Below are 72,089 nucleotides of genomic sequence, written 5' to 3'. Positions count from 1 at the left end.
AGAATTTAATATAACTAAGGATTTAATATAATAACATTTATAATAAGCTTAGTAATAATATAAAGATATATTAAGTAATAATTAAGATATTTAAAGAAAAATATAATAAATAATTTTAATTAATTAAATAATTTATAATATTTTTATTTTACTTTTTATTTCTAAGGTTAAGCTTTTTATAATATTTATATAATTATAATACTTATTTTTTATTTATATTATAATAAATAAACTATTTTAAAAATATCTTAGCTCTTTAAAATAAATATAATATTAATTAATTAGATATAAGGTCATTATAATTTTTATATAAATATAATATATAAGGTTAACTAAAATAATTATTAAAATAAGTTAATATATTAATATTATCTTAATTAAAATTACTTTTTAAATAATTACCTTAATTTTATTTATAATAATACTACTAAAATTATAAGTTATAATTTTTAATATAAAGTTATTTTTTTTAAAAAATAATAATAAGATATTATTATTAAATATAATTTATATTTTAAAGAAATTTAAAGTTTAAAATTTAATTTATAATTAATTAAATTATTTCTTAAAATTAAATATATTTTAGTTAATTAAATAAATAAAATAATATAATTAGGCTAAAATTAATTTTATATTAATATAATAAAAAGATATATTCATTAATAATTTTATATAAATAAACCTTAAAGCTATAAGCTTTTATTAATTATAATATAAATCCCTTAAAGGATTTAATTAATTATTTATAAATATTATAAAAAATAATTAAGATATCTTAAATAATTAGAATTTAATATTAGTAATTATTAGTAATATATTTTTAATTAATAAAAATCTTTTATTATTAGATAAATTAAAAATACCTTAGGTATTTATTATTATTATTATTATTATTAATATAAATATATAAAAATTTTTATAATAAAGATATTAATAAGATTTAAGAAATAATATAATTAATTTAAAACTTTATTCTAATAAAAAAACTTATAGCTATTAATAAAAAGTAAAAATAAAAATTTTAAATATTTAAAAAAAAATAAGCTTTTATATTATAAAAATTAACTAATAAATATTAAAATAAGAAATTTTTTATTATTATTAATAAGCTTTTTATATTATCATTATAAGTTATAAAAGAAATAATTAAAGATTATTAAGATATTATTAATAATCTTAAATAAATTAATTATATTAAATTAGCCTTATATATTATTATAAAAATATAAAAACTATTTAATTAAAAGCCTTAAGATATAAATATAATTTAAGTTATTATTATTAAAATTATTATTAAAATTACTATTATTTATATATTTATATAAGCTAAAATATATATATTATATATTTAACTAGATAAGTTTAATTAATTAAACCTATAGACCTTTATTTACCTTTCAGTCTAGCGCTAAGTCTTAGCCCTAACTCTTTTTAGGTCTAAACTTTTATGCTAACTCTAGGAACTAATCTCTTTAAAACCTCTAATACTAATAACCCCTATTTCCTAATATAATTATACCTATAGCTATATAGCTAAATCTTAGCTAGCTATAAGATTTCTTTAATCCTTTTATTTAATATAATAAAAGGTATTAATATTTATAATAAGGGTTATAAGCTAGGCCGCGTATTAATTATATTTTATGTCCCTAAGAAATTAATTTTCCTTATTAATACAAACTTATCTTTCTTTTAGCCTCTTTTTAAGAGCTTTTAATAAAAAAAGTTTTTTATTAATAAAATTTATCCTTTTATTAATATTATTATTAAGTAAAAAAAAGCTAAATAAAAAAAATATATTATAATTAAAGATTATAAGTTTAATATATTTTATATTATTAAGGTCTTTATTTAATATAATACTCTAAAGGTATATATTTAATATTATTTCTTATAGCTTATTATAAGTATTTTTTATATTTTTTTATAAAGATTTCTTTATTAAGGTTATCTTAGTTATATTAAAAGGTATATTAATAAATATTAGTTATATTACTTTAATTGCTTAATTAAAGATCTTTATAAAAAGTCGCTATTATAATTATTAATATATTATTAATTAATCAATTAACTAGTTAAATATAGTTATTATTAATTATAATCAAACCTCTTTTAATACTAATAATAAAAATATAATCCTTTAAGATTTTAACCTCTTTATGTAATTAAGAATTATAAAAGTAATTAAAAGATTAATATTAAAAGAGAGAGCTAATATATAAAAGGGTTAGATTTTAACCTTTTTACTTAATTAAGATATAAGCTATTTATTATAAATAAAGATAGCTTTAGTATATTATTCAAGCTATTAATAATTATATAGATAAACCTTATTAATTTTAGCCTTTTAAGACCTCTAGCTTTCGGAAAAGCCTTTATTATTAAAATAACTAAGATATTAATTATAATACTTTAATCCTTGTTTTAGGTAATATAATGTTATATAATAATAATAATTTAAGTTAATAAATATAACTAGAGAAAAACTTATTAAGCTAAATTTACTAAAAGAGCTAAAATAAGTATAATTTCTATTAATAATAAGCCTTAAATTAAATAAGCTAATAATATTATTAAAAATCTTTAGCTTAATAATTATATTATAATAATTAATATTAAAATAAGCTAAGAAATAATTAAGATTATAAAAATATAAAGAAATATTATAAAAGCTTTAAAGAAAAATAAATTTATTGAAATTATAATATAATAGCTAATTAAATAATTAATATTATTAAAGTAATACTAAGAGATTAAAATAAAATGATTATATAATTATAAAAAGTATCTTAAATCTTAGTTTAATTTAATAATATAAAAAATAAGATACTAAATGCTATAATAAATATTAGCTCTAAAAGAAGTATAATCTTAAAAGAATATATAAAAGCTTATAATCTTAGTATTATAATGATAAGAGCCTTTATAATATTTTTCTCTTAAGATTAGATTATTATACTTAGTAAAATAATTATTTAATTATACCAAGGTAGTATATAGATTTAGTAAAAGCTACATCTAATATTTTTTAATAAAATTTTAATTTTTTTTATTTTTAACATATTATTTATTTATTTAATAAGGGTATTATATAATTATTTAATAAGAAATAATTTTATATTTCTTACATATGAATTTATAATATATATAGTAATATATTATTAAACTAAATATTAATTTTTTCTTTAAACCTAAGGTTCATTAAGAAAACAATTTAAAATTAAATACTATTTTAATATTATTATAATAATTAAATTAAAAATTAAAAAAAAAATAATTAATATTATTAAAATAGAAATAATTAGGTAATATTATATAGCCCTTAAGGATAGAAATTATTTAATTAGAAGAAAAAATAAAAAAAAGATATATAATATAAAAAAAAAAGATTTATTTAATTAAGGTAAATTAAAAGAAATTATAAAAGGATTAAAAATATTAGGATTAAATTATCTTTAAATTCTTAGATATTAAGTAAAAGATTTAGATTTATAAAAAATAACTTTAAGGACTAATTAATTAAGTAAATAATACCCTTATATATAAAAAATTAGATATATTCCTTAAGAGTATATATAATAAAGAAATAATACTTATATAAAAGTTTTTAAAATATAAAAAACTGACTTTATTAATTATATTACTATGAGTTACTATAGTTATTAAATATAAAGCTTAATAAATAAAAGATATATTTCTTCCTAAAGGATATAAAAATAAAAATATTAAGCTCTTAAATAAAAAATAAATCTTGAAAAAAAGTTATAGCCCCTATAAAAACTTATTTTTTTTTATTTAAAAGAAAATAACTAATTTTAATTAATCAATATAGATATATTAATAAATTAATAAATACTATAAGATAATCTTATTTATTTAAGTTATATTAAAATTTTTATAAATTTTATTATAAATAAGATGTTATTATTTTATATTTCTATTTAAGATATAATAAAATAAAATTAATAAAAATTAATAAAAACTTAATAAGTTTTATAATATTAATTAAATTACTAAGGATATATATATTACTATAAGTAGCTATAAGCCTAGTAACTTAATTTAGTTAAAATATCCTTTAAATCTTAATAGATTTAATCCTTAATATATATTAATCTTTCTTAAATAATATTTATATTAAGGGACTTATAATAAATTATAATAAAAGTAAAATAACCCTAAGAATATATTATAGGATTTTAAAGTATTTAATTAACATTAATAAAATATTAATAAATATTAAACTATTAGGTTATATAAGTATAAGCTAGAAGTCTTAGTTTTATAAATAAAATTATAATAACTATTAGCTATTTTTATAAGATTTATAGGAAAAAGCTAAAAAAAGAAAACTTATAAAATCTTAAAATAAAAAATATATCTGAATATAAAAGAAATAAATTCTTTTCTTAGTATTATAAGATATTATTATTAATAAATTAAATAATTTATATAAATTATAAAAGACTTAGTAAATTTAGTAAAAAAAGACAATAAGTTTATCTAAGGAATAAATTAAAAAAAGGCTATAGAGATATTAAAAAAAAAAAAAACTTATAATATTCTTAATTTATATTATTTTTAATTACTTTTGAAAAGCTAAGGAGGTAATCCTTATAATTAATATAATCCTATTAGGCTAAGGGTATATTTTAATATAAGTAATTAATAAAAAATAAAAAATAATTTAATTTAAATCTAAATTATAAAACTTGATTAAAACTAAATATAATATAATATAAGGTAATTTTTTATACCTTTCTTTACCTTAAGGGTATAATTTAGAATATTTCTTTTATTTTTAAACTAATATATAAGTATTAACTTATTAAATTAATAATAAAATAAATACTATATTTAATGCTTTTATTTTAATATAAATTAATTACTTTTTTGTTCTTTAATTTTATAATTAGATATATACCTAAAAAAAGAATTATATAATTAATAAATTATTATAAAAATATATAAGATTATTTAATTAATTAGATATATAACTTAAAGGAAATATTAGTGATTTTATTAATTTGTATCTTAATATAATTTATATTAGTAAGGAACCTAATATTTACTCTTAAGAGTACATAAATATAGCTAAATACTTATATATCTTTTAGAAGCCTAAGGGATTAATTTATGTATAGTAATAATATTTTAAAATTTAATTTTTTTTTCTTTAAAAAGAATATCTCTAGAAATAATTAAAATAAAATTATAATATATTTTTATTAATAATAATTAACTTAGATGTATAAAGAAAATTAATTAAATTATATTATTTTAATAATATCTATAAGAATAAAGAAATAACTTATAATCTTATAAAAAATATACTTCTAAAATAATATATAAAACTAAATATTTAAAGTAATATACTATTACCTTATTAATTAAGCCTATATTCCTTAGAGGTTATTAAAGGCTATTTAATATACTAAATTATTTAACTTTATAATTAAGATCTATTTTAATTATTAATATATATTATTAGACTAAGGGTTTAAATACCTTAGTAAAGTAAAATATAATATAATAAAATAAATACAAATAATTTCTTTAAGTAAGATTATTATTTAAATACTAAGATATTTTATAATTAGCCTTATTTATTAATTTAATATAATTTTTATAATAATTATAAATCATAAAGGTAAATTTAAAAAAGAATTTTTATATTTATTTAAGGAATTAAGAATTTTATATATTCTTATATCCTTATATTAATAAAAGAAAATATTATTTTATCTTAATAGCTTTAAAAAAGCTATAAAAAAAATAAAATACTAAGATAATATAATAACTTAGAAAAAGTATTTTTTTATTAATAAAGTAATTATAAAAATATTATATAAATACTTTTTTTTTATTTTATTTATAAGTAAGAGCTAATATACCCTTCAGAGGTTAATCTTTTTATTTAATAATTAATTAATTAAGCTAAAATATTAATAATTAAAGATTTAATCTTTATAAGAGTTAAGATCCTTAAAAAGGCAAATATAAATATAAAAGTAATATAAGAAAAGATTAATAGATTTAAAATAAAACTTATAAAAAGATAAAATAAAAAGAATGTATAAATAATAAGAAATAAAAAATAATAAATAATTAATTAATTAATTAAATAAATAATAATAAAAATAATAAAGAGAATAATAAAGAGAAAAATCTTAATAAAAAGATAAGATGTTATACCTAAGGAGAAATATTTTAATATATATAAAGATATAAGTTCTAGGCCTTATTATTAAGTAATCTATTTAATATAAAAGCCTTTAAAATAAAATGTAAAAAAGAAAGAAATAATATTAAAAACTTATAAAAACCCTTAGGTTTTTAATAAATATTTTTTTTTATTATTATAATATAATTATTAAAATTCTTAATAAATCTAAGTATTTATTTTATAAAGAATATATAAATTGTTTATTTAAGTATTAGAGATATTACCTAAGATATGAAAGATATTATTTAAGATAAATAAAATATTATAAGAAATAATTATAAGATAATTTATAATGATTTAGATATAATATTTAAATTTATTATTTATTAAAAAATAGGCTTAATATAAAGCCTATAAAAATAATTGAAGCTAAATAAAGGACTTAATAAAAAGATTTAAAGTAAATCAAAATAGATAATTAACTAAAAATAATTATAAATATAAAGCTAAACCTTATTAATAATTAAATACAAATAATAATTCTTTATTATATTTAAAATTTATTTATTAATAAAAATATTTCTAAGACTTAAAATTTAACTCTTTTAAAACCTAAAAAGATTAATCTTTTTATTAAATACTAATTAATATATCTCTTAGGGAAACTAATAATCTTATTCTTATTTCTTATTCTGAGAAAAGTATAAATAAAAAATATTGAAATAAAATACTTAATTTAATTTATTAATGCTAACTATATTAAATAAATTCTTTAAAATATGCTTTTTTTATAAAGGCTAATTTAAAAACTCTTAGCAATAGATTTTAGCGAATATTTAAATAAGAACTCTTATATATAAGACTTTTAGTATTAAATATACTTAATATATTTCTCATTTATAAAACTCTTAATTAAGGTATAAAATAAAAAGAAATAAAAGATATATTTTATATTTTAATTATTATTAATTAAATATAATTAATAATAATTAAAATATAAAATAAAGTTTTAAAACCTAAGGAAAATAATTTTAAAAGCTTTTTAATACTCTGAGTAATTAATTACTTGAAGAATTTTTTATAAAAATAAATAAAATTAATAAAAATATAAATAATCTAAAGGGAATAACTTAATATTAATAAAATAAGTTTTTTTATAATTATATTAAGAATATTATAATACTTAAAAAATATTTTATAATAGCCTTTAGGTTCTGCTAGCTTATATTATTAAAGGTAAGCTTAATATATACAGGGAAATTAGTTTAATTAAAGATAAAATAAAAATAATTTTAAACCTTAAAGTATTTATAATTTTATCTAATTATTTAATTAAAAAGACTATTAAGAATAAAGAGGATATAAGAATAAGCCTTTAAGAGATTAATTATTTAGGCCTTTATAAAATTGCCTTAAATTTATTATAATTATTTTACTAAAAAAAATATTTCTTTAGATATTAATATAAGAAAGCTAAGACTAAGTAAGAATTTAAATATTAAAAAGAATATTATATTATTTATTAGTAAAGATCTTATAAGGAGTTTATATAAATATAATAAATTAATTAATTAAAAAAATAAATAAAAATACTAAGATTAAAAAAAAATTAAGAAAATAACAAATATATAAGAGTTATATAGAGGGTTCTGATTTAGTTACTTTAGTCTTAGTTGAGGGCTGACTTTAGTCAGGCTAAAATAGCCTGACTAGGACTAAGACTAAGACTAATTATACTTAGTCAGACTAAGACTAAGACTAAGATTTTTTAGTTAGACTAAAGAGTTATTTCTTTAGTTAAAGGGAAAAATCACTTATATTATATATAATTAATTATCTAAGCTTACTAAGGTTATATTAATAATACCCTTAAAAACTATGTATTTGTAATACTATAATAAAGATTTTTTCTTAATTTTATACTGCTGACTTAGCACTATATAATTTAATTAAGACTTATATCTCTTAAAAGCTCTAATTTACCTCTAAAAAGATCCTTATGATAGAAAATACTATAATTAAGCTAAAAAGGCCCTATTATATTTATAAAAAAGCCTATAATGTAATTTAATTTATAAAAAATATATATTATAAAATATCCCTAGCCCTAATTAGCCTTTTAAGTTTATATAATAAAACAAAGATTTTTTTATTAAAATAAGTATTATTATAATACTAATAATAAGGAAAAATACTTTTTTAAATTTTAATAATTTTTAAAGGCTTAGTAAGTAAAAGTAGATATAGGAATACATTCCTCTTATCTTTTCTTAGTATATAAAAATTATTATCCTAGGGCTATAAGGCTTAATTAGCGCTATGTAATTTATTTAAAACTAATATCTCTTAAAAGCTTTAATTTAACTCTCAGAAGATCACTTAGATAGAAAATATAATAACTCAGCTAAAAAGCCCCTTTTTATATATAAAAAAAAGTATAAGATAATTTAAAATATAAATAATAAATATTACGTAATAACCCTAACCCTAATAAAATTCTCGAAGTTATATTATAAAAATAAGATTTTTCCTAGTATTAAGTTTATCTCTCTTTACCCCTTATTTTAGCTCTAATATCTTTTTGTCTAGCTTTATGCTAGTTATGCATAAAATACCCTAAAATATGCACCTTGAAAATGTTTTCTAGACCATATGACTAGATAATATATTAGCTTACCCTATACTAGAATAGCCTATTTTTACCTCTCTTTTATATACTAATTTATAATTAAAATTTAATAATCATAGAGGGATATTAGGCCGATTTCTTAGAATTTAGAGCTATTATTAGCTAAAAAGGTTCCTTTTAATTTCTAATGGCTTGCTTTATATTTCTATAGCTATCTTTTTAATTTCTAATTTACTATAAATCTATTTCTAATTTTAATTAATAATAATAATAATAAGCTATTTCCTCTCTTAAGACCTTTTTTTTCTATCTATCTATAATATTAATTACCTATTTATTATATATATTAACCCTTACCTTAAAATAGCTACTTTAAGCTATATTATTAGGTCAGAAGACCAAAGCCAAGCCCAATTATCTAATTCTAATAGTATTTAATCTTTTATTTCTTCTAATATTATTTCTTTAAAAGATAAAGAAAATTACCCTTATTTTTCACTTCCTTCTTATAAGAATTCTACAATTTATATTATTAAAAATTAGCTTTTCATATATATCCTCTTACCTATATTAAAATAAGTTACAACACATAGGTATTTATTAAGGTTTTTATTAAGGTTTATATTAATTATTTTTAGATATAATAAAAAAAAAGAATATTAAAGTAGCCAGCTTTTAAGCCTTTAATTTTATAAGATATTATAAGTAAAAATACTCTAAAATTACCTATAGCGAAAAAAATAAAATAAATCAGAAAAGGAAATAAATAAATCCCCTATTTTATAAATAAAATATTAATAAATTATAATTATAATATAAAATAACCATAACCCTAAATTAGATTTTTTTTAATTTAATTATAAAGGAAAAACGCTTAAAACCCTTATGTTCGTAGCAAGGCTATCTTCAGATATTATACTTTATTATCTAAAATAACTTATCTTTTTAGGTTATTAATAATATATCATACTAAGAGTTATTATATTATTATAATAGGTATGTTTTTTATTTTTTTATTATTATTTAATTATAAAAAAATATACTAATTACCCTATAGCTAATTACTGATTATTAATAAGTGGAATTTTAACAACTTTTTAAAAGAGACTTTTAATATAGCTTTATTTTATCTAAATTCCTGATTAGCTATAAATGTAGCTAATTTAGGGTCTTTTTCTATTACCTTTAATATTTAGTTTTCTAATAGGCAAATTTCCTATTTAGGAATTATTTTATCTTATATTTTATTTAATTTTAACTTAGAATATAAAGTTATTAGTAATTATAACCCTAACCTTAACCTTAACATTATATTAATATATATAGGCTGTAATATGCTATATAAAGCTTATACTAAGTTATATATTTATAACCAATTCATTTCTATTTTAAAGGAATTTCTTACTATTTCTAAATAAAATATATTTAGGTAAGCATAGATATTTTATTATCTATTTAAAGCTACTTATTTGTAATATTAATATTTACTGATATATAAATAAAAAAAACCCTTTAATATTTATAAAAAAAATAACTAATACTTATAGTATTAGACGCGATAATACAGTAAATAATAATTATTTTTTTAATACCTTTCGAAATATAGCTAAAAATAGCTATAGAAGGGGTTTTAAATATAATATTCGCTATATTAGTTATATTTTAACCTTATAATATAAGATATATTTAAAGAATATTTAAATACTAATCTTTCTACTTTATCTAATAAAATAGATAATATATCTATAAAAGAGAATTTAAAAGAAGAAGAAAACTTAGAAGAAAATAAATTTATCCCCACGGGCTATAATAATAAGTATAAATTAGAGCTATTTCTTTTTATATTTTATTAATTTATATATAGCCTTAATAACCCCATTATGATATATTATTACTATTATAAAATATAGTAATAATATAACAAAGCTATTCCTAGAACGAATAAAAAGGAAAAAAAAACGCGAAGATTTACCTTATACTTTTAATATTTAATCTATTCCTTTAGGTATTTTTATTTTAATTTTCCCCCTTTTTTTATATATATTATATATTAATTACTTATATAGATAATATAACCCCTTGGAATTCTACTTATAATATAATTTATATAGCTCTTATTTTAACAGAGCCTATTAATTATATTATTAAAGTAAATTCCTAGAAGGAATTAAGAGCTATTACTTTTAATAAGTTAGATTAGGCTACTTGAAAAGACTTAGAATTTATTTTTTAAGTCTTTTTAAAAGCTTTGATTAAGCTATAAGGCTAATATTATATAACTATGCCTAAAGGGTTATTATATATTTATGAATTATATAATAACCTTAAAAAATTAAAAGAAGACTTTATAAATAAGTCGAAATTACCTAGTAAGGCAACTGTTTTATTATATATTTATTATATATGTATTACTAATTTACTTATAGGGTTATTATGCTAGTTATTCTAGTACTATCTCAAAAGGCATAAAAAAGCCAAAAACAATATTACCCTAAAAAGCTTACTTTTATTTATTTATAAAACTATAAGAAAGTAATTCTTTTTTATTTAGAAATTAATTATAAATAATATATATTAATTTTAATTAAATAGGGCTTTTATCTTTATGACCTTACTAAGCCCTGAGTTTAAATTAGCCTATTTTAAGTCTTCTAGGAAATTATATGATTATTCTAATATAAATAATAATATACTAAGTCTTTTTAAGTAAAAATATAAAAAATAAGTAAAATGTATATTTAAAATACCTTTAAAAAGTATTTATTTTACTTATTTATTATATATATATTAATTAAAATATATATAATAAGGTTAAGGCTAAAAAAGGCTATTTAGAGCCTAGTTAGTCTATTAATACATTAAATACTAATTTTACTTATAGAAGTCTTTCTTTTTTAGGGCATATAGAAATACACTTTAATAAGGAGCTATATACTAATAAGTTAGATAAGACTAAGGAATATAATATATATTTAACTAAATATAAGATAAAAAGAGAGGTATTTATAGCCCTATCCCTAACCCTAACCCTTATATATTTTATATATTAATTATAAATAAATAATATTTTATTCTAATAGAAAATAAATACTAGTAGGTTTCCTATTTTAGTTATTTTTACTAAGCATTATTTAGCCATTCTTACTACTTCTATTACTATAGAAAGGGCTTTTTTTATTTCTAATAATATTATTATTAAAAATAGAAATTAAAGTGTTTTTAATTTAATTAGGTAGTTAATTTTATTAAAAAGCTATGAAATTTGGGATATAAGTAGCTTAGTTAATGAATTAGCTAATAAAGATACTAATAATAAAGAGGGTAAGAAAGAGCTAAAAGGGAAGGAAAGGGCTAATATTACTAAAGAGGGCCTATTAAAGTTAAAGATAATATTAGTAATAATAAATATTTAGATTAAATAAGAAAAACAATAGCTACCCTATAGTACTTATATAATACTTATTTATTTATATTAATAATATATTTATATATTTGTTTTATTATTATAGTTATTATTTTAGCTTAATTATAGCTGTTTTTATCTTAACACTCTTCTAAGACTTAAATTAGAGCTTTTAAGAGATATTAGTTTTAAATAAATTATATAGCGCTAATTAAGTCTTATAAGGCTAGGGTTATAACTTGTATATACTAAGAAAAAGTAAGACTATTTTATACTTATATTTATTTTTGCTTATTTAGCTTTTAAAACTTAATAAAACTTAAAAGAGTATTTTTCCTTATTATTATTATTATAATAATACTTATTTTAATTAAAAACTTTTTTTTATACCTCTTAATTAAAAAAATTATCTTTAGACCCTAAGTAAGCCCCTTAGTTATCTATTCCTAGGGACTATAAAATAACTATAATTTTTATTAAATAATAGCTTTAAAGACTAATAAACTAAGAGCCTTTTCTTATCTAAGAGTATAAAAGATATAATAATAAGATAAAAGCTATTAGGTTTATTTAATTACATACTACTTAATTATATATAGGGTTAAATTAAAAATAAAAGATTTTATTTATTTAAATTATAAGATTAATAAAAAAGTTATATTAGAATCAAAGGTAATTAAGGTATAAATAAATATTAATTAACCTAATAGAAATAAATTAGCTTAAGATAATATATAACTAATTTATAAAAGAATTATTAATTAATACCTATATTATTTATTTTTTTAATAAAATAATAAGACTTTTATAATAAAGATTTTAGCTCTTATTATTTAGCTTTAAATATTTATTATAATATTAAAAAAATCTAAGGTAAGAAAATAAAAAAATAATAAAAAAGTAAGGATAGATAATTAATTAATCTAAAATAGCTATATAATAGGCATAGCACTAGGTAAGAAATATTAAAAATAATATATAAAATAAAAAGAGGGATAAATTTAATAAGGCTTTTAAGGACTATAAGGATAAGTATTAAAGCCTTATAGGGAGCTATAAATTAAAGGAAATAAATATTAAGCTATTTTAGGCCATTAAATAATTTCTTATATATATAAAAAAAATAAAGGCTATAGCTTTTAATTATTATTATTTTTTTATTAATTATAATAAAAGAGAAAATCTTTATGCTCTTTTCTTTAATATAATTATTATTATTATTTATTAATTATTTTCCTTTATTATTTATTATAATATTAAGATTATAAACTAATATATAAAATCTCTTTTCTAAAAAGATATTAAAGAAAGATATATTAAAAGTTTAAGCTATATAATTAGTATATTTTATTTATTTAATAAGCTAGCTGATATTATAATTATAATATAAGGTCTTTATTATAAAAAGCTATAAAAATAAGTTAAGTAACCTCCTAGGGAAATTCTAGGGAAATCCCCTAGGATTTCTTTTATTAATAAGCTATGGATTTCTTAGGGATTTTTTAGTAATTTCTATTAAATATTTTAATAAATATCTAAGGAAAATCCTTAAAGAAGAAAAAATTAAAAAAACAAAAAGCTTAAAAAATCCTAAGGATACTCTTAATAATTCTTAAAAGGGATTTTTATAAGAGATTTTTATTTTCTTAATACAAAAATTATAAATCCTGTATTAAATATATTGTTTTTTAAAATTATATAATATTATATACTTAATTAGTTATTAAATAAGATTTTATATATAAAGCCTATATATCTCTAAAAGCTAATTTCTTATATTAAATAATAATATTTTTAAGTTATTTTTTATAAATAAATATGTATTATAATTAAAATTATTATAAAATAATTTTTTTTTAAAAAAAAGCTAATATATATAAATAATATACTTATTACTTAACTTATTTATAAATAAAAAATTAATTTCTTAGATTAATAATAATAATAATAATAAAAATAAAAATAAATATAATTTATGAAATTACCTTAAAAATTAAAAAATCTAATAATTCTTAATGAATTTCTTATTTTTTTTAATTTTTAATTAATTATATTAATAATTAATTATATTCTATAGACTTTTCTTTTGTATTTAGTTCTTAACGCTAAGGATAAAATTTATAAGACCCTAATATTATAAAATAAATAATTAATCTTTTTAGTTTAATTTAATAATCTTATTATTTTATAATTTCAAAGTTAATTAGCTTATATTTTTTAATACTTAGCTTATAAATAATATAATTTCAATAAAAATATAAAAAACCTTTAGCCCTAAAATTATTAATTAAATAACCTTTAGTAATTATAAGATTATTATAAGCTAATCTTTTTATAAACCTTAATGTCTCTCCTAATAAGCTCTTAGACCTTAATAATTAAATTATAATAAAATTAATAAATAAATAAAGAGATAATAAAAATTATTATTAAGGAAAAAAATAAATTAAGTTATTATTAAATTATAACGCTAAATATATATCTTTAATAAATCCTTAATAAATATTAATAACCTTTATATATATTAAGGTCTTTTATTTATTTCTTAGAGCTAATTACTTAGAACCTAAGAGTATATATTATCCTCGCGAAAATAAAGATTTAATTAATTAAGCTAGGCCTATTATATTAATTAAAATTATTAAATACTTAGCCATAAAAGACCTAAGGTAAATAAATAAATATCTAATTAATATTTTTTTATTTCAGTATACTATAATTTAATTAGTTTATTTAATATATCTATAAATTAAATATAAAAGACCTAACAATTACTTATAATTAAATAAAATATTTATTTTTTATTAAATAATATTAATATATTTTAATTAATAAAAGCTTATAATAAATCCTTTATTAATATTAAAGGAAATAATTAATTTATAATATAATAAAATATTATTTAATGTATAGATTTATTAAAAAGATATATTAATAAAGGCTAAAAGCATAAATATATTTTAATACTTAATATTTTTCATTTCTTTATATATAATATTTTAAAATAATACTTTAAGGACTTAAATCTTATAATATATTAAGCTCTTTTAATTATAAACCTAAACTTATAGATATTTATATTTTAAGATTATTTTTATTGTTTAGTTTTTTTTAAAATAAAAGATGTATCATTAATAATATTAAAAACTAAAATGATTTTTAAAACTGAATTATATATCTTAAGAGAAAAAAAGCAAAAATAAGTATTTTATCTTAAGATATATTTATATATATATATAATATTTAATAATTACTATAAATAAAAATTATTATAATTCTTAATTAATAATATTTCTAAGGTATAAATCTGAAATTATAAAAAATATATCCCTAATATATATATTAAATATATAATAAATAATTATTTCTTTAATATAAAAATAACTTAGTTAAGTAATATAATTATATTAAGATAAACTTTATTATATTAAATAAATTATTAATATATATATAAACCTTAATAAGATTATATATTATAATAATAAGAAAAACCTAATTAGCCTAAGATATTATAATAAATTTTTAATATTTTAATAATTATTTATATTATATTATTAATATAAAAGATTTTTATAATAATAAAAATAAATAATAAGAAATTAAATAAGCCTTATTAACTTATATAAAATTAATAAATATCCCTAAGATGTATAATTAAATAAATGTATTTTATTAATTTTTTTAAAAAGATTATAATTTATATATTATTTTTAAAAATACCAAAAAATTTATAAATACTAAATATTTAAGATATTATTAATTTTATTTCTAAGAGATATAAGACTTATTTTTTTAAAATTATCCTAAGTAATACTAAGAAATTTATAAGTATTTATATTAAATTTATGAAATAGCCCTTAGACTTTAATTAATTAATTATATATTCTTATACTTAGATTTATATAATAATTAATAAAATTAATAATTAATAAAATAAATAATTAATAAAATAAATAATTAATAAAATAAATAATTAAAAAAATAATTAGTATTATTTTCTTAGTTATTAATAATTAATTTATAAAAAAAATATAATATATATATTATTTAAATTTTAAGAATAATAAATAAGTACTTAGCTATAATAATAATATTAATTTATTATTAAGCTAAGAATTTAATAATTTTTATAATATAATTATCTTAAGTTTTAAAAAAGAGATATAATCTATAATATATAAAGATATAATTATATTAATACTAATACTCTATGGTAAAATTAATTAATATAAGTATTTATTAAGGGGTTTATAAGATATTTCTATCTTAGTAAAAAATAAAGCTTTTAGTTTAATAAAAATATATAAAGTTATTATTAAAAGAGATTACCTCTTTAAGGTAACCTTAATTAAGGCTATTTAAGCCCTTATATAATAAAATAATAAGATTTATTTTTATACTTTATTTAAAAAGATATATATTATTTTATGAAATTAAAAGATAAATATTTTATAAGAATTAAAAAATAATAAGAAAATCTAATTAAATAATTAAGCTAAGCTTTGTAATATATATAAACATATTATATTCTTTAATATTAAATTTACGAAGATATTAATTAATAGCTTATTACGATTAGGAGATATAATTAAGAACTTATTTAAAGCCTTTATTTCTCTTTCCTAATATATAAACTATAAGCCTTTGTCAACTAGGTCTTTTATTATTTTCCCTTCTTAATATATAAACTATAAGCCTTAATTAACTAGGCTTATAAGAAAAATAAATAAAAATAAAAAAAATAATATATTCCTAAGTAAGACCTTATCTTTATAAGACCCTTAGAGAGCTCATATTAATTTAATTATTATTAATCTTGTTTTATATAACAATTATAGATTTTATTATTAAAATATTAAAAATATGAAATAAAGGCAAGCCTTAATAAAACTTTAAGTTTAATATATTTAATATTTTTTTTATTATTCCCTATAAATTTAATTATATAAGTATTATAATCTTAAGCTTTATTACGTTTATTATTGAATATTAAATACTCTTTTTTTATAATAAGCTTTATTAATATAATTAAGAAGTCCCTAAGAATATTATATTTAATAAAGACTTGAAATTCTTAAGTAAATTTTAATAAATATCTAAAAAGTAATAAAACTTTCTCTTATTATATTTATTATATAATACCCCTAGATTAATAGTATATTAAAAAGATATAATTAAATTATAAAAATTACCTTATATTATTAAATAAATAATAATCTAGACCTCTTATAAATTAAGGTTATTTTCCTCTCATAATTTATCTTAAATAATTCTTTTATCTTAACTATTAATATTATATTAAGTAAATTAATTATTAAATTATATATAAATAATATGCTATATTTTATTAAAGAAGTAATTTATACTTAAGATTAAGCTAAGCTTTAAAATCCGGCTACGCTATATATAATATTTACCTCAATAGCTATAAAGAGATATTATAATAAGAAATATTATTTCTTTTAGCTAAAATTAAGAGATTAGGCTATATTTTAATTTATTAAAAACTAAAAAATATTAAATAATAAAATTAAGAAGCTTGAAGAGAAATTTATTAATTTGTAGTAAGCTATAAAAAAGGTAAGTTATTTAATATATTATCTTAATCTAAAACATAACCTTAGAATTTATCTTATAATATTAATATAATATTTATAATTAATATTATTACCCTTAGATATGCTAAGAATAATTTTTATTAAAAAGGACTTTAATTATTAAAGAGATAAGTATTAATATTTTAAAATTCGCTAGGTATTTAATAAATATATATAAAAAATTTAATATATAAAGGCTAAGATAAAATTCTTAATTAAATACAAGAAATAGCTTAATAATTACTTTATCTAAGTAAATAAAGAAATAATTAATACCTTTTAAGGCTATCTAGGCCTTTAAAGAATAAAAGGTAAAAATAAATATATTTATTAAGGTATTAATATATTTAATAAAAAAAATTAAAATAATAATTATAATATTGGTACTAAGAAATAAACTTATTACTAAGAATAAAGAAAATATTATAAGGCTAGCCCTTATAACTAATAATAATAATAATATTAAAATAAATAAGCTATTATAATAAAAAAAAGAATTAGTTATAGAAAATATAAGCCTAAGATATAGGCTAAGAGAAATCTAATAAAAATCCTAAGAAAAACTAATAAATAATTAATAAATAGCTATTGATAAAATAATAACGAAAATTAAAATAAAGCCTATATAGGGCTTAGTTATATTTATTTATTTTCTTTTATTTTACTTTTTTCTTCTTGAGTAAATTACTATAAATATTTAGCCTATAAAGTAATTCTTATCTTATAATATAAATATTTACCTTAATAAAGACCTTACTTATTATAATATCTTTTATAATAAAATATATTATAAAAACCTTATCTTTTTTTATAATAAATATAATTATATAATTAACCTTTATAATAATAAATTAAATCTATTTATTAAACAAGAATTTAATTATTTTAATTATTAAAGCCTAAATAACTTAGCTACCTATATTATATTTAAAAATACACCCGTATTAATAACTATAACCTTTACTTTAAAATATTAGCCTTATAATAAGGTATATATTTCTTATTACGTAACCTTATAGATTACGTAGCCTTTTAATTCTTAGAGGAATCTAATAGATTTTTTATTATATATAAGGGTATAAATATACCTAGCGAATATTTATCTTAAATACCTAGAAGATATTATAGTATTCCTAAGGAATCTAAGATTAATTCTAATAATAACTTATTAATAATAAATAAAATTATTATAAGTCTTAAATATAATAAATAAGGCTAATTTACCTAAAGAAAAAATATTATTAGTGATTAATGTAAAGGTAATATATTTCTTAAGGATAATAAAAATAAAAAAAAATACCTTAAGATTATTTAAAAATACTTATATTTTTATTATAGCCTTATATAAAGTTATTAACTCTAAGAATGATTATATAATTACTAAGACTAAAAAGACCCTTATGAACCTAAGAAAATAAAAAGCCTTTCATAATAATTAACTCTTATAGGCCTAAGATTAAGCTAACCGAGGATTGAATATATTAATTAAGCCCTTATTTAGCTTAGTCTTCTATAAATCTTATTATAATTCTATTAACCTTACTAAGGAGAATAATATATAGCTATTTAGGTCTATTAAAATAAAAATATCTTTACTTAAGTATAATATTATGCCCTTTAATTAATTTACTTAATATATTTAATAAGGCCTAGCTAATTAATATAATAACTAAATATTCGGCACGAAAGATCCTTAATATACTTATTATTATTAAGAATTTTATTATTAAAGATATTAATATTATTTTTACTTATTAGCTTAAAATTAATAATTAAGCTATATTATTTAGATTAATAAAATATATTAATCTCTTTAGTGTAATAATTAAATTAATTTATAATAAAGCTAAGAAATCTTTCTCCTTCACGGAGAGTATTAAAGCTGTAAGTATTATTATAAGCTTTATATTATTTTTAATATAATATTAATAAATCTAATAATTATTTTTATTTTTATTATTTTATTTTATATAATTATTTAAGAGTATAATATCTTTATTAATAAAAATATAATTAATAATTACTTAATAAAGACTTATAATTTCTTAAAGAATACTAAATATAATATCTTAGCTTATATAAAGCTAATTATTAATTATATCCTTATTAAGCTAATAAAAGCTTAGGTATTTTATTTTTATTAAATATAGTATTTTCTATTAAAAAGACTAAATAGTATTTATTAAGATTAAAATTAAAAATAAAAAAGAATGATTTAATTATATATTATGATTATCAAGGAAATTATTATTATATCTTAGGTTTCTTATCTTAAAGGCCTAAGAGATAATAAAAAGGCTAAGACCTAAGTATATTTTAAGATAAATTAATAAAAGAAAAGGCCTTATGAAAATATAAGAAGATATTAAAAAAATCTATTATAATAAGATTATATTAATTATTACTTATTAGTTTTATTCATTAATTATTATCTTATAATTTAGTTAATATCTCTTTGTATATTTCTATTATTTATTATTTATTATTATTATCCTATAATTTAATTAATATTTCCTTATATATAATTATTACTTAATACCTTTATATTATAATTTATTTATTCATTTCCTAATTAATACTTAAATCTAAGTTATTATTAAATTTACTCTTATAAGAAGCTGAAATAAATTATTATATAGAAAAAATAAAAAATATATTAAGGATAATATATATTATAATAAGCGAGATTTATTATAAAAAGCTATAAGGATAAGTTAAGTAATTTCTTAGGGAAATCCTAGGGAAATCCCTGAGGATTTCTTATATTATTAAGCTAGGGATTTCTTAGGGACTTCTTAGGGATTTTTATTAAATATCTTAATAAAAATCTAAAAGAACTCCCTAAAAAGATAAAAATTAAGAAAAAAAAGCCTAAGAAATCCTAGGGATTTCTCTTAGTAATTCCTAAAGAAAATCTCTATAAGAGACTTTTATTTCTTTAGTAAAAAAATTATAAATCTTATATTTAATATATTTTCTTTTAAAATTATATAATATTGTAAACTAAGTTAATTATTTAATAAGATTTTATATTTAAAGCTTATAAGTCACTAGAAGCTAGTTTTTTATATTAGTCTCTATTTTATTAATTTTATTTCTAAGATTAATTTCTGTATTAGGTATTATTAATAAATAACTTTAATTTTTAAAAAGTCCTTTTTAGCTAAAATAATAACAAATTAAGTTATTAAGTATATAATATTATATAAGTTTTTTAAAATATAAAGTCTTCTAGCTTATATTAAGACTTTTAGTTTAGAAATTATATTTTATATTTATTATTTTTATGAAGGGCTTATATATAAGGTATTTTTAAAGTATTTAAATTATTATTTTAATTATATAAATATAAAGGTTATATATAATAATATTAATATAACTTCTTTTTATAAGTTATTTCTTAGTTCTTAAGGTATTTTCTTAGGTTTTTTATTTATATCTCTTGTTAATATTTAATAATAATAAAAATATTTATAAATATAAATAATTAAAAAGTAAGAAGGTAAAGGCAAAGGCGGCTCTTAAAGTAGTAATAGCTAAGCTAGTTTATATTTATTAATAAAAATATCTTTTAAAAGTATAAGGAGATAAGGCTTTTAAATATACTCTTTATATTTTAAAAGAGTTAAATAAGTTTTAAAAAGAATTATTTATTATAATAAAGATATATTTCCTTAGGGCTATTAACTTATATAATTAAGATATTATTAATCTCAATAAGCCTATACTTAATATTATTAATAAAAGTTTTTTTTAAAAGGTATTATATATTAACAAGATATTTTAATTTTAGTAATTTAATTAAGTTACTTATTATATTTATATATCATATTTATTATTTTTATATCTTAAGACTCTATTTAGAATTATATTAATAAACCTTTTATTAAATTTTAATTTTATTTTATTTCTATCTTATAGCTTAATTATTAAAAAGCTTATAAATTATTTTTCATATTTATTAGCTTATAATCTAGATCTATTTTAAGTTATAAAGAAAATCTTATAATTATATCTCTTCTTATTATAATTAGCTAAGAAATATTTTATCCTAGGCTTATAGTCTATTATAATTAATTTATATTACTAGGTACTTATGCTTTTTTTCCTATGCCTTAATAAAATACCTCTTAATAATATTATTAAAGGCTTATTTTTTACTAAATAAGAGATAATTAAAGATAGTTAAATTAACCCTCTAGAGGTTTAATAAAGGCCTAGAGATTACTAGGAGCCTTGTTAGGTCTAATAGGCTTAATAAGCTATTATCTTTAAAGTATTATAATACCTTTTAAAGATTTAACCTTAATAAGGTTAATAAATTATAAGAATATTATATTATATTATAATATTATAATATTAATATATTAATATTATTAAATATAAAATATATCTTATACTTATAATAAGTATACTTAGTTAATATTATTTATATTGATTTTAAAAAAAAGTAAATTAATTTTTATTATTATAATTAAAAAAAGTTTATTAAGAAATATTAGTCTTAGACTAATATTATTTTAAAAAAGTATTAGTCTAGCGCCTAATAAGTATATAAGATCTAAGATTTTATATAGACTATATAATATAACTATAAAGGTTATACTAAAAGTAAGCTAACTATTAGAATTTAAGAGAATATAAAGTATTATAATAGTCTTAAACTTAAAGCTTATTAAAATATATTATAAATGCTCTACCCTTTTAGTTAGGGTATTAATAATACCTACTAAAAGTCTTATTTTCCTAGTTTAATAAAATATATCTTATATAAAGGAAGAAGTATAATATTAATTTAATTAAGCTATACTTAGTCTATAAATTTTAGTATTATTAAAGATATTATCTTAGGCTTTTTATATTAGGTAATATAATACTAAAAATTTAATAAGAATTAATACTTTATCTTAGTATTAAAGAAATAAGATAAGTAATATTAAGGCCTAGGTTGCTTTATAATATTACTATTTAGGAGGCTTATTAAAGAGTAATACTTTATCTTAAGATTAATATATATACTAGGTAGCTTAAATATTAAGTTCTTAGATATAAATAATAATTTAGTATCTTATTTTAGTTTATAGTATTTTATATATAATATAGATATACTTAGAAGCTTTAAATCTTAGAGCTATAAACCCCCTTATTATAACCTAGTATTTAAAATAAATAAACTTCTACGTTCTAAGCTAGTTTTATTATTATCTATAACTATTATAAAGTTAGGCCATAGCCTCTTAGAAGTCTTTTTAGTTTATTATTTAATATATATACTAATTATATTTTATATTTATTTCCTCCTCTCGCAATAACTTACATTTATAGCGACCTAAAGATAATAACTAAGCCTGATTTAAACTACCTTATCTATTATATCTTCTTACTTACTAAACTTCTAGGCAGTACTAATAATTCCCCGAGAATAAGATACTATTAGTCGACTTTATCCTTAACTCCTTAGTATATTTTCTTAGAAAAGGCACCTAAGTTAACTATGAAATCCTAATTAGGCTAGTACATAACCGCGAAAATTAAATAAGGTTAGTATATAACCACTAATTCTTAGTTAGCTGGAGGCTATAAGCACTAAGTCTAAAATAGGCTAGCGTATTAACCGCGGAACTTAAAAAGGTAATTTCAACTAACCTAATAGCTTCATATATAAGGCATATCACAGGGTGTAGAATAACTGCTGGGCAAAACTTAACGAGTATTACAGTCTACTTAGCCAATAGCCACTTTACCTGGCTGCTGTTATTCTTTACCCGCGCTGGAACGTGTCTTGGCTTGAGGCTAACTGGACTAGCCACGAGCGACTAGTGTGGATACGGGATGCTAAGAATAGTGTCCGGGAATTCTTTGAATAACAGTATCCCCGTAAGGAGCAGTCTGAGGCAGCGAGAACCGTGATAGGAAAAGCGATGCGGCAAGACGAGCCCAGCTAATTCGACCAGTGGATGCAGAGCTACGATCGGTACATGATGGAGGAGGAAGATGAGCTTGGAGTTTATATGAGGCAAGGGCCAGTCCGGCCAGAGAACTTGAGCCCCATTCTATTGTGGAAGGAACACCAAGAAGAATATCCACGTTTAAGCAAGTTTGCCCTCGACATCCTGGCAATTCCTGCTATGTCTGTTGATCCTGAGCGGACGTTTAGTGTCACAAAGTTGACAATAAGCTCGCAAAGGCTCAGCTTAGGCCCCGAGATAATAGAGGAAATACAGTGCCTACGGAATTGGCTAGGCCATCAAGCGATCACTGTGGGCGAGGTCGTCAGCTTTGGTGGGACCTGATGGGCTGGGATGGAGGGGAGGCGTGAGAGTACCAACAGCTTCATTCTGGCCTCAGGTCAGCGCTTTCAATTCAAGTATATCAATTCAATTCAAGTTAAGTAAGTTCACGGACGATTTTATTTCAAGTATCAAGTTACACCCCCGAACTTGACTTACTTGAATTGAAGTCATCGCTGACTCTCAGTTCTTCCAACAGCTGGCAGTGACTTCTTCCCACGGTGTCTGTAGTGATATGTATCGTGGGTGGATGTCCACTGTTTGGGGCTCCTGGCCACGTCATTGTTGCCGTTGGCAAAGTGGGGTACAGCGGATTAACGTTGAAGCCCCCCGGACCCCTCTATCGGGGCATGATACAATCACAAGTTGTAACACCGCCACCACACAGGTAATCTGATGAGGTACTGTCAGGACCAGAAAACGCAAGCCACAACGACAACATAACAAAAAATGGCATCGAGGACTCTAGTCGAAACTTGGTACGACACGCACGCCGAGGTAGAAGAGCATCGTTTGGACGAGGGGAGACTAGAGTTCGAAGTGACAATGCGAGTCATTAAGTCCTGCACTACCAGTCTGGAGTTAGGGAGGGCCAAGATCTTAGATATTGGTGGTGGCCCGGGAAGATATGGTAGGATTGCTCATTCATATCCTGACATGTGGAAAGGAAGATTCTGTCCTGGTTGCTAACTGGCCTACAGCTATTGCGTTGGCAAAGCAAGGACACATAGTAACGTTGAACGACTTAGCGGAGAAGAACCTGGAGATCGCTAGAAGAAATGCAGAGAACGTGGTGGAATTCGATGCCATCGTCCATGCGAATGCTCTTGAAATCGCGCAACGTGCGCCGCTTCACGCTTCTCAAGGCTCATTTGACATAGTTCTTTGCCTCGGCCCTCTGTACCATCTACTGGCAACTGAAGAACGGGCCACCGTAATAAGCAACAGCATTCTGATGGCAAAGTCTGGTGGTTATATTCTCCTAGCTTACGTTACGATTTATGCGCACCTGCGAGATATGGCGCGTCGCAACCCAACCCGTCTTGCGAAGGAGTGGGACTTTTATCAGCAGTATCTACGCAGCGGCAAGTACACCAGGAACATAAATACTGAGTCGTTCCATGTGTATGCTGCTGATCTGGACAAGGAGTTGCAAGGCTTTAAGAATCAAGTGAGTGTTGAGAGGACGGTCAGCTGCGAAGGGTTTCTTGGGTTCGAAGGCGCAAGAGAACTGGCGAATTTGAAGGATGAAGATATGGAGAGGTGGGTGGATGTTATAATGCAGAGCGCAGAAGAGACGGAGACGTCAAATTCGGCGGACCACCTACTTGTCGTCTTGCGAAAGCTGTGATTGGCGCAGTGTATATAGTCCGTCAGTTCTACTAGAATATCGATAAGCATAACCTCTTGGGGAAAGCAATGATATCCGGTCCTAATTTCCGTATGTGTTGGGAGGTTTTAGATGCCGTGCTAGCCGTCTTCTATTTTGGCAATATAGGCTTCTCCTCTTCCTTAACTTAGCTGTGTATGGCACGGATGAGAGTGCATAATAGAAGAATCGCAATTGATACCGCTATTGCGGATCCGCACGGTATGATCCTAGAGTTACCTGCCCTCGTGTCGCGAACGATATCGTAGACTATCTCGATGTGCTTGCCTAGCCTGTGAGCAGAGTAAGTCACCTCTCTATGCCTAGTCTAGCCGAATATAATCTGCTGGATGAGGAAAAATCTTGTGTCTGGAATATCGTCCTTACTCGCGAGATCTGCGATAGCCCTGACGCCCAGGAGGTCGGAGAGCGGGCCGCCTAGGAGGACTAACGTTACCACTTTTAAGAGTTCCGCTGAATTGGCCGGGTGCAGTTTTTGAGAATACCAAAATGCACGATGATCGTCATGCACGATGTAACTCATAGCTGTGTCTTGAGTTCCACCGTCGCTTGTTCCAAAAAGCTAGAAAAATCAGATATAAATCAGAAGCATGGATGTGCCTGTGGGCAAGATGGGTGAATAAGTAGGCAGGAGTTGAAGCTACGGTGAGCGGCATGTTTTGCATTATTCCCTCACGCTAAGAACTTTTTGACGCTTCCGTCAGTCACCCTAAAGGAGATGATGATTCTTTGAGTCGCGAACCACTTAAATTCGACCACGTTCGAGCAAACTACTTCGGAGGCGTTCTGGTGTTCAGAAGTTGATTCATTAATGGGTAACACAAGTGATCTGTGATTTCGCGCTTGCAAGCCATAAAGAGGTCGGATAAATCAGACGGCCTGGGATTATAGTCTTTGCGGTCTCCACCGCAATCCGAGCAGCGGGGGACTTGCGGGAACAATTTGAGCAACAGTGTGGCGCCAAGTTTGCGAGGACAAAGAGGGATGAGTTTGCTCAGACGGCGTTGGAGGCTGAGCTGGATGAAATGGAGGGTGTGGGTGGGGAAACCCAGGGAAGTGTGCGGGTTCCGGCAATCCTCAGGAAGCTCATGGGATGGTCTCACGATGGACCGGGTCAATAATGAAATGAATGAATAACCATGTGCATCTTGTTACGGATTTTCTTTTGTCGATTTGTAGAGTCTGGGCGTGCGTTGCTACTGTTTGAATGTACATACTGTGAGTATGTGTTGGTGTTGTTGGCTTAGCTCAAGACCCCTTGGCGATCCATGCGTCTCTCCTTGCCCAAGATGAAAGGTTATTTCTACCTTGAGTTCCCCCCCAGGTTTTTTCTTGGAGTACATGCACTTACTTCTCCATTCAGTACTCGCAATGTCTGCGCCGTTTGCCCCAAAACGCCGAAACGTAATGTCACCCTCACGACCAGCTCGGCCATTTGCTCCTGGTCCCATTTTCCGTTCCTTAGGCCAGCATGGTACCCCTGTAGTACGTGCCGTGTCGCTGGACCGCTTAGCCCTCCCAGCGCTGACCCTCTTAAAACCAGGGCCTGCCCACCCACCCAGGGACGGCTCAGCCTGACGATGCCCCTCCAGGCTCGAGATTCCTCGCCATGGCTGGACCACATGTAGCGTCAGCATCTGGATCATTTCCATCTCCGTCATCGCCTTCTGGCTCATCTTCTCGGCCCACAACTCCTCAACAGCCGCCTGAGTCTTCACGGCCAAACCCTTTCCATGATGCATCTTCGTCCCTTTCATCATCTTCTTTGTCCTCCCCTTCCCATCCCCGCCGCTCACATTCCCCGCCACCGTCATTGTCACCACCCTCATCACCCAGCTCACAATGGCATCGCACAGGTGAATACACCGTCTTACGGTTCCGAGTGAACCCGCACCCTGGCCTTGCGCCTGGGCATAGGGGCCTCGGTGTTGCGTTGTGCTTTCACAATGGATACTGGCATTCCTTGGCTGAAGGAGGTAATGATATTACCATCCATTTCAATGACCATCAACGTGCCGTTTCTTGTGCAGCAGCCCCAGATGAGAGCCACACCCTTCCCTCAGCGCCAAACTACGTCATTCAGAGTAGCGACGCCAACCTCTGGGTCGAGGAAGATGATGTGTTTGACACTGGTCTTGTCTCATCGAGCCACCCAGAACGTCAGCCCGAGCAGCCCAAGCCTTCGTTGATACGATTACAGCGTCCTGTAACTTCCACTCAAGAGAGTGTCAAGGACGTGGCCAGCAAGAGACAGCCTCAGCAACCCATCAACAACAAGCTCATCCTGTGGACAGGTTACGCCCTTTTATGCTACTTATTTCTCGCCACTCTCATCTCCTTCTTCCATCCGCGCCAACAGCCCCTGGAAACAGTCTACGAAGCCACGCCCTTTCATCCGGAAGCCATCGTCACTGATGTGCTCCCAATTTACGATCGCTTCCACCAACTCTGTCTCCGTCAAGCACTCTTCCCACGCAACTCGACCTTCTTTAATCTTCCCCTTGACACGCTGTCCGTCGGGCTTATGTTCAGTAATAGGGATTTGTGCCTTCCTGTACAAGATATTGGCACCATGTGGCATCCTGAACAAGGCCTGACGATGGACATAATGGAGCGTTGGGACTACGAGAAAGAGTTGAGAAAGGGCGGTCCAGTATACGACGGGGTCGACTTGTACGAGGTCTGTTCGAACGTTTCCAAGGCCGTGGATCGCGCCACGACGAGATTTCTGAACACTATTTGGTATCTCGAGAGCCGCGCAACTGCCACCAGCAGAACAGCGATCGAGGGGCTAGCGGTAAGCCTCATGATTCGAGAAAAGATGGATGCGCAAAATGCCACCTCGACGAAGCCATCAGGGAAGCCATATACAACCGGGCCAGCAGCTCCCCCAACTCCAGATCCTTCGCCACTTTTGACCCTTGCTTTCTTGAAAGACACTGCGGACCAGGAAGTGGGACCGAGTTTGCACAGTATGATGGATAAGATGATGGAAGAGATGAACGAGTTCCGGAAGCTGTTGAAGGATGCTATACGAAAAATAGACCAGGTCCTTGACATCTCTCGCAACGCCACCGAGCACATTACAGACACCAACCACGGCACGGGCACAAGAGAATCACTCTTTTGGAAATCCTGGTGGACCCGAAACAACCCAGAAACACGGGGAAAGGCCCAAAAGGCAAAGCTGCTCCGTAAGACCAAGGACTCGATGGGCTTTTTCATCAACGTCAGGCACAACTTGACCGTGGTTGCATCAGCTCTGGAAGAGGTGTATAATGAACAAGAAGACATCTTACACGAGGAAGATAAGATCGCACTCTGGATTCAACAGCTTCTCGACACCGCGTCCCTCGCTTCACAAGCTGACTCCGGCGGCATCGTCCACTTGCAAAACAATTCCAGTGAGAACTACATAGCAGGCAAGTGGCATGCGAGCCTCTGGGCCCCATACCGTCCAAAGTTGGAGAAGGAAGAGTTTGGCCAGTGGTGCCTGTACCCAGATTGCCCACGAGCTCAAGGCGAGAAGGTTATAGTGAGACTGCATCTACCGAATCCGACCGAGGCAATTGCGGCTATATTTCCTACTTGGATGCTGATCCTCTAAGAGGATGTGGCTTTGTGGGAGATGGCGGAAAGTAGGAGAGATGAAGCCGAGAAAAGTCGATCTTGGTGAAGATTCAGCTGGGATATTGAGCTCTTGCATTTGCGTCTGTATGTACTTCTCTGACAGTTGATTATTCCAATACTCTCTGTAGTTGAGGAAGGAAGAATGGCCCATGGCTTTGGCTTAGGTTCATGATCTTTTGGTCCAGTTAACCCATCAAAGGCCGGGCTTCAGTTACAATAAAGAACACATTGTCAACACATCATAGCATCATTGCCCAGCTTCAACACGGGGCTCTGATTCACATGAACACACTTGAACAGATGCAAGTAAATGAAGGGCGTCAAAATTGCCATCAAAGACGTATTTTTATCACCAGATACAGATCACTCAACTACTCAAACAACCCATACAAAAGAGAAAATCCGCTGCAAAGAAAGACAAATGAAACAGCAAGACCCATATCACATTTCCTGATGATATTCCTCCGTCATCTTCAACCACTCTTTGACTCGATCCAGCACCACGTTCTCCACGGCGTCAGCCGCCTTTTGACTTGCCGCATCGTCTTCCTTGGTTTCCCATTGCTCGATTAAGCCACCAAGCCATTTCAGGGAGGACCTGAGAAACTTCACCTCATCCTCCATCATGTTAACTTTGGTTGCTGTGGTGGAATAATCGGCTTCAACCATGCGACAAGTCGAGTCACCAACACCAAGAAGCTGGGCCAATTTACCGAGGAAAGAACCCACCTCCTTTCTATCAGAAGCGCCCGGGTTCATATCTTTGAGATGTCTTGAGTATGCGCCTCGGTATTGATCGCGTTGTTCACATGCAGCGCTCCTGATCATGTTCAGGTCCATCTCGAGGAGATCACGGACCTTACTCAACAACTTGGAACGCGAGTCGTGGGCATCTCGCAGGGCCTCTCTCAGCTTTTACAGCTGATCGACGAGTCTGCGACGACATTGAGAAACTTTGAAGCCGCCGAACCATGAGTACGACTGGTTGCTCGGGGTGGGCCAGCATGACACGCTCAGGGGATGATTCTCGATATCCTTGACAAGGAAATCAACCCAGAGGTAGTTGTCGGCGAGCGTAGATGCGAGTTCTTTTGTGTACTCTTCGTTGCGCTGACGCACCTGCTTGATCTTCTGATCCTTGACCGTGTTTCTTTCCGTCACCTTGAGGAAACTACCCACTTGCTTCGCCATGGATTGGGCCACCTGGATTCCTGGGGCCCACGTATCAATGAGGGGGTTGGGAGGGGCAACATTGATCACTGCAGGACCCCTGGGCCGCTGCTGTTGAGATGCAAACGCAGCCGAAGCCACCGCCCACGCGGAAGATGCGAAGCCAGCGGCTGCTCCAAGCATGTCATGTGTGACGCCAGAGACTCCTCCGAGCATGTCAGAGGCCACTTCTCCGACTTCATACAGAAAAGTCTTGGCTCCTCCATACGTGGCAGAAACAGCATCGGAAAAGATTTCTCCAGTGGCATAGAGAAGATCTTTGACTGCTCTGAACGTGCCATATACCAAAGCAGGGACCAGAGAAACGAGGCCGTCCTTGACGTCGATGATGCTCCACTTGATGGCGAAGAAGTAGATGAGTATAATCGTACCGACCGAAATAATGATCCACATAACCCATTTCAGGGAGTCAGGTGGTAGCAAGGGCCCCATCCCCAACATGGTGTTCGAAGCGGAAAAGGGAGGGGGTCGAGATCGGTGGCTTTCGTCAGTCTGCGGCCGGGTGTTGTGCGGCTTAAAGTAGCCTTCTGAAGTGTTGTCCTCTGAATAGGGGGAAGGAGCCTGCTTATCAGGGGGTGGTTGGTGGCCCTGCTTTGAGTAGAATCCAGGATGAGAACGAAGGGGGGGGGGCTCCTGGTCACGGCACTCGTGTGGATCATGACCATGGCCATGCTTGGTATGTTGATGCTCATGTATTTTACCAGGGTCTGTCTGGTTGGTATAGCCACTGGAGGCCTCGGATCTGGGGGGAGGGGGTTTCTTGTGCTGGTTGTTGTCGTGGTCCGGGACTCGGTGAATATCACCGTGAAAAGCCCGGCCCGCTGTTTGAGAGCGGGACTGTCTACACTGGCCCGTGGAGTCTTGGTGGGGTGGCCGAGAGTGAGCCTGCTCATTCTGGCGATTACTTGTAGTCCCACCCCCTGTTGTATGCCTTGGGGGATCACCATGCTCAGGAGGTTCAGCCGATGGACCTTGAGGGGGTTGTCGGAATCCTCCCGGTGGTGGACGCGGATTTCTTGGCGAGTCGTCGGCGATGGGCTCCAAGGGTGGCTTGAAGGGGCCATTTGACGGACGTTGATGGTGACCCGCGGGCTCGGAAGATGGTCGACCGGGTGGTTGAGGCTGTGCGTGGGACTCTCGAGAGCCCTGGTGCTGGCTTCCTGCGGCAGCAGACTGAGGTCGTGATCGGGGTCTGTAAGCTGGATCCGCTGCCGCGCTCTGGCGCATTCGGGCGATGTCCTCAGGGGTGAGTCGGTTGTGACGGTCGGACATGATGATGGGCACACGGTAGTGAGGTTGGAGACAACAAAAAAATGACAAAGGACTCTTGGTTATGATCAAAATGAATTTCAGGATAAATGAAAGAGAGCGAGGCCTAGACGGGCATGAGACAAGTCCAGAGGTGATGGAAAGTTTTGATGAAGTAAATCATGAACACAGAAACAGATGCTAATGTCAGGTTTAATACCTCACAAGACCAACCGCAGACGAGTACGTTCAGGAGTAGAGAAGTTTCAGAAAAAGTCTGGCAACAAAGGATGGGAGTCTCATTGACCCTGAAAAACCAACCAGGTGTGTAGCAAAACGTGCCTGATTCAGGTGGGGGTGATATGTCAGAAATCGAGCAAGCAACGGGGAGTCACGCGCCAGCCGTTCAGCCTTGTCATAATAAACAACGCCCCATTACGCCGTATTCCTTCAGCTTGATTCCCTTTTGCTTGTCATTAATAAAATTTCTAAGAGAGAACCTTAGCTGACATGGCAAAACGGAGAAATATTAATACATGACAACATCACAATCTTGTCGGCTGAAATCATCCTCCCTTACTTAGCTCCTCTCAACCCCGGTTCTCTGTATCGACTTTCTTCACCGAAGCCTCCTCTCACAGAGTTACTACTTCTCATATCACCTCTTCAGCTCTTTGCCATGCTTGTAGTCGCCATCTCCGCCATCGGGGCGCTCATGACTATCATGATCGGTGTCGTCCTGGCTTCAGCCCACGACTGATGTCATTGAACCATTGATGCATCCATGAATCGAAACTGGCTGGCCCATCAAGAATGTAGCTGCTCCCCACCCCAATCTTCTCCCCTTTGCTGACACAAATCGTAGGTTGAGCCCTGGCGCGTTCGTGTCTGCCACGTCCACTGGAAGCTCCTCCAGCGCGCCCCTTACTCGGCCCCCAAGCCTCTCCATGACGTACTGAACCTCGATGCAACCAGCGAGCCGTTCTACCCGCAGTCATTCTCCTCTTCGCCTGACAAAGAATGGCATCACCGCGTGCTGATGGCCATTCTCAAGGCCACCGCCCAACATGCCGGTGCAGATCTGGACTGGACGGCGCGGCATTTGCCATCCCAAGATACTGCTCTTAAGCCAAGCACTGACTGGGAGACTGAGAATGAGCACATGCTTACCTTGATGGAAATTGGATCGCTTCTCTCTAACGATCATGTCAGAGGGCATTATGCCCAATGGTTTGTGCCCGCGCTTACCAGGAACAAGCCCAAGGACGATGAGAAGCGTCGAGAATCAAGAATCGATGCCCTGAAGGAGCTGTGTGCTTGATGACGAGTAGTGGGGAGCTATGACGATGGGTGTGGGTTGGACGCTTGTGGGCTAGGAAAGATTGGTAGCGAGGATAAATAAACTGCATGTCATCTAGTATTAAGCTGCCCCAAACATTGCCTGTAAAACATCTAATATGCACCATACATAGCACGTTTCGTTCTTGACTTCTCGTGTGTCGTACAGACTCCAGTCTGAGTTGAATGAGAGGAACAGCGGCGGTGTGGCAGTCAGGGGCTCGATCTGTCATTGCTTGCTTCAATATTGAAACCATACCGGAAAAGTCTCCTGCGCTATTGCTGTTTACCGTAAGCTAGCAAGCCACGGTTCGGATATTGGCCTGGTGTTGTCCCGCAAAGTGATAACGTATGTGATAAGTGAGTAGGCCAGATAAGCGAGTGGGCCAAAAATCTTAACCTTTAAGATAGGATTTAAGATAAAAATATAATAAAGCATTTAGTTAATTAAATTAAATTACTTTCTTCTTCCTTAGATAGCTTAATAATAATTTAATATATTCTTCTATTATAACTGGCCTTACCGCATATTCCATAGTAGCTTTCCTTTAGTCGCGCTAACCTACCTTAACTACTACTTCTCGACGATTTAGCCTATATCTATATATTAATATCTATTTAATTAATTACTTCCCTTACCTTATCTATAGTTATCTTCCCTTTATCTTATAGGTAGGTTCTTTTTACTTTGCGTTACCTATTAAGGGCCTTATTTAATTATTAAAGGTTCTTAACCTTAGACTTTAATAAGGTTATCTTATATATTATTACCTTTATCCCCTTTATTAATAATTTTAGAGCCTTAAGAATAGATTTTAGAGAGCTATTTTAATACCTTTTAATTTATCTTTTGAGGTATTTAGACTAAGAGCTAGCTTTAAGGGCTATCCTTAGGGTCTTTAAGACCTAAGGGTTAGGCTAGCTAATCTTCTCCTTAAGGGGCATTAGGGTCTATAGATATATATTAAGCTTTAATATAATATTTTCGGGGTCTAAAGAAATAAGCCTAGCTCCTCTAAAACCTCCCTTAATATTACTTATCGTTATAATAGCCTAATAGGCAGCGTAAAAGGCTAAGAAGAACTTAGTCTTTAAAATATAGGTAATAAAATATCTAATTAATTACTTAATCTCTTAATTATATATCTTTTTTAGTGGCCTAAAGTACCTAATATTAAGAGGCTAAAGTAAGTAAGATAAATAAGGCGATATATAAAGTATAATAATTTTATTTTTTTTATAATATTTCTTAAATTTAATTAAATAATAACTTTTATATTTATTAAGGATTAAAAGATAATAGTAATTATTTAATTAAATAATTATATAGTAATTAAAGTATTTAAGCTACTTAAGACTTATCTTATTATTAGTTTAGCTATTATAAGTTATAGTAATAGCTTAATTACCCGGGAGGTTACTTTCTTAATACTAGCTAGCGAGGTAATATTAGCTTATATTTATAATAAATAGCTAGATTACTTATCCTTTTATATTAATCGCCTAAATAACTATAGCCTATTCCTAGTTTTTAAGCTAAATTAATTTTAGCTTTTTATACCTCTCTATGCTTATAATAACTATTTTACTTATAATTATACCTATTATAAAGCTAGTCTTATTAAAGTTATAGATATTAGTAAGGGTAATATTATATTTTATAATTATATTTATTATAAGTATAAATTAATTATAAATAATAATTAGGTCTTTATATTTAGCCCTCTAATAGTTATATTTATAAAAGAAATAAGTCTTAAGGTCTAGATATTACTTAATAAAGTTAATAGCCTATTACTTACTAATAAGTAATATATTATAGTTAGTAAGTAGCTAATTCGCTATTTCTTTAATATTATATAATTATAGGGAAAACCCTTATAAATCTAAGTTAAGAATAAACTAAATAATAATCTATTCCTCTAGATTAGATAGCTTATATAATTTAGGAATAATATCACATTAAGACTATATACCTTTCTGCCGGCGACTTAAGGTATTATAGTATATATTATAGATCTCTGCGGCTTTCTAGATACTTAATTTTAGGTTATTTTAGAGGGCTTAAAGAGTAAAAAGGATATTTGCCTCTTTATTTAATTAAGATATCTTAGGTAGTTAAGAATTAATTTATCAATTGAGAAGAAGAGAGGTTAAGGGATTTTTGGCCCACTCGCTTGTCTGGCCCACTCACTTATCACATACGTTATATCAGAACTAGGTTCCTTTTCAACCACGACACCACATAGCCACAACGGAAAAGCGAACCGCTCATTTGGAGGACAAATAAACTCACTACCCCTGGTGTGTTAGTGCTTATGTGGACTACTGGCGCACAAGGCAGTCCGCACATGACGGCCCAGCCAGCCCCTATCAGGCCACGTCATCTCTGAACAGTTGGAAGAACAAAGAATAGCTTTCTGCCCGGTTCGTCTGGCCAAGATTTCTGTCGCGTCCTACTGGCAGACCGAGACACAAGAGTCAGCTGAGCAGCCATCATCCCCTTGAATTTCAGCCCTCCTCTTTGTGCAATATGTGACGCCTGACCTACAACAACAAAGCCTGTTGACAAAGACAGACTACTGCGGAAATTTTTTGTTGAAGGTTGAGCCCTTCGCCCATAAAGCCGTGATTTTATGTCTTCCTCTACCTTTTCCTCAAGCTACCTGCAATCTCAGCTGATATTCAGGCTTTCCCACGAAACCTTATGCGCTCCTCCAAACTCCCACCTCCCCTAGTCCTCTACAAAGGTCCAGCCAAGACCACCTATTCCCGCCTCGTCAACAATCACCACAGAACCACAGCCATCATGCCCAAGGAAAAGGTGGACTACATCCGTCGTGGGAGGGAACTCCGCCGTTTCTTCCTCGAACATGGTACTGAGGATAACGACCTGGGCTTCACCCAAATCGACCTTGCGTGGATGGAAAAGTATTTGCCTCCCCAAGAGAGCGAAGAGGGGGAAGAAATGTTCCCAGAGAAGTGGGTGGGCGAGTCCGGGGGTGGTACGCAGTCGTTCACATCCACAAGGGCCCATTGGAGAAAAGCCATGATGAAGTTGGATAAAGAACAAGGTGCCGGCGTTGAAGGCACCGTGGACGCGATTGTCGAGGAGCACGTTCTGGAAGATGTCGAACCTCGTGTAGAGGATCAGTAACCATTAAAAGCCTCGTCCTTGGGTGCAGGGCTGTCGGCTGTTCGTCAGGCCGTATCGAAGTTGGGGGAGTATACTCAGAGAGGAAGCCATCAGGAGGATCAGAGCCACCAAGAACAGCGTCAAAGCCATTCCATGGTGCAGCAGCCAGCCACGGCCGACGGCGGAGGGGCTGTTTCTCTGGATCATGCCTACCGACAAGGCTATACGCCTACTCCAATCATTTCACCACAGCCTGAACGGATTGTTCAAACATCTTGGGCTCGTCCGTCTTCTAGAGACCAGACCTTTACGGAATGCGAGGTGCCACACTCAGACGGACATCAAACTTGGGATCAGGGATATCATGGAGACAGCCAGCATTCGCAACAGGCCAACGTCCCTCATGGCGTCGAATATTCCGTCAAGTCCACTCACCCCGATAGCTCGCAAGACTGGACACCACGTAATCACGCTGCCCCCGGCCAATATTTTCCCAGCCCACCCTTCATTCCCGGTTCATTCCCAGACGGCACGTCGTTTGAGAGCCCCCACGGTCATCGAACACAGGTTTCCAACGCCCGTGATGAGTAGAGTTATCGCCCATTCGATGAGTGGCGAAAATCGGCTTATGCTGGCTCGGGTATCAATGACACGCCGGCAAGACCCCGACAGGGTCCTGCCCAGCCATGCACTCAGTCGCATCGCAGCGAGTCACTCCCATTTCGTCCTAGGATCACCCTTGAGCCTGAGCGTCAAGACAATCGTTCTTCGGTCCAATATCTACCCCAGCCCCTCCCGACACAGGCTGCTCTCGCCCCAAACACCGAGCCGAGACCAATGCGATATGGTGGCATTCCATTGGTTCAGTGGTATGTTGATAACAGACGTGGGAGTCTTCCGTCCGTCAGCGTGCCGAAATCTTACACGACTGATGCGAAACCCTTTCATGAGAAAGTCATGGCGGAGATTGAGCGTCGTGGGTTGGATGTACCAACGGAGGATAAGGCATCCCGGTCCACCACGGAGAAGGGAAAAGGACGGACCGCGGCCGATCTTGAAGAAAAATATTTGCAGGGTGAGACTCGCGCCGACAAACCAAGTCGTAGGCATACTCGCTCTCATCGCCGCGCTTAGTCCTAGGAGGGACGGGCCAAGAACGAAGCAAATGGCGATAATGGTCGACATCCCTCACGTCGTCACCGCCGCCGATTGATCTAGGGAGGGGTTGAGGAATTAAACAAGGAAAGTCGAGATGACACATCTGGATAGGGCTCTAAAACTCCCGTGTTACTGAGGGTGATTGATTGCTAGGATAGAGTTAGGAAGAGCAAGAGAGAGACGCATGAGGAGTGATGTTTGGGTTGAATATAAATGCCTACCTTGATGTCCAGAGAGTCGATGCATGAATGCCTCACGGCTTGGGTCTTTACAATAGTTCTCAGCGTCCTCCTATGACGAGTTCCACGCAACTGCCCACAGGGAGCCAAGGGTGACAAACAGCTGGCGGCTCATCGTAACGGTGATCTCTCTTAACGGCTTATCCACAGGTCTGGGTTGGCATCGTGAGCTCAGTGCTTACTCTATCATCATCTTTGGGATACTCACTCAGAGTAATTCGTGCAGCAATTCAGCGAGGACGATGAAGAGCAGCAAAGCCAGGCATGCCATACAACCTACATGTCGCTGGCAGCCTGTTGACTTGGGCTCAACATCAATAAAAATGGGAGTCGGTCAATGCCGCGCTTCAGGTATTTGACACCCAAAAGACGAACCGCTCGACGGACTCCCGCCTTGCAGGCCTAGAAGACATGTTGAAAGGTCTGGAGCTTCAGGTATAGAGTCAGGGCGAGGAGATCGACGTCCTCAAGGCCAGGTTGGAGGAGTAAGGTTTAGATGGATTCTAGGGTCTCAGAACTTCTCGACTCATGGTTAGAGCGCCCGATCAAATTTACTGTTCTTCCTTTCTGTCAACCACTCGCTGACTACGCGATCACCCGCGTCAAGTTTGGTCCCCTTCCGACTCCTCCCCAGTATCATTTTTCGGCGCCGCCAAGTACGCTAATCGGTTGGGAGTCGGCCCCGTCTCAACGAGGTCAGGCTCCTTCGATTGTGGACCTGGTTTCGACTCCACCCCCTCCTTCCACCCGGCCACCCACGACTCCCCGGCCTGCTGAGCCGCAGAGGACTGTTCTTTTCCCCGGACCTTGGCCCCGCACCGGCACCCAGCCCCACCACGCCCCGGCCACGGAGCCGATCCCCGCCCGGCAACAGCGCACCCGTTCGGATGTGGACCGCCAAGCAGTCCGCGATAGCCTTGCGACATATACGGAGCACGAGCTGCTGCAAGCGGTTGACGAGATCGCAGCCGCGTTGATTGGTGATTACACGTGGAGATGGAAGGTCAACGTGGGGGAGGATATGGGATTGGTGGCGGATTTGACGGAGAGAAAAAACTACCGGCTGGATTATTTGGATATAATAGGTGAGCTATTGGATGGGATGTCGGGGGTAGAGTCTGCCGGGGAAGGTATTTTTGCTCGCACGTGGTGGTGGTTGGAAGAGTGATATCTGGTGTGTTTGATGCGTCAGTCACACTTCATGTTAGGGTTGTTCCTTGTTTTGGCCTGATTCCTAGCCTTCTGTAGTTATGATTATCTAGACTCTTACTAGACCTCAGCCTTCGTACCTTTGAATCGCCACCTAATAATAGCTTAACGAATTGTACTTCCTCCTTTTACTAGCCTTATTCTCTAAGATATCTGTCTTCGCAAAATTCTCACATTTCAACAACCCCTTAGACTGATGAATTGGCCATCTTCTACCGAGTTAACAACTTCTAGCTATAGTAGCATGTCGTCAAGAACTCATATCTCACCTTGAGTCGAGACTTGTAGTTATCCTGGACTTGCCCTTAACCCTCAAGGCCCCATGCCTCCTGGTGGCCATTTTTCACCGTCTCGCTGCACTCAACTATCAAGACCTACAGATAGTGTTTGGGTGGTTTCCTTATCCCAAGCGTCGACGGCCCCTAAGCTTTTTAATGCATTGTGGATAATGCCTTGTCGCAGACATACCTAAACTCGCCGATGTCTTCCTCAACTCCGGAGTGCAGACCCAGGTCCGGCTATCAAGACCTGCAGAGGTCGACCTGGAGGCCTTCCACCAGGAAGTGAGCACCAACTTCAACAGGCTCGTCGACCTATCCGTCAAGTTCCTCCCCCACCTGCAGAAGAAACCTGTGCCGACTGCCCTCATCGTCACGGGGACGCTCCTCGCGCACGTCCCTGCCGTCGTCATGTCCGCGTACTCGGCGTCCAAGGCGGCGTCGGCGGCGTTGGCGGCGTATGTCGACTGTCTGCGCCGCCAGAACAAGGCATCCTCGACAAAGATTATCGAGATGTGGCCTCCCGTTGTGCAGAGTGAGTGGCCTGAAATTACTTGACAGGAACATGACTTGCTGAAAAATTGGAAAAGCCGAACTTCACGACTACCTGGGGCCGCAGAGGGGCCGGGCCATGGGCATGCCTGTTGGAGAATTCATTGACAAGGTGTGGCCTCCCCTTGCTGCTGGGGAGGAGCACGTAATTGTTGGCGCGATTGGGCCGGAGGAGGAGTTCTCGGATAGCGTCAAGTGGCGCAGGGAGCAGTTTGAGGTCTTGTCGGGGCACATGTTGAGTCACTTTCAGCTGTGACATGGCAAACCAAGATGTTAGGAATTCAGTCTCCTGTCACTCTTTGTCATAAAAGACCTTTGTTATTCTAGACTGGCCCAACAACAACAGAGGTACCCTTCAGTCCATCCGCCTCGGCAGAAACGGTAACCGAACCCGCAGCCCCAGAGTTTAGACGAACTATAGCAAGAGCAAGGCCGTTAAATGCACTCCTGGTATGTGATGGGAAAGCCACGAAGTCCGCCGCATTCCCATTGTCCGTTGCGATGACCTCCCCTGGACCGGAGATCGAGAACCGTATCTCGTCATTCGCCCGTGGTGCCATAAGGCCTTTGTCGTCCGTCACTTCAAGGGTGATGAATGCCAAATCCTCACCATCAGCTCTGATGTTCCCTCGGTCCGCCGTCAATCTCAACCTCGACGGCTTCCGTGCAGTCGTGACAGTATTGTTCGCCCATTCCTCCCCGTTTCTAAAAGTGACGACATGCAGCTCCCCAGGTTTATAAACGACATCATCCCATCTGAACCGATAAGCATGCTCATCTCTTGTTCGACGACCCTGCGAGTGGCCATTGAGAAACAGCTCTGCCTCATCAGCCTCGGAGAATACATGAACGGGCGTCACCTCGCCCACACGCTCAGGCCAAGTCCAGTGAGGCAGAATGTGAGCAATGCGCTCATCAGGTCGCCAGCGAGTCTGATACAGCCAGAACCGATCCTTCTTGAACCCCGCCAGATCCACAATGCCAGAGTACGAACTCCTCGCAGAGTAATAAGGCGTCGGCTCACCGATGTAGTCGAACCCCGTCCAGACAAACTCCCCAGCTACGTACGGGTTACGGTCCTGCTCTGCAAAGACCTTGTCGGGGGATGAACCGAAGGGCGCAGAGTAGAGCTCGTAGGCGCTGACCTGTTGGAGAGTCGAGTTGCCGCCCGAGGTGTCGTTTACGGGGGCGCTGCTGTAGTTTGTGACGGGGAACAGGTGGACACCGCGAGAGCTGAGTGTGGACGCTGTCTCGGAGCCGAGGATGAGCTTGTCCGGGTACGCTTTGTGATAGTCGGGGTAGAGGGGGTGAGTATGGATGCCTTGGAGGTTGGAGTATGCTTCTGTGTTTCTGATTCCGGCGCCTTGGTAGTTGATGTTGAGAATGTCGAGGACCTGGGGGAAGGGCATGCCGGGTGTTGCGTAGTTCTCTGATGCTGATGATGGTCTTGTCGAATCTTCTTCCCTTAATATGCCCTGAAGCATCTTTGATACTGCGGCTCCTTCTTCAGCGGTGTATTGCTCGCCTACTTCGTTCCCGTAGCTCCACGAGATGATTGAAGGATGATTCCTGTCACGTCTTAAGAAGGCTCGGAGGTCTGGCTCCTGCCAGTCGGGAAATAGCAAGTGAAAACCAGCGGCGGTCTTGTTGCGTTCCCAAGCGTCAAAGATCTCGTCGATGACCAGGAATCCCATCTTGTCTGTGAGGTCAAGAAGCTCAACTGCAGGTGGGTTGTGAGACATCCGGATGGAATTGCAGCCCATGTCCTTTAGGATTTCCAACTGTCGCTCGGCCGCTCGGACGTTGAACGCCATGCCTAGAGCGCCTAGGTCGGAGTGCTGGTTGACGCCTTGGATGGGCACCTTTTCACCATTGACGAAGACGCCTTTGTCTGGGTTGAATTCCAGAGATCGAATCCCGAATTGAGTTTCGTACTCGTCGATGACCCGATTATTGACCTTGAGCCTGGTAACTGCAACGTAGAGATTGGGCTGCTGGGATGGCGGCGGACCCCAAAGACGAGGGTTGGTGATGGTTGTGGAACTGTTGAGGCGGGTGGTATCCGACGGAGATAGGTGAATCGTCTTGGATGGGAATTTTCCAACTTTTTTCCCAGGGTTTCCAGTTTCCGGATCGAATGTGAAAATATCCGTCTCTACTCTGATTGCTCTCCTCTTTCCCGCCTTGTTCTGAACCTGAACGGAAAGATCAAGTATTGCGGACTTTTTGGAGACATCCCGAGCAGTGATGTATGTCCCCCACTGAGATACCTGCGTCGGGTCGCCAACAGTAAGCCAAACGCTTCTGTAAAGCCCAGCACCAGGATACCATCTGGACGAATCTGGGGCGTTGTCAAGCCGAATAGCCAGTTGGTTCTCACCGTATTCCATGAAGGGCGTAAGGTCAAGACGGAAAGAGTTGTACCCATACGGCCATCCACCGACGAGATGCCCATTCAGCCAGACCATAGCATAAGACATGGCGCCGTCGATGTCGAGGTGGATTCGTTTGCCCCGAAGAGAGCGGGAAATGTCTAATTTGCGGCGGTACCAGCCTACTCCATGAACAGGCAAACGTCCCATGCCTCCACTGATGACAGGGTTTTCCCCTTCATAAAAAGGACCGCTGATGGCCCAGTCATGAGGCAGATTGACGCTCTCCCAGTCGTCATCTTGGTACGTGCTTTGAACAAACGGGATGTCGATCTCCGGATCTCCGTCTGGACGTTTGTGATGACGACTCTTGTCTGTAATAAATTCATTTCCAGAAGGGAGAATCCAAGGTTTAAGGACTGTGGCGTTTTCGATCTGGTTTGGGAGATGGTCGTAGACGACTCCATCTGGATTGGGAACCGATCGCCAGAACTGCCATCCTTTGTTAAGATTGATGCGTTGGCGAGGGACCGAGGTTGCTTGAGTGTCTGTAATGAGGACTATGAATAAGAGCCCGAGCAGAGAACCCGGGTATACCATAATGGAGGTGGTTTCACGGATGACTGAATTACTTGGAAGCTGGTGGCCATTGGCGAGTTTCCGTCCTATGTACTAGAATTCGACTAGCTGAAAATGAAGTGTCCATATCCAGCCATCTCGTATCATTAGGGCTATTAGGCTAAAGATGGTGAGGGGTATAGATCAGGGCATTGTCGGGTACGGCTACGGTCTCCTTAACAGCCGACTCCCCACGGGGTCAATGTCGATCTGTGGATCATCGCGAGACAATAGCACCATCCGCTTCTCAAAGGAGCCAATGCCGAAGATCGTCACAGCCAAGTCATTCAGGCTAAGTCTCAGTGTCCAACTGCCGTACCTGCCATCCCGGAACTTATCCATCTGAGGTAGCAACGAGGCGGATATTATAGGCTAAAATATCCCATTGACCTCCCCTAGCCCGGGTTATACCTGATTTGGTGAATCTCCTCTTTCAAGCTCATGGATGCTAGGCTGGAACGAGTCTTGACAGTTCCGAGGCAGATCGAACTGCGTTAGGGTACCCTGAGATCGCAGTGGTTGAGCATTGAGTCATCGAAACTAGCTAGCTAGCTCTACGCGTCTTGCCCTTCAAGGGCAGGATGCTTCCACAACTCAACAGAACACGGTTGAGTCACCGAAACACTGTGTCTTGGGTACAATGAACGAGAGCCGACTTGGAATTACCGTTCAAATATATGGACCGGAAATCGAGAACCCATCTCCCGGTACGCATCTACATTCGGATGCAAATGGTCCCCCGAATCAAACTCGGGACGCAGCTTATCCCCGTCTGCAATAACCGACGCAAAGTCAACGGCATAGTCAAACGTCCCATTGTTCAGAATCCAGCCATTTACCTCCAACCTCGTCTCCTCCCTCCTCGCATCCCCATACTGGCTTCCAGTAAAGGGGGTGATCGTCGCGCCAATGGTCCGCATATTCGCCTTCTTGCAGGCCGCGACTATCTCCGCGTAGGCATTTATAAGGCGCTCGGTGAGCTGCCGCTGCGTGAGGTCGTCCGTGGGAGAAGTCCCAATGTCGTTGGCGCCTTCGAATATGAGGACGTACTTTGCGCCGTTTTGCTGCAGGGCGTCGCGGTGGTAGCGCTGGAGGAGAGGGGGGCCGAGGCCGCCGCTGAGAACGGCGTTTCCGCCAGCGGCCTGGTTGTTTACGGCGATGTGCGGCTTTTTTGATGCCTGCAGACGGGCTGCGAGGAAATCGGACCAGCTAGGAGCAGTCAGTATGATGGCATCTTTGATGATTTCGGACATGAAGCCTTGAGGCCTACCGGTTGTTTCGATCATCCTCACTTCCGCGCCCATCAGTGATACTGTCTCCCAGAAGAACGACTGAATAGTGATTCCTTGGTGTCCAGCTCTCAACTGCGCTTACAAAATACCAGTGTCGAGTACTGGCCTCGGAGACGGAAGATGCGTTGACAAGATTACCGGTCCCCATCCATGACGTCGTTCTACTGCCAGGATGGCCGGTGATCTTGTTACCCAGCTGCCCGTCTTCAAGATATATTGACAGAGCAAGATTTGATAGAGGCGGAAGCCTGAAATGGACGGGGTCGGAGTCGACAAATTCCCCTGGGCCGATGGTTGTGGACGCGGAACCCTCAAACGTCAGGCGTCTCGTGGTGGATCCATCGATCTCTCCGACACCGGCATTTCCGTTGAGTGGAAGAGCAACCGATGCTGCCGTGATGGGTAAGGGAGTTTTGCCAAAGACGTTAGAGATTCGAATACGGATGCGTTCAGCCCGGATGGAAGTCCGGAGAGTCTGGCGTATAGTGCTGTTTCGGAACTGGTATGGAACATCTTCTCCTCCCTATTTGATACTTGAGTCAAGGCGTTTCACATGGAATGCACACAATCGAATACTCACAAACGGGGGCGGGGCTAGATTACCGATCTCGACCTCCTGAGGCATCGATGTCCATGTCCCTACCCAGTGCCTGTCTTTGCCTCGAGATGCGACAGTGATGCCTAGCATCCAAGCTGCAAGCAGCAACCTCGCCGTAAAGAGTTTCGTCATGCTTCTCTTCCCGTTGGGCTCGCAAATCGAAATACCAGGCTGCGGAATCTTGATCAATCAGGGAAAAGAAAAGTAGCTATTATAGAGCCTCGGATATTTTAGCTCCTCATGGCACGATAATATCCCAAATGGTTGAATATTAAAACCCAAATATTAATAGCCGGCCGTTTTAGCCGAGAACCCCGGATGAGACTCCCAAGTCGATCACCTTCTCCATGGAGCGACCAACCCGTAGCACTTTTCCTTCTGGACCAACTTAAATCCCCTTGGCTAATATTTGCCCACGAATCAATCGTCTTGTCGGAGTCTAGGGTCCACCTTGTTCCGGCTAATTGAAGCGACCTTCTCCGCATAGTTGTTGATGTCTGTTGAACGGCCGAATCTTATGATCTAGCAGCATCTCCAATCCCCCTAGTAAGCTATGCGGCTAGACTCTGAGTACTCTGCACTCTGGCAACAGCATTTTCTTTTAACACTCCGTCAATTGTCTCGCTGCGGGACTCCTCCAGTCGAGGAATATCCGCTACCGTACATGTGATTAGCTTCTGAGCCCGATGCCGAGCCCGATGTCAAACCCGGTACAAGGGCCTCTGGAACAATGAAAGAGCAGGCAACACCTGGAGTTTCAACTGATGTATTGCTAGCGTCCTAGAAAAACCATGAACCAAGAAGCATTTCCCACATGAAAGTCTCGGGCGCATTTGAAACCAATGCACAACTACGAAACAAAAACTGCAAACTCGAAAGGAGAAGTCTATTTCCAATCCCAGCCACATAACTAATGACTAACTCACTACCATACTAGGTTGTATTTGAGATCAGTTTAGTAATATGCCACGGGCCTTGGTGGTCTCCTCTCTCTGTAACCACAGTCGCTTTTCATGCCCTCAACCACCAAGTCGGCAACCTGACTCCCTCGTTGAGCTATGTTGATCAACTCCTCCGCTGTCCGGTTGTTCGGCCCTTCCCAAACCATAGTCTCTCAAGTGTATTTGTAAAGCCAGCTGCTCCACCATCGTGGCGAGTCGGTTGTGAAGCGACATACGTCCTGCTGCCAGACACCACTGTTGAGTTCGGCCACCTCCCATGTCTTGAGCTGCGCCGCGATACTGGAGTCGGCGGTTGAGAGTGTGGCTATTGCACGAGACACGAGCAGGTGAATCGAGTCAATCAGAGGAAGAATGTTAGAGCGGGTCATGGCTATAGCGTCGATGGTATTGACAACCCAGGCCTCGTTTCTGTAGCCAGGTTTGGGATGGACAAGTAATGGTCTGAAGTTGTTGTCGAGATAGTCGAGGACAAGCTCGAGATCGATGGTCCTTAGGCTCTTGTCAATTTCCCATAAAGACTTGAGAGATTTCAAGTTGGTCTTCTCCACATCGAGCCAAAAGTTAGTGATATTGCGAATAATTTCGGCCCGAGAATCGGAGGCGACCATGGTGAAGGAGAGCAGGCTAGCAGGAAAAGCTCGGAGCAAGGTATCGCCACTTCGGTAAAGAGAGCGAAAGCTTTTTTCCAACGGAAAGAACTGGGCATTGACATGGCGAATCTCGTTGAGCATCTCAGGGTCCAATGGGGGCAAACCTGCTCCCTTCCACGTGCTGAGCCCCGTCCCAATTTCCTGGAGTTCCACTCTAAGGCCGGTGAGAATGTGCGTTGGACGGCCGGGAAGTATGGGGTTTGGGAGCTCAAATCGCGTGAGAAGCGGCAGGATGCTCTCTTCGTAATCGCGGTACAGTAGATGGATGGGTTGCCACAAAGGGACGTCAATGGTGGAGTTGGTGGAAGAGGTCATAACCCAGGCCAGATGGCCTGGAGAAAAGGTGAGAAAGAGAGAGACAAACGCGACTATGGCGGAGATTATGAGAGCCAGATGGTGAGATGAAGGGAGTCGCCGATTTTGAGGTGGATGACACACGTCAGGAGGCCGGCCACTATCATCCAGAGGCAGAGCATCAGTATCGAGAGACGAGAAGGTAGAATCTGGAGATGATGGTGTTGAAGTCCTGGGAGGAGACCTGGCCGGGGGTAACGGAGCATTTAGTGGTGATGGAGTACCCGACAGGTCCAGGCTGGCCATATATGGCGTATACATGTCCAAGGGCTCAAGCTGGGTCCGCGTATACGGCCGGGCATGGAGGGATGCGTTGGTGGACATGTGGGCAGCGTCGTGAACCAAGTGAAGGACAGCGTTATCAACAAGTCTGAACTCTGGATGGATACAGATCTGAAGCGGGAAGGGCGGCTCGGTAGGTGGGCCAACAATGAGAGGGATGACAACGAGGTGGCAGTAAGGGTAGACGGGGGCGTCACGGTCCTGGGAGGAATAGACAAAGCTGCCATCGACGGGCTCAGGGCTAAGGCTGGTTCTATTTCGACCGGAGATGCTTGATGACACAGCGCGTCCATCCTCAGATGGATCGACTCGATCGCTGGATGATTCAGAACACTGGCGAGACTCGGAGCCACGGTCTAAGGAGCTGTCCGACGTCGGAACGGCTTCTCGGCGAGTACGTAGCATAGTGACGTATCAAGGGGAGCAGATGCCCGAAATGGTGGATGGGCGATGATGAAAATGATGAAAATGGTGAACTTCTTTTTAGTGGCCGAGTCTTCGAGATCAAGTAAGGCAGAGAACAAAGAAGTTGTTAAGGCGGGGCTGGTGAATTGGTGGTGGCCTGGGCGCACTCTACTTCAGGCACCCAGGCCCCTGTACTACCTATAATTTAGCGGGGTTTTAGCGAACACTGCCCTGTAGATCCCCCGCCAGTCATTGATCGTGGTGTAATGGAGTGCTTGCATGACTCATTATGGAGTTGAGGTGGTTGGGAGTAGTTAGGTTTGATAATAAATACTCATAGTTGCAGAGCATTTTCGTAATCGTTGCTTTGATATGAGAGAGACAGCTGAAAATAGCCTCGCTGGTCCATGATTGGCAGCCTAGCCAAGGGGCGAACGCAAGTGGCGGATTTAACCCTTATTATCACCAAATTATAAGCCACGTCCTCGAGCTAGCCTTGGTTTTTTTATTCTTAACTATTTTAATACTAGCTATGCACTTGCGTGTGGATCTAACCAATAGTTGGCTCAGTCAAGGAGGGTCATATAATAGCCACTGGCAGCAAAAGGTGCATTAGGGCAGGGGAATATTTGACCAGCCCGAGAAGACATGGTCACTCTAAGAGTCGCAACTCTTAGCAACCTTGATGGTTCTATGAGATCACCTAGAATTAGGGACAAGATATGACCCTGACGCGGACCTGCGAGAGGAAGGGTAAGAGAGAGCCCAACTGGGACATTAGAGGAGGATAACAAAGAGGACCCTAGCATAGGGATAAATCTCCTTGGGGTAGGAGAATACCATGCCTCCCAACATAGAAAGTAGTCCCAGCATAGGACAAAACTTATATATCCCCCGAAATGGGACAAGTGATCCCCGGATGGGACAATAGGCAGCTCCCAATACGGGAGAGGGTTCCCAGCATGGGATAAGAAGTGACTCCCAGTATGGGAGAATAAGTCCCAATATGGAACAAAAGCCCTAGAAATAGGGCGTAGAGATGAGCGCTCAGATGAGCAAAAAAGAAGGCCCCTGAAATAGGGGATAATAAGACTTCCTAGAATGGGAGAACAGATCACTCTTAGCACCCTAGCATAGAGGATATAGAGTGCTCCTAGCAATAGGAGAAGAAATAGGGGGAAGAAGGCTCTAAAACGAGGAAAAAATATTCCAGAATGGGAAAAATGGGTACCCCGGAATGGGGTCGAATGATGGCAGGGGGGAGGATAGAATGTTCTCCTAAAAATAGGAGAAAAAGTAATCCCAGCATCGGGAAAAGTCAGTTTCAAGAGGCCCAAAAGTGGGAAATGATCAAGAGGAAGAAAGCCTAAGATAGATACTTCGCTCTCTCATCAAAGTGCGTCTTTCAGGGACGACAGTGGAGGGTCGAGGTCCGCGATCGGGCAGGTAAAGTGTTGACACATTGAGACTACTGAATGGTAGAACTGTTGCTCCCGAAATCGAGAATGGAACAAGTACCCAAAATTGGGCAAGGAGAATATGTCCATCAGAAGCCTCGGAATCAAGGTCACGCCAACCGCTTGAAGAGAATAGCACCTAGGCTGAACATGGCGGAGCATAAGTTCAACGGCCATCTCAGTCTATATCATCAGCGTGATATTCGCGGCCCAAAATTGGGCATGAAGCATCAATAGCCAAAGCTGAAGATGAAGCTAGGAGAAGAAGAAAAGAGAGGGAAAATGTCTTTGGAAGTTGACCTGAGTGTTCCGATATGGACAATTTAGGCTCCCATGTAGATATGCCGGTGATCTTGGCTGTATTCATAGGCATATTCTAATAAGTGACTGGGCTGACTATTACTAGCAGAATATCACAAAGGATACAAAGGACGAGAGATATTGAGGGCATTCACATAATAGGCTACCCAAGTCAGGTTACTTACCGTGCGTGCATTTAAAAGATAATTAAGAAGAAGCAAAACTAAACCTGGCTAAAATAATTGCCGGGCTATCTTATAATTTGGGAGATCTGTGAGGGAATTTTATTCTCGCTGGAGGGGAGGCCCTCATGCATCCGAGCTGGAGATGTCACCGACAATGAGGCAGCGGTGGATAGCGACGCATGAAGAGAACAAAGGGCATTCACTCTGCAGGCTCCCAGCAGGTTGTCATCTTGACAAAGAATATAAATTATTTGCAACGTGAATAAATCCAGGCAACTGTGCATTGTCCTGCATCTTGCCCAAATCATGCATTGGACAAGGAGTCTTTGATGAGCCGCATTGCGATGCTAGTCCTGACGAGAAGATATTTTCAAGGCAGAGTTCCATATCTTTCCTTTCTTCTTTACATTTATCCTATCCTCATCTTTACCTCCATTTCCCTTCATTCCATCTTTATCTTACCCTCGTCTGTGTCTTCATCTTCGCCTTTGCCTTGACCTTCGTCCTCACCCTCATCTCATTACTCGGAGTTGTATCGCCTGCCAACATGTGCAAGTCCAACTCACCCAGGCGCATCTGCGGCAAGGATGTATCCAAGTACGTCGCTCGACGAGATTCCGGAGTCAAGAGTCCCAAGATCTTCTTCTGCCATGACATCCGCGGGGCCGTCCTCATGGCCCTTCTCGATCGCGCCGACAAGACCCCCTCTGGACCCCCCGACGACAAGCCCGACTTTGACAGACAGATCCTCAAGATGGGCGCTCACTACTGGCCCCTCATCGCCAAGTGCAACATCAAGCACCAAGGCGACGCGTACGACTCGCTCATCATCCCGGCCTTTCGAGAGCACGTCAAGTGGGTTCTACGCAAGGCTGTCATCCACGGCGCTCTCGTCTCGACATCTGAAGGGTGGAAGCGTACTCCAGGTGCTTGCTTCCTTGACGAGAAGGAAGCTGGAGAGTGGCTTCAGATGAAACTTGACGACGTGAACAAGAACCACCCGGCGACCGTCGCTCAGCCCAAGGTCCCTGCCCAGTCAGAATCTGACCAGACAAGGATTCATGTCCAGTCTGCTGCTGCTGCCAGACCTAGCACTCTCGCCTCTTCACGATGGGCCAACAACGCGACAATGCCCGACATGAACAGACCGTCCCTCGAGGTCACATGAGTCAAGGAGGAGCACGGTTCACGGATGGGCATCAAGAACGCCACGATAATCTCTTTACCGGCGTTGATGTTTGCAGAACTTTCATGGATAGGCTGATGAAGAATCATGGCACTCAATGAACAATCTCACCGACTAGGGCGAGACTCTGACTTGTAGAAACGACAGAGAATGGTGTTGAGGGTCAACATTGAGACACAACGAGCCACCCACTGGCACAGGGTGATAAGGGCGGCCTTGAATATTACTGAATATACCCTGGTTGAGATGCATCCTTGGCATTAGCTGGTAGACTTCGTCAGCGTCGAGCGGTGACCCGAGATAGGCCATCCCCGGTTCACACCGCACACCCAAGAAACAATAGAGGGGCATCGCTGACAGGCCGCGTTGGAATATGATTCGGTCTGTTGCCGAAGCCTTGGTGGTCATATAATTATTTGGATAGGAGAGCAAATCCAAATGTCAAGCCAGGGGGACCCCAGTGACCATTCACACCTCACTAGGGAGACATACGGTCTAGGGATGCGGATTCAACTCTCATTGAGTACTAACGTGTAGGTTCGAGGAGAGATGTGTAGGGACTTGGCTCATGGTGCACCAATTCATCTTCCATGCGTAAGACAGACATGTACAATAGGAACAACAGTAGCTCGACCAGATGGATATAAATAGAGGAGCCAGACAGCCATCGAGAACATCAGGACCGCTCCGATATCGCGTACCGGCCGGGTCACGCCACTACTCGATAGAATATGGTCTTAAGGGTGAGGAACCAGAAATAAATGAGGTGCCAGTGCCTCTTGCGCAGTGTGGCCATGAATAACGACATATCGTATGTCTCCGCCGCCGCCGCCGCTCGGTTGTTAGAGGGCACCTTTCGAGTAAGGCAGTTTCTTTTGAGGTCAGTTCCTCGCCCACGTCCAGGTCGATAATCTCCCCAATCTGTCCAAGATCGGGGTCATGCTGCGGCGCCATATGGACTGTCTGTCGCGACGTATTTTCGTTCTGTGAGACGTTGACGACTGACTCAGACTCCTCGGGCGAGATAGGGCACGCAGCTGAGTGCTCGTCAAGGGGAGCGTTGGGAGAGGGCATGTATGTGACGTTCTGACAGCTGGGTGAGGACACTGAGGGCTGACCAAGTACGGGGGGGTCTTCAAGATAGGAAGAGGAAGTTAGGGCGGGAAAGGTTACTATGTGGGAGGGGGAATCGAGTGCTATGTCACCATGGGGGCACATCGGTGGCATATGATTTTGCGCACGGAGAAAAATATACTCTAGCTATACGGGCAAATTCACCCGATGATGTCTGGGTGATAGAGAAATATCCAAAGAAGTATCCAGATGGACAATAAGAATAAGGAAAACTAAGCATCAGGTTTGGCAACATAGTAGCTGAACAAAGTGCGGGAGGGGGGTCTATGTTCTCGTCCGGGCGGACTCAAGGCTCAATGGGAAAACGCTTGGTGCACTCCAATAACAGCCCAAAAGCCACTATAGCATTTAAAACGGCTTCATGTATGCTGTCAATATGGCCCGCGAGTGCTGAAATTTCGCTCTCTCACCTCGTTGGCTGAATCGATATGGAAGATATCTACGGAAGATGCTTCATAGGAGCATCGTAGTTGACAATGATGTCGCGCACAGAATTATGGATACAGTCAACCAAAGAAGGTTTGCTCATGATACTGGATTGATTCCTAGATCACTCTCTATCGGGAGCCCTAGGCTAGGAAGCCATGTGACGAAACTCAACACTGACAAGATCTATTTCGTCCAGTGTTGAGTTTCCTCTGTTGTTTTGTTGATAATGATGACATTTATCTCCTCACTCAAAAGCCAGAATTAGCTAGAAAGGGAAAGAACAAAATTCTCAACACACAGCGGTGAGTCCATTCCAAGGTCGGACCCAGGTGCCTAAGCCGTGGTTGATTGAACATCTGCCACGGGCGTCTAATGACAATCACCTTTACCCTCATAGTCCCCTGACTACCAGTGCTTTCTATCGTGGTCGATAAGCACCAGCCCTTCCAGAACCAAGCATGCCCATGGACCTGCGTTCGATTACTACTCGGCACAGTGCATTCCACCAAACACAATAACTGAGGTACTCTCCTGGGCGGAAAAGAGAGACTTTGTGACTATGCTCTTGCAAGATGACTGCGTGGAAGCGGATCGGGAGGATTCTTATGGTCGCACTCCCCTGTCAGTCCCAGCTGAGAGAATGGCTTCGAAGCAGCAGTCGAGCAATTCCTACTCATGATAGAGGTGGATCCGGATCGCCCAGACGATTAAGAGAGGGCAATACTCGAATGGGATGTAGGGCCGTGGGATTGTCAGGGGTACAAGATGTCATGGGGGGCCGACTCGCGTGTCGTTCGGCGGCTACTCGCGTGCGGCCGGGTCGATCCGAACCCTGCGGACAAGAATGATATGATACCACTTTACTAGGTGACCAAAAAGGGAGCCGGAGCCATCATCAAGGAGATCCTAGAGTGTTCCAAGACGGACCTCGATGCGGACTTCGGCAATGGGAACACGCCTCTGGAAGCTAGTGCCAGCGAAGGCCACATAGGGGTGAAAGGGGGTGGCTGGCTACTGATGTCATCCTCATCAACCTGAATATGGACGCGTTAACCTGAAACAATTTGAATGCCGCTCGCCAAACGCGACACGTGTTTTTGGACACGCGTACAGTATCACGACACGTCCGCCTGGTGTCATGTTAAGGCTGAAACTCTTGATGGACGGGAACAGACTTTTCACGGCCGTATTCGAATACGACATGCAACTCAACGGCCGAATACGAAACCGAACCCACCAGATGCCGACCCACCAGATGCCAACAACCAGCAGCGTCATCGTCAAATGTCGTATGTTGGATGGATAGTAAATAATATTTCACGACAATGTTTTTTATGACGAATGGTGCTAATGTTTCTGTGTAGAAGAAGATGGTGATGTTTCAGACTAGACATGGTGTTTTTATCGAGCACAAAGTCTTGTTTTGTAAGTGTTCTTGTTCTTTTTACCTTGACTCTTTTATCCTGATTCACCTTCTTGTCCTCTTACTCTCTCTTACTCAAACCTATCTTGTCTCGACTTGGCCAGGCTTCACTTGTCCACCCTTGACCATATTTCACTTGCCCTCTTGCCCTCATTCCTCTGGTCTAAAGTTGGCCAGACTTCTCTTCTCCAGGCCTGTCTAGACTTCCCTTACCCTCTTGGTTAAATATCTCTTTTTCATAGTTGGCCAGGGTTCCCTCCATCAGACTTCTCTTCTTCACGCATGCCCAAGATTGGTTTGCCCCCTTGACTGAACTTCGTTTGTCTGGACTTCTCTTCTTCGGGCTTACCCAGACGTGTCATTATCCTGACCAAACCTTGCTTGCTCACACTCGCCTAGACTTTTTTCCCTTGTCATCAATGATGTCTCAGAAAGAGGCCATCAGCCACAAAAGCGAAAGATATAACCACCGATCTTCTGGCTTAGTTAACCCATCAAGGGCCGGGGTTCAACTATAATAAAGAACACATTATATAACCACCAATACATATCCGTGTCAGAGTCTCAGATTTGGTGTGTTTCCCCTTCTAGTATCTCCGTTGCAGCTGACAGCTAACGAGACAAAGAGCGGTCCAAAGGCTCTTGGAAGCCCATCGCAATCCCCCCACCTTCGAACATTGCCATTGAAGCCATGGAGTATTGTCAGACTTCGGTTCAGCACCAGCGAGCATGTTACGGCCATCATCAGATCCACCGACATCACAACCGTGTGCTCTGCTGCCGTGAACCAGAGGCCTCAGACCAACAACAGCAACACCTCATCCGCAGACCCTTCAACGCCTACTGCGCCTTGTACCCACTGCAGCTCTTATTGTGCCCTCTCTGTAACGTTCCCATTGGACACGAAGCAGATGGAAGTATTCCTTGCGAGTGCAGACGAAGACTTCTTCTGGACAACCGCCAGCCAGGAACCAGGGCCCGCACTCGACAATTTGGTCGCCAGTCTCGGCCGTCAAGGCTTTCAACTCACAGTCAATCGGGACACCTTGATATCCTACGACCTCATTCATACCGCGAAAAATGAGGCCGCTTCCGGTCCGCCACCGCTGTCACCCTTGCCGACCCCTGTCACTATCCCAGTGGATCATTTCGTCCGGCATCTGGGACGGATGCTCTAAGTCTGCTTGAGAGCCTGCCCCCAGACTAGCTCCTTAAACCGTGAGTTCCTGAAGGCCGGCCGTCTCTCATTGAGGGCATTTTTTCAGGAGAAAGACGGGCTAGCTAGGATTCACGAAAGAGGGCTACATCGAGCCACCGTCATGGGCGAGTCTGGCCCCGACACCATCACCGCCATGGAGCTGGAACCAACACCACGAACATCGAGCGTCAACAACTAGTCTGTGTCTACGAGGCACAGACTCCCCTTCCGCTTAGGGATCCCTCTTACTTCCCTCTGGAATGCTGAGCCGCTTCATGGGCACCTCCGAAAAGCTGCCACTCGCCTGTCCCCTCTACTTCGCGAACATTCTCTCGCGTCATGAACTAGGTCGACCTGTAACGTGAGGTTTCTAGAGATCATCGGATTTCGCCAGCCTCGGGGCTCCTGTGTTGCCCCTCTTTGTCAATGCCACCCTCTTGGTCCTCAAGTTGAGGAGGACCTTGTCTGTTGGCCGATCTTTCGGTTTGCTTCTATTCAGCACCATGTTTATTCTGCACGTCCTCGAGGCCGACCGTCTCTGGAGCTCCAGATAGCCTTCGCCCGGAGCCCCAGGTCGGCTCTGCCCGAAGTTCGGACCGCGCGCTTCTGCGGCCGATCTACTTCGACGCTACAACTCCAGCCGTTCCAGCTCTCGACCCAACGGTGTTTTTTCCCCATTACCGACATGATGTCCCTCTGTTTCACTACAAGAGGCTATTCAACAACGTGGAACCGTTCATCGTCGAGCTCGAGACTCTGATTACGCACTGCACCACCCGTGACGGTTTACCGACACTCCCATACAGGCCACGGCTCATCTATTGAGTCTTCAACCGCCCCTCCACACTATTCCGCGCTTGCCGCGTCCTATTTACTCGGCTGCTCTTACTCTGCGGCCATCCTGGTCTCATCTTCCGACTCGCCCACGATGCCTGGCCATGAACCCAAACACGTATAACACACCAGCAGATCATGATGATGACATCTACGAGGACGATACCCTCAGGAGACCGTTGACTGATCGTTCTTGAGACACGTCCAATACACCAGCAACCTTTGCGAGCAATATCTCTAACCCCGAATTCTCCAGCTTCAACGAGTTTTAGCGGCGGCAGAGCCCAGAGAGGACCCCTGAGTCTGATCAGCAAAGCTCCTATAGCGAGCTGCTCCGTGTGGGTTTGTCGATCAAACAAACTCGGCCAAGAGCAGACCACCGAGAAGACTTTGCTTTCAGCCTCTCATGTTCAGCATGAGGACCAACCCAGCCCTGCCGCAAATTTCTAACCGTGGCCTGAAACTAAGGACGAGCTGCGGTCCAGGCTTCCGCATCGAATACCAAGACTATTCTAGCCTGAACTTCCCATTGAACACCAAAACTACTTTGGTCTGAGCCTCTTCATGTTCACCATGAAGGTTACTTCAGCCCCCTGAAGCACTCCCAACGGAGCGCCACAGATGGACTTTTCGACATAACATCCGCATCAAGCATGATGAAGCATTATTGCCATTGCATTGACAATACCTTAACTTGGCGACTCGATGAGCGAAGTCGCCCCGGCCGCCGCAAACAGAGAGAAAAGTGGTAGAGCCATGATGGCGTGAAAACCGCGACACAGGGGGCATAATATATGACCGACACATTCATCCAATGCCTCTCCTCTCCTTCGACTGAGCAGGCCGCAGCCGACATGGAGGGCAGCGACACACCCATAATGGCTATGAAAGCAAGCGAGGAGCTAAAGTCATGAGACCAGGAGAACGCGGAAAGGTTCGAGGCGTACAGCCAACACAGAAAGGACTGAGGAGCCTTGCCAGAGAAGATCGTACAGGACTCCAAGAGCCTGGAGGAGGCACTGGGCCTTGAAGCAACGTGCTCTTCAAGGACATTATGGGCCAGACGGGAGAACTTCTTCTGCTGCTACTACATACACGATCCTCTAGCTCAGTTAACCCATCGAGGGCCGGGCTCCAACTATAATAAAGAATACATTTTCAACACATCATAGCATCATGTCCCAATGCTAACACAGTGGCCTCTGCTGCTACTACATATACACAGGCCAGTCGGACATTGAAGATGTTTCCGAGAATTACACTTCATTGCATGCCAAAGACATTATCGAGTAGCCGCATTAACCTTTATAGGGCCTAAGCTTTAGCGGTATCTGTATTAGCTTTAATAAGGTCTATAGTAATAGCAGAATTAGTAGTAGTAATAATAATTAGTCGAACCTCTCGGGCTAGTATATTTCTGCCTTAGCTAACTAATAAGTACCTTCTTTTTATTAGCTTCGGGGATGTCGCGAGATAAACATAGCATATCAGCTGTTTGCTAATAGACAAATCGTCTACATACTAACAATGAGGAACCTCTTATTGCCGGCCTTGGGAACCTCGCGTGCCTGAATGTGGACCTGCGCAAGGTCGCGGACGTGCACAAAGTTCCAGAAGATTGCGCCAGGAACATCTTCCAGCCCACCAGAGATAGAGCGATTCGTGTCCCAGGTGGTGACATTCAGTGCCGAGAAGGATAGGGCACGTGTCGGAGGGCCAAATACCATCGGGGGTGAGGTCGAGACGGAGCTTTGTTACTTCATCCATTTCCAAGCGGCCTTCTCTGCCAAGGCCTTGGACGCGACGTGAGCGGTAGCAGCATCAGCAGCTTTGGCGTAGCCATAGGTGACGTCGTTCCAATCACTCTCGTTACATACGTGGCTGCGAATGGAGATGTAACGACAACTCATTTGGCATCTATACCATGGACGGCAAGAGACTCAAGGAGGACATTGGTTCCCTTGATTGCCGGAACAAACATCTTGGTCCCATTGTCGTTAATGTTGAGCGTGAATGGATTTGTGATGTGTAGAACCTGGACGCATAGAAGTTGTCAGTGACGTTAACTAGAATCGTAAGACCCACATCTTAAGTGCAAGTTAAGCACTAGACAGTTGGAATTTACGTGCTCCATCCATACTTTTGACAGCTTCATCAAAAGCGCCCAAGGCAGTCGTATTATGAACAATGACTACGGAGAGCTTATCCGAGTTCTAAGAAAGATTCTTCAGGACCGTGTCGCCCGAGGTTTGGGACCAGACAGCTCCTCGCACACGGTAACCATTTCACTGTAGGGTTGCTAAGATATGGGTAGCAATGAAGTCGCTGGTGCCAGTGACGAGGATGAGTTTTCGAGAGGAAGTTATCTTGTTTGATCGAGAGGGACCAATGAAGGAATGTGACATATGCGTGCTTTTCGGTCAAGTCTTGTCAATAGCCCCGTTAACAAGCGCCATCAAACACAATATCAATTATGATGTTATTAGTATATAACGACACTAAAACCCAATGTTATAAAACACTGTGACATATTTAACAATCCAGTAATGACCAAGTCTAAAAAAGCCCTGCCTTGAAAAAGATACTATCCAGGTGGTTAGGAAGCTTGTACTGCGATGGATTATTCTCAGTGGAAAGCGCAGCTGCCTTGCTACGGACAGTATTAGCGGCGGCGGCGATACTAGATCGTTGCTTAGGAGTAGAATGGCTATCCTCTGTCATGAGTCCATATAGAAGACCACCTATAGGTTTTGCAAGTTAGTAGAGTTAAGAGCGGACGGGTATAGATGCCTCTCTAGGGCACGGCTATGTGTATGTGTGTCTTACAGGCAAGTGCGTTCTGGGCGTCGAATTCGAAGACGATAAATACATAAGCAGCTGCTTCTGGATCTTCGCCCAATGCCCTGGCAATGCAGCAAAATAGGGCAGACAAGGATGACGTTGTCGCGCTGAGTGCCGCCATTATATCTTGCTTAGGAGAACCGGGCAAGATGCACCCAATGCCAAACTGTAGAAAGGATCCCATATCGGCAACATATCCCGGCCAAACCAATCTTGGTTTGAAGATGGGAATGACCCGAAACGCTTGGAGGATTATTCCAACTAGTTTTACCCAATACTAGAATGCAACTGATTAGCAAGAGGGGAGGTTAAATGGAACGGCTTTCATGGGTAGTGAAGGATAAGAAAACGAAAAGGGAACTGCAGCTTTACCTTCCAGTTTTTTGTCCAGTCGCCGGTTTCATACGCAATTGCTATCACAAAGTTGTAAATGCAGCATAGGAGAACGAATCCGGCTACCAGGCCACGGAAAACTTTCAGCAGTGTCTCGGAGAACGTAGGCGCCGCTTGGTTCAGATCCTCGAACCGTTGATAATCTGGGTTGTAGACTTGCAACTCGTTGTTGGCGCCCAGGATTCTTCTCGGACCTGGACCACGGTTCACTTGAGCATCTGCACGATTATAGATGTCAGTCTTTGACAGTTCTCCCCAGTTAATGGTGTTGTCCTCCACTTACTTCCAGCTGCTGCCGCGTTGGTAATTATGCAGTAGATGTCAATGAGAGAGCTAACTCCAGTGACGACAGGACAGAGGGCGCTCAAGACTAGGTCAAACTGAAGCGCGGGTTAGCGGAGGGCCGGTGTGTAATTACACCATGGGGATCTCACAATTTGGAATCCATCTAGCTTGGCTGTGATGGTAGGAGCCGGTGGCGAACCGTTTTGGGGGGTCGAAGCCAGATTCTCGATAGTTGATCCTGGTCTCCCACCGGAGACGGATGCCATGGTGGAAGCTCCGTTATGAACGGGGCCAGCAGAGGGAGGAGATTTGCCACGAGGAAGCGCAGAATCAGCTCTCGGTTTCAAGCCATTGAGAACATCAGCATCTTGGGTCAGATTAATCACTGATGCCACGTTTGCTTTCGAAGCCGTTTTGCCGGCACGTCGACTGGCTCTGGATTTCGTCTTGAGTGTGTGTCGAGGAGAAGAGCCAGGCTGAAGCCAAGACTTGACTTGATCCTCTGAAGGGAACAACGTAGTCGGGTTACCAAACACCTCCGGATCAAACGGCATCTTGCCATACACAGTGCCTGCGTAAATGTTCAGTGCCCAGGAGGGAATGGTGGTCATGGCGTTGAGGATCGTTAGAGGTGTGTCGGAGCCCATAAATACACTCCAGATCGTCGAGATAATGGGGATCTTGATCGGTGAGCTGATCACCTTCCACAATTCGGTCATGATCTCCGGGATTGCCCCCACGGCATTGGTCAGGACGATCTTGATAGCGTCAAAGAGTGTCCAGAATGCATCACCCAGTAATTGGCTGAGCGCTTCGAACACGTTGACTTGACCGTCGAACACGGCCATGAACTTGTTCAAAACATCCGTCAGCAATTTAACGATATTGCTTGCTTCTTCATCAAAAATTTTCCCGATCGCTGCGGTGATAGCACCGACCAAGCCGGTCAAATCCGGCAGCTGGAACACGTCGCCGAGGATGTCGCTGGCCTGCTTCGTGAGCCACGTCAGAGGATTGAACTGGCCAATTAGCTTCATGAGAGGGCTGTCGAAAATGAAGCCGAGGACTTTTGTGAAGAAGTTTGGGTGGTCATCGTCCATCGAAGTAGTCCGCGTATCCGGGATCCATTGCGCAAACTGGTCCTTGATGGTGTTGAAAAGCTGGGTCATGATGGGTTCAAAAGCAGTGACGCTGTAGCTGACGAACTCAAAGCCTGCCTGAATCGTCTTGTTGACCAACTACGGAAAACGTCAGCTACCTCCGGGTCCTGTTGAAGAGGTAATACGGAAACCTACAGCCTGAGTTTCCAGCACCTTGTCAATGTCGAAAATGAAGCCCAGCCAGTCGAGAAAGCCAGTGATGTCTATGCCCAAGGCTGACTTGAGGAATCCCGCAAAGGTCCGTACTGCACCGGCCAAGGTCGAAATGGCGAAACGGAAAATCTTGCCGGCGATGGAGAGGAATATGGAGATGCCTTCATCCAGTATCTGCATAGCAAACTTGATGCTTGCTGAGAGGCCAGACTTGATGCATTCCCAGACATCACCGAAGAAGTTCGCAACATCCGTGACCGCCTTTGAAATCCAGCTGCCATCATCTTTTACATATTGACCATTGTCAAGTTGCGTAAAAGAGTCAATAGTCGAGGGAGCGTCTTTTACGCGACTGATTGCCAGTGTTAGTGGGCACGCCTCGCGAGTTGTGCTGCTGGTACTGCTCTTGTCGACATTATCTTGAACAGTTTGGAAGCGACTTAGCAAAGTGGCAGCAGCGTTGAAATTGGTCGTTATTGGAAAGTTGACTAATCTGCCGTCGGTGGTCGAAGCGGTTTGAAGCGAAGCGACCGTGTTGTATTTCGGCAATTGAGTTGAGATACGCTGAGCTGGGTCGATAGACACGGATGTGGTGCCAAACTGGGTGAGACCAATCTCATAACTTGGAACGGCAATGGCATCGTTGATTCGTTGGACGATGTTGATGGAACCCGATGGATCTGTGTTGATCTTGGTCGGTGTCGTGTCGTTGAGCGTGTAGGTACCGTTGTTGACTGTCACGTAAGCCCAGTCACTGGAGAGGGTCTACACAGAGCACTATCAGTGGCTGGGGAGACAGACGAGGAGTTGGAGAGAGGAATAATCGTACAACAGGGTAGTTAGGGCCAACTGGAAGGCCAGTCTGTGCATTCAACGGCTGGATGGATGTTATATGCGCTGGGTATGTCAGTGACTGAGGTTGGTTGGCTGCAGGCCGAACAGCTATGATGGTTTCCTGCCAGAGGGAGGACTGGGGCGCGAGGTAAAGATGTTTTACAGTTGCGTTAGAGTTTGTGACATAGATCAGCTCGACTGATGCAGATGACACGTTATACTGGGTCGAAATTTCCCGGACATCGGAGCGAATAGGCAAGCCAGAGGCCTCCCAAGTGATGGCGGTGGAGTTTGGCTTGGCTCTGGTACCCTTGATGTAATACATGTCATTGGAAGCTGAGACAGCCAAAACAACGAGCGTCAAGCCGTTTTGTGAAGCAACAATCTGTTTGAAAGCAGTTGAAGGCAAGACAACTTGAGGAGCCTGATCTGGTTTGCTCGAGGGGAAGAAGGCAATGCCATGATCAGAAGCAACAAACAAGTCGGTAAAGCCGTTTGGAGCAGGGCAAGAAAACAGATTGTGGGCAACACCTAGCGCACTAAAGTCGAACTGGACGGTCAGTGAGTTATCCATGTTGGAGAAGCAGGCGCCAACAGTCTCGTTGGCCATCTTGAACATGGTGAAGGTTCCTTCAAAGAAGCCAGCCGAGAGATTGCCTGGCACAACCTGTAGAATGGACTGGTACACCTGAGGAGGGGGAACAGGGACCGGATCGGCACCATCAGGGACAGCAGGAATAGTGTAGTTATCCGAGAGCAGGCCGCCAAAGGCCTTGGTACCGAGAGCGATGACGCCTTCTCCAGTAGGTGTAGAGCCTCCACAGCTGAGAGCGGTGATGTCCAGAGTGCCAGTCACTGTCTTGTTGGAGCGAGCCACCCATTGAATAGCTGATTGTTCCCTTGTCAACATCGGGAGTGAGGAAGAAGGCCAGATTGGAGAGCACCCACCAGTTGGATCAAATGTTACAAGACTCACAACAGCCGTGTACAGCGTTTGAGTCTGAGCTGCATCAGCCGACACGGCAGCAAGCACGATGGTGTTGGTTGTAGCGGTGATGGCCTGAGTGACGTCGTAAACCAGAACCGCATGCCCCACTGCGGTGACAGGGCTGATCATGTAGCTTTGCCAGGTTTCAGCACCACCCTCGACGTGACGCAGACAATAGAGCTGCTGTAAAAGTTATAAGATATGTGATCAAGGTACTCAGGCGGGGAAGAAACTTACATTGTCATTGCCGATGGAAAAGGTCATCGGTTGGCCATCATTGTCCTGGACGAGCGCAAGCCGAGAGACTCCGCCAAATGCAGTGACAGGGGCAGTATGAGATACAAATTCAGAACAGACTTTCAGTGCAATCGTTGCGTTAGGGCTTGGTTCAAGCTTGAAGGTGCCGTCATCCTGGAGCGCAGAAACAGGGGCAGGCACTGGCGTTTGGATGGATAAAACGGGGGTAAGCTGGGGATTTGCCATTGTGATGAACGGACTAGGTCAGAGAGTATGGGGTTTGTATAGAGCGCTGAGATAGACTGAGGAAACGTGGGCAATGAATACGATCACAAACCGTTGCATAGGCAGGTAGGTGTTTACGGGATGCCTTACCGCGCTGAGGGAACATGACTCAGACGAGGCGAATGGCAAGTACTAAAATACTCTTTTGCATTACGAATACAGAAACATCCAGGGGAGGATATGGTGTGATACATCAATATACACTACATGATTCAGAGTTGTTGAGCTCCGGCATGATTCCAAGGATGTCCCAACAAGACACGGGCCAGAGTTGAGCCAGTATCACATTCACAACCTGCGGGCCGCACCGCATTAGGGAGTTTATTTACCTCTTGGCATGCGGGGAAGCTTCAAACTGCATTAGCGTCCTGAATACAATGTGCGATTGGGGTTTGCCAAGCACCAGCAGTCTCGAAACAGGTCAGTAACTATGCAAAGCAAGCCTCACTGACGCGATTTAAACATTTCCCACGTTCCAGGAGATAGCCGAAGTTACTAGTTCTTTCAGCTCCATTGCCAACATGGCCTGATCGAGTGAAATGCCCCATTGCGGCGCCATCATTCAGCTAGGTCTATCTCAGTCTGGATTCCCGAGCTAGACTGATTATGTGGAGAGGGTTTGCATCCTGAATGCAAACGAGTGGAACAGAACATTGTGTTGACTCACCATTGCAGTCATAGAGGTTGCCTTGAGCCACTCGAACCACGAACTGGCGGAAAAGGAGGGCCTCGAACCCGATAGCTATGTGATTGACCGATATAGATTAGGCTAGGTAGGCAAGCAAGCTGACCTGGCTGACCTAGACATATACATGCCACTGATGGGTCGGGCGTCTCAAGCGTGAAAGGTACAAATGTGATCAAGAGAGGGGTTAAGACATGGCTGGCTGGCATCAATACTGATAAACAAACGACCGGCATTACATCTGGTAACCTCGGGACCCTTCACTAGAGATTTAGATCATAAAAGCATACATAATTTATCCCCTCGCTTCCCATTAGACCTCTGCCAGTTATTCAACAGCCGATGGTTGACAATCAGCAACCATGACCAACGCTACGCCCGGCACTTTGGCCGAGTTCGACCTCGTCCTTTCGGTCACGCAAGCTTCGCTCAATGCACAGTTCATGCACCTTTTTCTCACTCCGCTGGCTGAAGATGATAGCCAATTCCTCATCAACCACTCGATGGTTCTCAAGACCACGCCCAAGTCCAAAGCCGGCATTTTCGGTTCCATTGAGTGCCCCCAAGTACTGATGGATCTGCCCGATGTTGCCACCAACGCACGTATCGTGAGGCTAGCATTCAAATTCCTGACCAACACTCCGGGTTCGAGTGGTGATGTGCGAAAGGGCATCCCTCCTTATGGTTGTTTTACCTACCCACTCCTTCTACGTAATTAAACTGACTGCGATCCCACAGATCCGACTTATGATAGCTTTTTCAAGTGGTGGGATGAGAGCGAAGGGGATCCAGAGTTGAAGAGCGAAAATATCAACGGATGGACTTTCAGCTTTGAATGCTCACTCGGCCAAGCCAACATTCAACACATTGAAGAAAGTAAGTCGTGTTTCGGCGCTTCACACTCGCACGCAACTCACAGAGACTAACCGCCGCGCGATAGGGTACCTCCACCCCTCCACAGTTGATCAGCTGCAGAAGGCAATCGACAACAAGTCATTCCAGCCAGCTTCCCTCTTCTGCTTGTTTGAAACGGGTCAGCTCGCCAGAAGCTTTCAGATGGCGGATGCGACGGGCAAGCCTGTGACGGATCAGCAAGCAGTCAGCAACTTCATCATTGGGCTCACGACCCGTTTCGCCCCTCCACCGCCCGGTGCGGACATCGCAACCCCGGGGAACGGGTTGCCAACTCCAGACAACCCCTTTATTCTTGGGTACGGCATCCGTCAAGTCGACCCCGAACCCCTGCCCCAAACCCCCCAATTCGATCCCCAGAATTTCCAGTTCAGCATAACCCACCAACCCAATGGCTTTGGCACGTTGAATTTCCTGATGCTGCTGGGCCCCATCACGCCGCTCACTGACGTCACCAACAACCTCAGCGCTGGCATCTTCGCAACGCCCTTTCTCACGGCCATTGGTGCCGACGCACCTAGTCCTACCAACGGTCCGCAGTACGACGGTACTCTAGTCATCTCAGCAAAATCGTTCAAACTTGAATACATTGCCAAGCAGCTACAGGATCTCTTTGCCATGCCCAATCCTACTTTCCCAGACATCAGTGTCCACACCGATTCCAACAAAGTGGACTGGGAATCTTGGAATAGTTACAAAACCACAGCCGCCTGGCACTCTGATCAATTTGGCAAAAACGAGTACGACTTCTATGCGTATAATGGGACATGGGGTAATGAAGTCGCCATCACTAGCAACTATGCTGGCCAGCGGATGCCAGTTGACGCCGCTCGCAATCTGACTATTACAACATCTGGTACGAACTGGGCACGATATCTTGAAACGGTTACTCCCAGTAAGTCATCGTCTTCTCTTCTCTTTTGGCAAATGACTGGCACTGATGACATGACATGGTGACAGGCTGGAAGTTCCTTAACCCGCGTAGTGGAACCCTCTCTGCCGAGACCACCATAGTTCCCATCGACCTGCAATATAATGTCACGACTAACGATCAAGGTGCCTGGACTTTCACACAAAACGCAGATAAGACAAAACTTCCACCCATGGAAGACGACCCCAGTCACCCCGGTCAAAAGCAGCTGGTCTTGAAGAAGCAGAACGAGCAGGGACAAGGACTTCCAGTCAACATCAAGACAACAGGCTCGTACTTCAGACTGGGCATTTTCAACGAGGAGTACGTCAACATCCTTTCTTTCTCTCTGTCTCGTTCCTTATATTATTTTTTCTTCGTCATTGTTCGTGTGCGTCATGGCGTGTATCTAACTTCTGGGATCTCCAGTGCTTTGAGGATCTCCATAACTCGCGGTCTCGCTCCTGTCGCCCGATCAATCTGGGCTATGTATCAAGCTCATTTGTCAAACTCCCTGAGCTCTCTAAACAGCCACATTGTCATGCCAGTATGTCAACCAAACTGTATGTGCCTTTGCTATCAGATAATAACCTATGGATAGGTTGGCAACGTGTTCACCTTTAATGGACTGAGCTTGGATAAGGATGGTCACGTTTATACTCTGATGAGATACCAGACACGATCTGGCGACGGTCAAGTGATGGATGTGTCAAGCGGGCTTCATGTAAATGATGAAAATTGATAGTTACCTGGTTTGTCTATTGAGCAAAATTGCATTGCTACAGTTTAGAAAACCTTCTTATAGTAACGAGGGTTACGGACTTATCTATAATTCTTTGACTTATGTACACATAATTCCTCCGGAGAGAGAAACTCACGGTACCATGGGAGGTCGACTTGCGGCCATGTTACACTGCCGAAATAGCCGAACTTCGTTTTCTGCAAATGCCCCAACAATGGAATGCATCACCCCGTGGTTATTGAACAGAACCAGGTCTCCCTCTTCCCAGTCATGAGGATAAACAAACCGAGGGCTGGTGGCTGGTCTCTGTAGACGGTACAACATCTCCCTCACTTTCTCCAAGTCATCAATCACACTTCCGTCCTGAAGATGGATCTTGCGGGCTGGTGTTGGATATGCCATCAGTGCAAGCTGCCCCATCAAGGGGTTTTTCTAAGCTATTGGATACTTTTTGATCTTTTCTTGGTGAATCATGGGTAGATTTGCGTTAGGAATTTCTAGGCCTTCTGAGAATAGACCAAGCCCATTGGAACTTGAATGCGCCTTGCTCATCCAGATGTACGGATGCGGAGCATACTCGATAAAGGTGGTTCGAACAAATTCTTTGTCGCCCTCGGAGAGCATATTGTACATCCGATACCCCCCGATAAAGGCAGTCGTACCAAGAGGAACATTGATCTCTTCTCCGGAGCCGTCATCATAGCGACAAACTTGACCTCTGCCTTGGGGTACTTTGCTAGCAAACAGCAAGGCGACTAGGGGAGGATCCAGGTCATACATGGCTGAGTCGATATGCCATCGATAGAAATGGGTAAACTTAAGATCTTCCTCTTCTGCGATGGAGTGTTTATGAAAGGATCGGTGGTGAGGGTGTAAGTTTCAGGTTTCGTAAGCCCTCGAAGAACTCCACTGAGCCGTGTCCAATAATTTGGACCTGCGGCTGTGTCGGAACAATGGTCAAATCTTTGTGAAGAACACTTCGTTTGTCAAGCCCCTTTCCATGGCTGTAGACGCTGGCCTCGGGATCAAAGCGCCGGGTCAGCTCAAACTGAGCTTGTGGAGAGAGGCCATGTTGGTTCTTGATCAACATAACATTGTGACGGTAAAGAGCCGAACGAAGGATACTGAAGGATTTGTCTTGGGTAGCGTTAGCTTGGAGAAACATACAGTTCCTGTCACCTGAGACTCACCATTTAGATTTTCGATATCAATGCCAGAAAGTTGGACACCAAAATCTATGATCGATTCCTCAAACGGCTTGGGGAGAGGGGAGGTGTGAATGCCAAGAGATCCCATGGTTAATGAACGCTTTTCAAGAGTGATGCGGTTGATTTTCATCAGTCTCCTTGAATTACATGGTCAACAATCCATCTTTAAATAAATGATCAGGCCTCTGTGGAGGTGACTTTCAGATGGCAACCCTCATCTGCGGGTGAGTCAACGAAAGTCTTCCGCCTTGTGGGTCCGAGGCGCGGGCGAGATTACAGAGCAAACGTGTCCTTGACGGAGGTTAGAGCAGTTAAATACCCCATGAGAGGCTTAACCTTTTATGATAATATAGCTAGGTATGACTCTTTGACTATAGGTAGCAGCAGGTTAAACAAAAAAGGCCACTGTGTTAGCATTGGGACATGATGCTATGATGTGTTGACAATGTATTCTTTATTATAGTTGGAGCCCGGCCCTCGATGGGTTAACTGAGCCAGAAGATCGTATCCTTGGCGGCCCTGGCGCATATTGACTCGATATCAAGTAGGTCGAAGCTGCTCTTTCTGGGTCGTTTTCTTGGGGAACGAGCGGGGCTGGAGTGGTCTTCAGAAAAGCAAGCATTAGAGCAGTCATTGCACGAGAAACGAAGATGAAGTTCGTACCTTTCTGGGAGGAGGCGGTGGGGTTGTGGCATAGAGCTCGTTATATGACGGAGGAAGCGTTGTCGGCGGAGACGGGGGCGATTCAGCGGCAAGTACAACGCCACCCTTGCCGGCGTAAAGACCATCCAGGTCGGCGTCCTGGGCAATGGACCTGGCCATTGGAGAGGCGGCAAGGTCACAGACAGTACGGGCAGTGGCATCTTGGAGAATGCCGGCACCGAAGTAGACGTTCAAAGAAGTTGCTTGCGACAGGATCTAACTTGTCGCCATGCTCTCTCTGCCTTTTGGGTGTCAAGGGCCCTCTGGGTACGATCAGTTGGGGTGGTCGATGTAGCCGGAAACTGAGACAAGTGGTCCTGGACCCAAGCTGTTCGCGTCCAGCCTGGTGCGGCTCATTCGGGCATCCGACTGTCAATTCGGTGATGGTCTCTGGAGGGATGCTCAAGAGTAGTGTTGTGACATTAGGCACAATCTTGAGTTGGATTGGGACCCGAAGCTGGAAGAATGTCGTCTTGTTGAGAGCATTATAAGAAATGCGAAACGTGACACGGCGTGATGAATCTTTGGTACGGTCGTGATAGAGGCAACGCGTGTTGTCGTCGGCGTCAGACCAAGCGACGACTGCTTGAGAAACCTCGATATCGATATCATCCGAGGGTGATGATGGGGATGCGGTCGGCTTTGGAGCAATCTCTTGGATTCTAATTGACAAAAGCGTACGTTAGTAAATCTGATCCCAACAAGGGCACCCACAGAGTATTGCATCTAAAGAAGTGCAAGAACAAAGCTCATTCGAAGGAGAAGCCGTTGGTGCGATTCCCAGTGACCGAGATAGCTTTCGCAACAGGATGCGGAACCCACAGGACGACTCAATGGCACCTAGACATGCCAGTCCCACACCCTCAGGCGACACACAAGGATAAATCCTACCCCCGCGAGCCCCTTTCCACCCCCGGAATTACCCGTAGCCTGGCAGTGGATGGCTAGGACCAACTTGTCTAGAGTGACTGCGATGTGCGATGCAGGACTCCACTGAGCAGGGTGCGTCCAGGATACCTTGGAACTGACCCTTGTGTTAGAGCTTCCATGGCATGGGTTAATGAATGAACCAGGCTCCGTCGCGGAATACGAATCGGCAAGCGCGTTGAAAAGGATGCTGAAGGAGAGGTGACAGCAGCATAGGAGGATTGCGCTGGGGGAATGTGTGCTTCAGTGAATGAAGCGGGAGGAGATGAGACGGATGGAAAGGAAGATAAAAACCGGGAAACTCCCTTTGCGAAAGATGAAATTGGCGACCGAGGAGGAATGAGCTGTTGAAGTAGGTAGGCTGTGCGCGTGGGTGAATGGAGTAGGCCTCGGAGGTGAATGAGGTGAATGATGAGATAAACACAAAAACACTCGCGACGAGGAGGAGGAGGAACGCGTCATCCAAGTGAGGCCCAGCGCGTGGGTGAATAAGGCAAATAGGCAGAAGTGAATGAGGCAAATAATAAGATAAGAATCGGAGCAGTCGTGATGAGGAGTGATGGGGAGTGATCTGGGATGTTCCGTTCTACCTCTACCAGAGCGGGTGCAATAACAGGATCTTTGGGGACATGTGTTGCTTGAAGAATTCCACGGCAGATAAGACACTGAAGCTGCCGGCACAGGCGGTCTGGAAGCTGTGGATGACGCCGGGGGCGCCATCATTGTAGCTAGTACGTACAAGGCCCAGGCAGGCTTTCAGGCGCCGAACATGGGGATCTGAGTAAGGTAGAAGATGCTCCTGGTAAGGTTGAGGCTGCTACTGGTGCGCTACTTGACGCGTCGTAATATGGGCAGAGTCGGCGTGGGAGAACTAAGGTTATGTAGTTGGTGATGGGGTTTCCGTAATGACGGATAGATCGAGCTGCATGGAGACCTAAGCAATTTGCGGGCCTTCCTGGTTTCGTTTAGTCGTGGGTTTGTTGATGCAAGGATGCATCGAGCACAAAGTTCATTCATATCAAAGCCCTCATTTCATGATAAAGTCCTCGAAACCAAACATGTCCAGAAACATGATATAAACCCCATATAGGAACACCTAGAAGGGCGTTGACTATATTACTCTCCCATTCAGCTATTACTGTTATTTTCTTTCATTCATGACATTGAGTATTTGGCACTTGGATCTCACAACAATGGAATTTAGGTCGACTGTTGTCGACGCAACCACCCTCGGAGATCTATTTGATGCTGAACTGAGTCTACACGTAATCTATACCGATGAGTTGGCCATTGTGGGCGGCCAGGACCCTTTTTGGAGTGACGGAAATCATATCTATCCAGCTGCTAACCACAACGACTCGCAGTCCCCCGTCTATTGTAAGTAATAGGCATCTAAGCCTGTGACCTATTTAATTTCAACACTACTGGTAGTGGGGAACACCTGACCTAGTGGCAGGCTGCCGTATGCGAGATACAACCATCAAGTCTATAACTATCGTCAACCATCGAAGCAGTTGGTCGGCAAAAGTCATATCCTATGCTATGTCACAGGGTATAACGCTAATCAAATCATGGTCCTTGCATTTTTGTTTTCGTCTATAAAATAGGCCATTTATAGTTTCGTTATACTTGGTCATGCCTGGCTTAAATTGCGAAGCCGGGCATATGGTTTCTGACCTAGGTGGCAATAGAACCTCATGTTTATGTCTTTGGTTGGAGCGGCTTGCGGTACGAGGAATAAGCAGATAAAGATGTGGAGCAAGAGAAATGGAGAGAGAGGCAATGAGAAGCAAAGAACAAGACGTCATTGCCACTGATCCACTCGGCGAAAGTAGCAAGCCATGAAACCGGGATGTCATCATCAGCAGGGGTGAAGTCAGGTGGCTAAGATAGAATCGGCCTTTTCTTGCCTTCTACCTGTACCCGGTTTGTCATCCGATGAGGCGAAAGGGATAGCATGCAACAGGATGCAGAAAGATCAGGTATATAGTTAACAAAACAAGTAATATCAGTAGCACTCTTGCAACAGGGTGGATGCCTCTAATCCCAAAACTGGCAGAAGGTGAAGTTAGCCAAACGGAATAGCACGCATAAACTCGATGCCATGTGCGGGTAAGGCCGATATGCACGGTTAATGTCTATTGCTTGTTGGATGACTGCATAATCCTCAAGTTTCAACTATATCCTATCTCCCCTGGATCTTCTTGCTACGCATGTCACTTGAATACGATCTGCTGACTCAGGTATCCCATCAAGGGCCGAGCTTAAACTATAACAAGGACACAATAGCCACTTGGGTACATTGAACTTATTGACTACAAGATCTTGACAGCAATGGCCGCTTGGCAAACTTGTTCAATGTTAGCTACTGCGAGGTTCAAGACTCGAATGAGGAGATACAGTAAAAAACTACATGGTTTGACTTTCTCCTGGAGAATCTTGGGCCTGAAAACTAACCCGTTGATGACGACCCTTGAGACTCTTGGGTCTCCAGGGGAAATCCTCCAGCTCGGTTGTCTGGCAGCGTCAACAAAGTTGTCCAAAAGAAGCTTAGCAAGTGAGCAAAGCAGCAGGCAAAGCCCATAACTCACAAAGAGATCAAGGACTCCGTCTCGAAGTTCAGAGACCGGCGCCTTGATGATCGAGGTGCTGGGTCACAGTGAGTGTTGAAGCTAAAGATGGCCTCGCCTTGGAGATGGGAAGGCTTGGCGGGGCGTACCCGTCAAATATCCTGGCGCTGACTGTCTCGGTGTCTTCTGGTGTTTGCATGAGTGTGGTGGGAGTGATTGATACCTTGGCAGATGATAAAATAAAAGTATGCTCAATCATGAAATTCAGTAACGCCAGAACAAGTTAGGGGTCAAGCACACGAGGAGTGATTTCCGTTAAAGATTGTTAGGGTGCTTCATCGATTTTGAAGAACTAGAGCGTCCTCCAAGTTTGTATTTCACTCATGGAGTAGTGCAAGGCACATAAACATTAACTACAGCGCAGGAGAAGGGTTGGATACACTTAAGAGTCTCAAGGAAATGCACGCGTGTTTACAATACAGACGATATGAGAGCCTGTGGGTAAGGTAACATGTTGAAAGCATTGGGCGAGAAGACCCAGAAGGTCAGAACGTAGGTCCCTTTGAATCTAATCATTGATAGAGAGGACAAGGGAAACGTTGAACGGTCCAACCCTCCGTATCTTGCACTAACTACCTCGCGCGAAGGTGTCAAGCCTCTGAGCAGGAGCCAATTGCACGATACGTCAGTCAAAAGCATCAATCTGTTGTTCTTTGCGTGGTATGAAAGCTTTCCTACGGCCAAGCGCTGCTCAACTCTCTCGAGCATGCGACTGACGCAGGTGTAGTGGTGTTAGACGGGCCAGACCTAATCAGCGCATTGTCGGTCTCTTTGTCTAGTACCCTACACAGCGATCTTTAAAGCTGAAAATCAGCCTTGAAGGCCTCTTGAAACCCGCCTGTGTTGAAAGCAAGTTGGGAGGATATGTGGATAGCCTCTATGCTTGGCTTTATCCCGATGATTATGCTCCTATACGCGTTTACAGCTCTTGAGTGCTCGATGTTGGTGCCTTCCTCTCAGTTCTTGTATCTGACATTGACTAGTAAAGACAAATTGGCATCTAGCAGGAATTCCCTGAGTTTTGC

General features: G+C 38.7%; 10 protein-coding genes across 10 annotated transcripts; 5 read left to right on the top strand and 5 right to left on the bottom strand.

The window, feature by feature from the left end:
- Positions 1 to 24,535: 24,535 nt before the first annotated feature.
- On the top strand, positions 24,536 to 25,436 carry NCS57_01445100 (putative calcineurin-like phosphoesterase; the record flags this gene model as incomplete). The annotated part of the gene is made up of 2 exons (XM_053064053.1): positions 24,536 to 24,716; positions 24,787 to 25,436. 2 exons carry the CDS (start codon positions 24,536 to 24,538, stop codon positions 25,434 to 25,436), a joined length of 831 nt encoding a protein of 276 aa, XP_052906336.1.
- Positions 25,437 to 26,846: 1,410 nt separating this feature from the next.
- NCS57_01445000 (uncharacterized protein) lies at positions 26,847 to 29,082 on the top strand (the record flags this gene model as incomplete). Its single annotated transcript, XM_053064052.1, has 4 exons — positions 26,847 to 26,960; positions 27,019 to 27,104; positions 27,312 to 27,451; positions 27,506 to 29,082. The coding sequence occupies 4 exons, from the start codon at positions 26,847 to 26,849 to the stop codon at positions 29,080 to 29,082; spliced, it is 1,917 nt and encodes a 638-aa protein (XP_052906335.1).
- A 938-nt stretch (positions 29,083 to 30,020) lies between these two features.
- On the bottom strand, positions 30,021 to 31,607 carry NCS57_01444900 (uncharacterized protein; the record flags this gene model as incomplete). Its single annotated transcript, XM_053064051.1, has 1 exon — positions 30,021 to 31,607. One exon carries the CDS (start codon positions 31,605 to 31,607, stop codon positions 30,021 to 30,023), a length of 1,587 nt encoding a protein of 528 aa, XP_052906334.1.
- A 655-nt stretch (positions 31,608 to 32,262) lies between these two features.
- On the top strand, positions 32,263 to 32,904 carry NCS57_01444800 (uncharacterized protein; the record flags this gene model as incomplete). The annotated part of the gene is made up of 2 exons (XM_053064050.1): positions 32,263 to 32,319; positions 32,449 to 32,904. 2 exons carry the CDS (start codon positions 32,263 to 32,265, stop codon positions 32,902 to 32,904), a joined length of 513 nt encoding a protein of 170 aa, XP_052906333.1.
- Positions 32,905 to 35,730: 2,826 nt separating this feature from the next.
- NCS57_01444700 (uncharacterized protein) lies at positions 35,731 to 36,078 on the top strand (the record flags this gene model as incomplete). Its single annotated transcript, XM_053064049.1, has 1 exon — positions 35,731 to 36,078. One exon carries the CDS (start codon positions 35,731 to 35,733, stop codon positions 36,076 to 36,078), a length of 348 nt encoding a protein of 115 aa, XP_052906332.1.
- A 3,738-nt stretch (positions 36,079 to 39,816) lies between these two features.
- NCS57_01444600 (uncharacterized protein) lies at positions 39,817 to 42,465 on the bottom strand (the record flags this gene model as incomplete). Its single annotated transcript, XM_053064048.1, has 1 exon — positions 39,817 to 42,465. One exon carries the CDS (start codon positions 42,463 to 42,465, stop codon positions 39,817 to 39,819), a length of 2,649 nt encoding a protein of 882 aa, XP_052906331.1.
- A 680-nt stretch (positions 42,466 to 43,145) lies between these two features.
- NCS57_01444500 (SGNH-hydro domain-containing protein) lies at positions 43,146 to 44,463 on the bottom strand (the record flags this gene model as incomplete). Its single annotated transcript, XM_053064047.1, has 3 exons — positions 43,146 to 43,692; positions 43,754 to 44,298; positions 44,356 to 44,463. 3 exons carry the CDS (start codon positions 44,461 to 44,463, stop codon positions 43,146 to 43,148), a joined length of 1,200 nt encoding a protein of 399 aa, XP_052906330.1.
- Positions 44,464 to 49,515: 5,052 nt separating this feature from the next.
- NCS57_01444400 (uncharacterized protein) lies at positions 49,516 to 50,136 on the top strand (the record flags this gene model as incomplete). The annotated part of the gene is made up of 1 exon (XM_053064046.1): positions 49,516 to 50,136. The coding sequence occupies one exon, from the start codon at positions 49,516 to 49,518 to the stop codon at positions 50,134 to 50,136; it is 621 nt and encodes a 206-aa protein (XP_052906329.1).
- Positions 50,137 to 66,029: 15,893 nt separating this feature from the next.
- On the bottom strand, positions 66,030 to 66,377 carry NCS57_01444300 (TfdA family Taurine catabolism dioxygenase TauD; the record flags this gene model as incomplete). The annotated part of the gene is made up of 1 exon (XM_053064045.1): positions 66,030 to 66,377. The coding sequence occupies one exon, from the start codon at positions 66,375 to 66,377 to the stop codon at positions 66,030 to 66,032; it is 348 nt and encodes a 115-aa protein (XP_052906328.1).
- Positions 66,378 to 66,444: 67 nt separating this feature from the next.
- Positions 66,445 to 66,893, bottom strand: NCS57_01444200 (Alpha-ketoglutarate dependent xanthine dioxygenase; the record flags this gene model as incomplete). Its single annotated transcript, XM_053064044.1, has 2 exons — positions 66,445 to 66,734; positions 66,788 to 66,893. 2 exons carry the CDS (start codon positions 66,891 to 66,893, stop codon positions 66,445 to 66,447), a joined length of 396 nt encoding a protein of 131 aa, XP_052906327.1.
- Between the last annotated feature and the right edge of the window lie 5,196 nt (positions 66,894 to 72,089).

This window comes from Fusarium keratoplasticum, chromosome 13 (genome assembly GCF_025433545.1).
Source record: "Fusarium keratoplasticum isolate Fu6.1 chromosome 13, whole genome shotgun sequence".
NCBI classification, from domain to species: domain Eukaryota; kingdom Fungi; phylum Ascomycota; class Sordariomycetes; order Hypocreales; family Nectriaceae; genus Fusarium; species Fusarium keratoplasticum.
This window is presented reverse-complemented; position numbering and strand designations above follow the sequence as displayed.